Source organism: Zonotrichia leucophrys, unplaced genomic scaffold (genome assembly GCF_028769735.1).
Source record: "Zonotrichia leucophrys gambelii isolate GWCS_2022_RI unplaced genomic scaffold, RI_Zleu_2.0 Scaffold_218_84236, whole genome shotgun sequence".
NCBI classification, from domain to species: Eukaryota; Metazoa; Chordata; class Aves; order Passeriformes; family Passerellidae; genus Zonotrichia; species Zonotrichia leucophrys.
In genome coordinates, this window is record NW_026992423.1 from 1 (window position 1) to 70,541 (window position 70,541).

A 70,541-nucleotide genomic window follows, 5' to 3' on the forward strand; every position below is an offset into this window, starting at 1 on the left:
GAGCTGAGGAGAAAGCAAAGTCCCTCGCAGGGCAGAATGTTGGTGCTGGAGGTGTAGCAGCGTGAGGCTGGGCTATGGCCGGGCTCTGTGTGCCAGGAGCCGGCAGCGCTGGGTGCAGGGAGCCCAGGGAGGGCACAGAAATGCTGGGTGAGAAATGCTGGGGCACAGCGAGATGGGCGAGTGCAGCCAGCCAGGGCAGAGGAGCAGCACTCCCAGGGGGCACAGCCTGCAGGACAGATGGCCAAGGGCTGGGCAGGGCTGGCAGGGCCACAGGCACCCAGGCCTTTGTGCCCTGGGCTCGGGCAGCGCCTCTGGAGGCCCCACAGGAGGAACTTTCCTGGCAGGGGCTGCACTTTGCTTCTCCCTCGGCCTCCCTGGGGAGGCTGGCAGGGGCTGCAGGTTGATGCCGTTTGTCCTTGCTGCCCCTCACATCCCCCTGGCCCACCAAGAGCCCCGAGGCAGCCATGAGGGACAGGCCCTGCTGGCCCAGGCTGGGCTCAGGGCTTGGCCTTTCTGCTTCCTGCAGCCAAGCCAGGCCTTGCTCAGCATTGCAGTTCCCTGCTCAGAGCCTTGGGCTCCCTGCAATCCTGGCCTCAAGGACCTGCTCTCACCAGGCCCTGGGGAGCCTTTGGCACTCCCTGCCCTCCCTGGGGCCCAGCCATGCTCCAAGGCACTTGAAGTTTTGCTGCTGACTCCTTGAGCAGCTTCTTCATCCTTCTCTCCATTCTTGAGGCTCCTGGACCCAGCCCCAGATCCACCATGGTGCTGATAAAAATACAGAAAGCCCTCAGGAGCTCTTTGTCTCCTTTCCATTGCCTTTGAGTCTCCAGGGCTTGTAAAGTGATTGGAGTCAGTTTGGAGTTCTCTTCAAGAGGGAGATTCCAAAGTGCATCTCATGATTGTTTTTTAATCAAGGGTACATTTTTTTATTTTTCAGATCATTGAAGAGGTGACAGAAATATTTCCCAATGATCTTCATGCTGAATGTCTCCTCAGGAGGTCTGGGCACAGAGAAGAATGAGCCCCTTCATGCTGGGCCCTTTTGGACAACCTGCTCCTCACCCCCAGCCTCACCATCGCCCCCTTGAACTGAGATCCCAAAACATCCAAAAATGTTAATGCAATTTATTAATTTATTTTTATTGTGTAACACATTATTTAGTGTTAATACTTTATCATTTATATATTTATTTGTATTTATAACAAGAGTATTTTTTTTTATTACCTAGTTTTTATATTTATATAAAAAATCAATACCATTTTAGTAGCCAAGAAAATTAATTCTCAGTGTTTCCAATTAACACAATTCTCTTCATTAATTAATTAGGCTGTATTAGCTGTTTATTTATTTGTCTTTCTGGTAATTAGTTATATTAATAAAGATATAAATGATCTTTTTAAAGATCATTTTATAATACAGAGTCAAGGCGGGGGCGGCATTTTGCGGTCCCCTGTGACATTTCTGGAGCACCTTCGGAGCATTTTTGGGTCTGGGGAGGGAATTCAGAGAGAACTTGAGGGTTTGGAGGACACTTGGGGGAGCCGGGTGGGCACGTGGAGGAGCACTCAGGGATTCTCAGGGACAGTTCGGGGTCAGGGGCAGCACTTTGGGCTCCAGGGGGGCCCTTGGAGGTCAGGGAGGGGAATTTGGGGCCCTTCGGGGTCTGGGCGGGCCCTTGGGGGGGTTCGAACGGGGCTCTATGGGGCGCGAGGGGTGATGGGAGTTGTAGGCGCGGGTATCATACAGTTTAAAGGGGCCGCGGAGCAACACAGGAGTTCAAAGCGCAGCTGCAATGGCTCTCGGTGGAACGCGGAGCATGATGGGAGATGAAGTCCCGGCTAAGATAGCGCTGGACATCCGCCGCGGAGCATGATGGGAGCTGTAGTCCCGGAAGTGGCTGGAACACGATGTTTGGGGGTTCGGGAAGGCTCTTAGAGGACACTTTTGTGTCCGACCCTCGACTTGAGATCCTCGGGGGAACTTAAACGGTTCGAGAGCCCTTGGGAGGAGCTCGGGGAGCTCTAAGTGGGCTTTTTAGGCCGTGGGGCACGGCAGGAGTTTTAGGTGCGGGACTGTGTTCTGATGGGCTCTGGGGCCGCGGGGGATGAGAGGAGATGAATTTCCAGAAGTGGCTGTACCGGGCATCTGTGGGGTTGGGAGCACTCAGGGGGGTCCGGAGACGCTTTTGAGGTCTCCCTAATGGGCGCTGAGGGAGCGCTGAGGGATCCTGGAAGGTCTGGGGGACATTTATGGGACAGATGGGGCGGATCCCGGGGGGGGGGCTGTGCAGCGCGGGGCATGACGGGCGTTGTAGTCCCGATTGCAGTGGGGCTCAATTGGGCCCCGGGGCATGATGTGAGTTGTAGGCAAAACCAGAAAATATGGCGCCCACCCTAGGCACCGCCCTCGGGGCCCCGGCCTCTGGCGCTCAATGGCTGCAGGCGGTGATGGGCGGGAGCCTCGGCAAATGGGAGGCGGTGGAGGCGGGAGCAGCCCATTCACCCCCTCCTGTCCCTCCCAGTACAGCCCTGTCCGTCCCAATACACCTGAGTTCGTTCCCAGTCCCTTTCAATTCCCCCCAGTCTTCCCCACCTGCTCTCAGTGACTTTGCGATTCCAAACCTAGACACTGGGGCTGCTGGCTGTCCCAAGGAAGGAGCTGGACAAGGTGTCCTTTGCCCAGGAGCTGTAATTTGGATTGTCACTTGCCACTGTTCTTCTGAACTCTTCTCTGTTATGCAGATTGGCCCTTAATGAGCTGGTGGCTCTCCAGTAAATGGTCCTGGGAGCAGCCAGGGCAGAGAGTGAACTGAGTTTCTCCTCCTGCCATTGTCGGTGCCTTGTTTGGGTGTGCAGATGAGTCTCTTATCTCTTAACCTGAGGCAGCCCTGTTTGGAGGCTGCACTCACAGGCGCTGCTATTGTGTAACAGATGACACCAGATTCTTGGGATGGCTTTCCAGAAATGCACTATGGTTAGGGGAAAAGCTTTGTTCTTGCCCTTGCAATGGATTTGCTCAGGGCCAGGATCACAGGTTTGTTCCGAAGGCTGTAGATGAAGGGGTTTAAGAATGGGTACAGGACTGTATTCAGCAGAGCTACAATTCTGTTGGTGCTCAAGGAAACAGCTTCTGCAGGACGTGTGTAGAGAGCAATGCAGCTCCCGTAGGCAATGGATAAGGTGATGAGATGGGAAGAACACGTAGTCAAAGCTTTCTTCCTCCCAGAGGCTGCAGGAAGATGCAGAACACAGAAAAGGATGCAGATGTAAAATGCCAGAGTCAAACACAAGGAACCCAGCACAACACAGGATATGAAGACAGAGTCTATTTTCCACAGCAGGCTGGTGTCAGAGCAGGACAGTTTGAACAAGGGGGAGTTGTCACAAAGGAAATGGGGGATCTTGGAGCCACAGAAGGACAGCTCAGAGAGGAAGAGCAGCCGGTAGCTCAGCAGGGCAAAGCTGAGGACCCAAGCAGCAACAACCAGGCGGACACAGAGCTGAGGCTTCATGATGGCAGCGTAGAGCAAAGGTTGGCAGATGGCAACATAGCGGTCAAAAGACATGACAACGAGCAGCATGAACTCTGTGCAGCCCATAGCAAAATAGAAATAGTTTTGGGCAAAGCAGCTTCTTAGTGAGAGAGTGTTCTGACCAGAACTCAGCATCACAAACAGTTTGATGCTTGTGGAGGATGTAAACCAGATTTCCAGGAAGGCCAGGTTGCTGATGAAAAAGTACATGGGAGTTTGCAGGTGGTGATCCACACACACGAGGAAAATGATGGTTGCATTCCCCATCACTGTTGTCAGGTACATGAGCAGAAGGACCAGAGAGAAAAATACCTGCAGCCTTGGATCCAGCTCTGGGAAACCTTCTAGGATGAACTCAGTAACTGCTGTTTCATTTTCTGGTCCCATGCTGAATTCCAGCTCATCCTGCTGAGACAGGAACATGGCAAAAACAAGTGGGAAAATTTCACAGTCTGGACAAACATTTCTATCCTTCCTTCTCTGCTTCTTTCTTTTCCTGCAGTCTTGCACAGAGATCGTGCTTCAAACAATTCTCACATCCTGATTGTTCTGTTTACCATTTCAGGTAGAGACCCTAGGGATTTATTGTGTTCTTTCTACCTTTTCCAAACACTCCCAAAGAATTCTTTCACCGGAACAGAGGATTCTAAAGAGTGTTTGGCTATTTCCCCCCTTTCCTGGGAAATTCCCAGCTCACACAAACCTACTGCAAAATCTGTCACACCCATGTGCCAAACACCTCTCATCTACAGCACAAACACTAAACTGTGAAATTACATCCAATCTGTGCATTGAACTTCCTTGTTTCTACTTTTCAGCACTTGCCTTTGGACCAGGAGTCCCTGAGGATCTGTTGATTCCAAAATAAGCAATCCCAGGTATCTCTTTTGCAAGCCTCTGCTTTCTTCCACAGCTTTTTCCTCTCTGGCTCGTCAGGAAAGGAATGAGGAGGGCAGATTAGGGACCAAGTATAACTTGGTTTTTGAGTACTCCAGATGAGGACTGGAATTTATTATGGATCCACACAGAGTGTCACAATCTGAGCTGTCTCCTGTCTGCACCAAAATGCACCTGTTCCCATGCAGTCCTTCATTGCTGTTGCTATCAAATAACCCAAATGCAGAGTGAGAGAAAAGTGCCAGGAAGATATTTGTAATTTTTGTTTTGTGTGCCAGATGGGAGCACCCAGCCTCCAAATGTTCTCTTGTCTCCACTGGTTACAGAGAGAGCCTCGAGACAACAAATTCTCCTGGGTGCCTGCAGGGAATAGATTAAACTCACTTTTCAAGTCTCAAATCCCTGATTAATTAAGTAATTAAGTTACTCGGTTCTGAAACCAAAATACACAGCTAAGGAAAGATACATGAGAAAAATATATGCAATAAAGACTGTATTTTCTAGTAAAGTCTAAAATAAAGCTATTTCTAAAAAAAAGGTATTTTCCCTTTCAGGTTTTTTGGTTTGCTTTTAGACATGAATAGCAGAGCAGATGGCTTTGAAAACAGAATTATTTAAAATGCCAGGGACAAGAGGAGGGGGAAGCAGTGAAACAAAGCTCTGTTGATGGCAACCAGAGCCCTGAAGTCACCGGTCCCCTGGGTGGCCCAAGGACTCTCCCATCTCATTGTCCACACAGAGCAGAGCAGAGGCTGGTCTGAGACAGGCCATCAACTTGAAACCAAGTGACTGAGCTCAGTCAAGAGCCCTCAAAATGAACCAACTCCAAAATGAGCAAAAATGAGTCACCTTCAAAATTAACTGTGGGACTGAAATGTTTTGGAGCTCTCCAGGTGGGGCCTCGGGGCAGCCCTTGAGATGAGCAGATCCTGCTGTGCCCAGGCTGATTCTTGTGCACAAATGCAGTGATCACCAGCCTGGCTGGAGGCTCTGACTGCTTCAGAGACCCCTGTAGCACCTTCTGCTGCACAGCTGAGTAAAACTGAGCAAATCACAATTACTTAAGATGCTTCCACACTCCAAAGACCCAGGGCAAGTGGATTAATAGAACAAATCAGAACAGCTTTAAGTGAAGCCACATTTGATGCAGTTGAAGGCTCTGTTGCAAAGGGCCCTCATCCAATGTGAGTTATTCCACAATTCAATCTTTTCCCTGTGTTGGGAAGGATGAAAGTTTGACAAGAAAGTCTCATAGATATGTATGCCTAGCAGAAAGATTTTTAAATGTAGAACCCAAAGAAGGAATAGAGATGGAAGCAAGTTTTTATATAGAAGAAAAGAATTGCTGATCCAGTCTTACTGGATAACCAAGGAGGCAAAGGGTGTGTTAGTTAGATGGGGTTTTTATGATTTAGAGTAGAGGATAAACCCACCTCAAACAAGAAGATGTTTTTACCAAGCAGGAAGATAGCACAGGCAAACAAGCCCGCTGATGTTGCAAGTAGGAAAAAGGTCTCAGAATTTTCCACTGCAAGAAAACTGAAAAAAAACTTCTAGCTTAAACTGTAATGTACTGACTTTTAGTGATTGGAGAACAGTAACATGAATATGGCAATTACTGGAGTTATGATAGGCTATAGGTAAAAGTTAAGGTATAGATTGGTTCTACTGTATTAAGATGCTCAGCAAAGAAGAGTATCTAATGCATTGTAACCAAAACCAAAGGGTCTCCAGGCCTGCAGCTGCAGCTGACAGCTGTGGGCACAGCTCTGTCACCCATGACCCTGGACTGCTGTAACCTCTTGGATGGAATAAACTGCATTTTGGAGAGCTGCCTGGAGTCCTGCATCCCTCATTTCAGCTCTTACATCCCTGAGGGCTCATCAAAGAATAGCAGAGGAAGAAAGAAAAGAGCCTTGATGTTAATCAATGTGCACATTGTAAGAAAGAGGCTTTTGAAAAGGGACTGTCTGCAGTTACAACACAAAACCCCCCAATTGTGGCCATCACTGATGGACTCTGAGGGGGACCAGAGGATTCTTTCCCAGCAGAACCTCTGGTCACAGCTAAGCTGGGGAGGGAGGAAGTCCATGAGGAGTTAGAATTTTTAGTGGCTACAGGACCTGGTCACTCTGTGCTAAATACAGCAAAAGGAAACTTGAGTAATAATTTTATAACAATCATTGGTGCAACAGGGAATCATGAAACTCAGCCATTTTTCCAGCTCATTGATTTTAAATTAGGAAAACAAGGGATGACTCCCCAGTTTTTGTATCTACTCAATTTACTAAAGCCTCTCCTTGGATGACTTATTGGAAAACCTGAAAGATAAAATCAAGATTTAAATGGCAAAATGCAGGTTATTACCCCAAAATTTATTTATGTGGAAGCCTCTATTTTTGCACTGCAATCTTCAAAATCAGAATCTTCAAGATCCATCTGCCATCTGTATCACTTGAGGATGCAGTAAATCTGGTAGTCTGGAGAGGTGCCCGAGTAACCCAGAAAAGCAGAGCCTCTAAGAAATAAATTGAAACCCTGAGCAAGACCAGTAAGACAAAAGCAATACCTTTTAAAAAAGAAATTTGTAAGGGTTTATTATCTCTTGTGAAAAGATTTATAAAATAAGGCCAGTTGAAGGAACATGAATCCAAATTTAATACCCCTATTCTGCCAGTTAAAAAGGCAAATGGAGAGGATTAGTGGCTGATACAGGATCCTAGAGCCATAAATGAGACAGCAGGAGGTAAACACCTGTCAGCAGGAAATTCTTGTACCTTGCTAACAACATGGAGTGAAAAATTAAAATGGTTCACAGTATAGAATTTGAAAGTGGCTTTTTCTGTATCTCCTTGAGTAGTGAAGGTCAAGAACTATTTACTTCTGAACAGGAAAGTCCAAACACAGTGAGAAGAACCCAACTGACTCAGCCAGTTCTACCATAGGGGTTTAAAAGTATCCCCACCATATTTGGAAACCAAGTGGCCAAAGAACTGGAGGAATGCAAACATCAGAACTGCCCTGGTTTAGGGCAAATTTGGGAGAAAACCTCCAAAAGGGGGGCCCCTCCAGAAAGCAAACCTACACAGCTCCTCCTCACCCCACAACCGGTTTGGGAAGGATTCCTCAGAGAGAAGTAGAAAGAACCTGTTTATTTAACAGGCACAGCACCCCCCAGGACACAAAATAAATGATACCGGATGACAAAACTCATTCACAGCTCTGAAAAGATGACAAATTCAGAAAGTCTCTCTTGGGGATGGTCGCTCTGTTCTCAGTCCCCGCAGTGCTGGGGCAGCTGCTGCAGCCACAAGGTGCAAACTCTTAGTGTTTCCCAGGTCCCAGTCCAGAGCAGTTTCAAATGGTTCCAAAAAAGGGAAAGAAAAACAGTCCAGGGAAAATTCAGACTGCCTAGCTAAACTAACTAACAAGCAAAAGCAAAAGCAAGAGCAAAAGCAGGAGCAAGAGCAAAAGCAAGAGTAAAAAGCAAAAGCAGCCCTATGTACTGCACTGTCTGTGTCACACCAGCTGTGGGGGAGTGAGCAGGCTGATAACAAAACAAAACTTTGCTTTTCAGAGCCAGTCTTGAAGGCACAGAACATGATATCCAGCATAAACACAGCAGACAACTGGGGATACAAGCATTTTAACGTCACCCTAGGACAAGAACCCTCTTGGAGTCTTGTTCCAGTCTGGAAATGGCATTCTGAGGCCACTGCAGCAATGCAGGAATCAGACTGTAGCATTGCGGGATTTTCTGCGACTCAGTGGATACAAAGTACAAACAGTCCAGACCACAGAACCCTACCTGAGATTTGAAATCCTCCATGGACAAAGGAGGCTGGGACAGGAAGGAAAAGAAGCAATTTGCCAACTCCCATAGCCATGACTGATGAGTCGCAGGCAATTCTCGGGGTGGTGGAATGATGTCAGCTATGCATCAGCAATTGTGGGTAAACCTCTGTGTGAGCTCTTGAAGGCAGGCCAGCAGGACTTTATAGTCTGGACTGGTATGGCATGGGATGCCTTTTCACAGCTCCAGCGAGCCCTCATGCAGGCCCTGCTTTGAGGCTCCCAGACCCTGTGGACCCATTGGATCTGTTTCCCTATGAGAGATAAAACCCAGCACAGGGAGTGCTGTCACAGTTGCTGGGGACTGGAGCAGAGCTGTGCCTACTTTTCACAGCAACCAGACAATGTCATTCAGGACTGTCTGGTGTCAGCAGCAGCTGCTCTTCTCTTGATCCAGAAAGCTCAAGAACTGACTTTCAGACAGAGTATTATAGTTTAAAAATTCTTTCAATGCACAGCTCAAGATGAAACCTCCTGGGGATTTGAAGAAATCTGGACCAAACTTCCTTCATGGTTACTCAAGATTTGGTTAAAACATTTGTTTAAATTGGTCAGCACAGTAATTGCTGTATGGATTTAGCTTGCATCACAATTCAGTGTTATAGTGCCCTACGCCATAAAATGAAGTACAGATATTGAGAGACCAATGCCCATAAGGAACTGAGTGAAAAACGGGGGACTTGATGAGGACAGTAGAACAGAACAGCACAACCTTGGAGAAACAGATAAAGGATGCAACTCACACAAAACACAAGCAGGATGACAGCTGTGCTCTGCAAGGCTTACAAAGCAGAAGTTATGCATAAAAATTATATTGCCCTTACTCAAAAGTTGAGGATCAGCCATCTAAAAAGGACAGTGGATGTTGGAGACAGACCCCAAAGAATCATATAAAGACTTCTGATACGGAGTGCAACTATGTCAATTAAAGTCAAAGGAAGTGGGGATAGCTCATGAATATGTAATAAGTGTATCTGCAAAAAACTGCTCACTTGATGCACAGTGCACTCAGATGGATTAAGGATCACCCAAATAACTGCCATGCTGTATGCAATAAAGAATATGTAGTTTCAAATACTCAAAACTGTGTGACAAGGTTTCTATCCAGCAGATTTCACTATCTGTCACTATATGACACAAAATAACACAATGCACACACACTGCTGTTCTCAAGGCAAAAAAGGGAAGTTTATTTTCTGACTCCAACATTTATAGATTTCCAAAAGTGACAGTGGATTGGAGGGTGACAGTGCCACCTCTCCAATGACAGTGGACAATCCAGCAGTCAATCAAATTTCTCCTCCTCCATAAAAGAATGCAAAACAATAAGTTATTTACAGAAAGTGTGTGAGAAAGTTTAATACAAGAATGTAAACATCAGAAGGCTTAGAAAATCTTAAAGAATCAGGGAGACAAGTACCAGTGGTGTCTTTGGCTCCTTTTGCCCCACAGTTTCACAACGGCCCCTTGGCTCCATGAGGCTCTGCTCTATAACAAAAGACCCTTGGTTCCATTGGGTTCCATACTGTCAAAATGGCCTCCTTGGTTCTGCACTGCCACAATGCTCTCCTTGGTTCCACGAGGCCTTGGTGTGTCACAACAGCCCCTTGGTTCCATCAACTGCCAGAGTGTCACCCTGGTCTCTTGGATCTGTAGTGTCACAATGGACAATTGGTCACAAGCAGCCCCACTGTGTCACCATGAATATTTGGATCCATGGGGCCCGACAGTGTCACAATGGCTCCTTGGTTTCACGAGGTTCCACAGCATCACCATGGTCTCCTTGGATCCGCAGTATTTCCATGGACCATTGGTTCCATGTGGCCCTGCTGTGTCACAGTGGCTCCTTGGTTCCATGAAGCCCCACTGCATAACAGTGGAATCTTGGTCCTGTGAGGTTCTGTACTGTCACCATGGTCCCCTTGGCTCTGGACTGTAACAATGGACCCTTGGTTCCACAAGGTTCCATGATGTCACAATGGACCCTTGGTTCCACAAGGTTCCATGATGTCACAATGGTCTCATTGATTCCATGAGGCCTTGCTGTGTCACAATGGACCCATGGTTCCATGAGGTTCCATGATGTCACAATGGTCTCCTTGGTTCCATGAGGTTCCATGATGTCACAATGGTCTCCTCAGATCCGCATTGTCACAATGGACAATGGGCTCCATGGCCCCTCCTGTGTCACAATAAACCCTCAGTGCCATGAGGTTCTATGGTGTCACAATGGTCTGCCTGGTTCAACAAGGCCCTGGAGTGTCACAATGACTGCTTGGTTCCATGAGCTTCCATAGCATCAACAATGGTCTCCTTGTTTCTGCAGTGTCACAATGGACTCTGGTTCCATGAGGTCCCTAAATGTCAGTGGTCTCCTGGGTTCCATGTGGCCCTGCTGTGTCACCACAGCCCCTTGGTTCCATGAGTGACTGTACTGTTAGCAGGGAGTCCAAGGGGGAGTCCAGGTTTCTGTATCTCCAGAGGAAGGGGCTGATCAGTGCTATGGGGGCAGTACAAAGATGGAGCCAATGGGGGAATAGGGAGGGAGTGGCTGAGAAACACAGAATAAGGGGAAGGAGCCAATGGGGTCACACAGTTTTTGCGGGAAGCTTCTTGTGTCTCCCTAACCCAAGGAATGCCTCTAAGGGTCTCCACAGCTACAGAGTGTCAAAATGGCCCCTTGGTTCATTTGAGCTCCTCAGAATCACAGTGGCCCCTTGCCTGCATGAGGCCCAGCTGTGTCACACTGGCCCCTTGCTTCCACTGGGCCCCACAGCGTCACAATTGTTCCCTCTAAGTTCCATGAGGCCGCACAATATCACAATGGACCTTTGTTTCCATGAGTCCCACACTGTTCCAAGAATCCTTAGTTCCATGGGGCCCTGTAGTGCCACCATTTTCTCCTTGGTTCCATGGTGCCAGACAGTGTGACAACTGCCCTTTGGCCCAACAGGGCCTCATAGTGTCACAATGGACTCCTTGGTTCCATGGAGACACAAAGTGCCACAATGGCCCTTTGGTTTCACAAGGCCTGAAAGTGTGAAAATGGCCTTCATGGTACCATAAGGCTGTGCTGTGTCACAATGGACTTTTGGTTCCATGATGCCCCATAGGGTCACAGTGGTCTCCTTGGTTCTGCACTTTAAGAATCCCCCCTTTGTCATTTAGAGCCGCACAGTGTCACTATTGTGCCCTTGGTTCCATGAGGCCTTGCTGTGTCACAATGGCCCACTTGGTTCCATGATGTCCCATAGCAGAGCAATGGCCTCCTTGTTTCCACAGTGTCAGAATAGCCCCTTTGTCCCATGGAGCCCCACAGTGTCACTGTCGTCCCCTTGATTCCATGAGGCCCAGAGGTGTCACCATGGGCCCTTGGTTCCAATGGGTTCTGAAGGGCCATAATGTTCTCCATGGTTCCATGAGACCCTGCAATTTCCCAATGGACCCTTGGTTCCAAGGGCCCTGCAGTGTCACAAGGCTGCCTTAGTTCCACAAGGCCCTGCAGTGTCATGGTGGCCCCTTGGCTCCATGACGCAAAGCAGAATCAGAATGGCCCCTTGACTCCATGGAGTACCACAGTGTCACCATTGTCCCAGTGGTTCCACAGGGCCCTGCAGTGTAACAATGGACCTGCGGTTCCCTGAGGTTCCTCAGTGTCTCAGTGGCCCCTTGGCTCCATGTGGCCGCGCTGTGTCACAGTGCCAGGTGGTTCCATGAGGCCCCACAGTGCCCAAATGATCTCCTTGGTTATGGGAAGCCCCACAGAGCCACAATGGACCCTTTGTTCCAGGAGCCTTTGCTGTGCCACAATGGACTTTTCGTTCCAGGAGCTTTCACACTGTCAACAATGATCTGAGCGCTGCATTGTCACCATGGATCCTTTGTTCCATGAGGTTCCATCGCATAACATGATCCCCTTGATTCCAGAAGGTTCTGCAGTGTCCCAATGGACCACTGGTTCCATGCAGCCCCACATTGTCACAATGACACCATAGCTCCATGAGCGTCCACACTGTCAGCAATGCTCTCCTGGGTTCCATGCGGCCTTGCTCTGATACAATGGACTTTTGGTTCCATGGGGTTCCACTGCATCACAATGGACCCGTTGTTCCATGGGGTTCCACAGTGTCACAGCTGAGTCCTTGGTTCTGTCAGCCTCTGCTGTTACCAAATGTCCAAAGTATCAGAATAAGGCTCCTTAACACTAATTTGCTAATTCAGAGGGAATCATTTCTTCAGGCCTGAGGTCCAAGAAGTGATAACTCCTAACCTTACATGGACATGGAATTCTACCAGTATGTTGCTTATATACAGTCACTAAATGTGAATGACAGTTTACCATTTGCATTAAACCCACCCCAAGTTCACAAACAAGGTCTTGTTTTCTCTATCCCTGCACCCTTGAGCCAGATGTCTTCTTCTTCTCTACCAACCATCCTTGCTGGGAAAGCAGCCCCTGCATGCCTTGTTCCTGAGCTGAAAGTTCACAGGCAGGGGAAAAATGGAATGAACCCTTTTGGTATCAGCCCAAGGCTCTGTGTGGGCAGGCAGAGACAGGCAGGAGGCAGAGCTGTCAGCAAAGGAAGGGCCCAGCCAGGTGGGGCAGCCGGGAGATGCCGACAGCCTGCAGGGACAGAGGCACAGGGCAGGGACACCGTGGGACAGCCTGGGCTGCACAGGGCACAGGGATGGGCAGCAGCTGCAAGACAGCCCTGCCAGAGCCAACTTGGGCAGCACTTTGGCCATGGCTGCTGGGCCTGGGCCTGAGGCCACGAGGGGACAAGTGACCCTTGCAGGCCTGGGGCCTCATTGCCTCCTTGTCCCTGCTCAGCAGCCTGGCAGGGGCCGCCCCATGCTCCTGCCCTTGCCATTGCACATCCCCACATGCCAGTGCCCATCCCGGGAAGAGCCCTGAGCAAGGAGGGAGGGACAGGATCTGCCTGGCCTGGGGCTGGGGCTCAGGCCTTGGCCCTTTGCATTCCTGAACCACTTCCAGGTGTGCTCAGCACCAGAGATACTTTTGCCTTGTTTGTCCCCAGCTGTCATCACTGCCTCCAGTGTTCTGCTCTAACTGGAACCTGGGGACACTTTCACCAGTATTGTCCCTCAGTGGGACCCATTAAAACTTCAAGAAACTTCAGTCTATCATTTTAAGTTTGAGTGCTTGAGAAGTTTTTTGAAGACACTCTCTTGGACTGCGTCTGATGTAAACAACACCAAAGCCCTGAGAGGGTAATTAAAGTTTTCCCAGTCCAGTTATGGAGAAAGATTTTAAAGAACTTGTCAGAAATACACATTCCTATTTTAAATAAAGTATTTTATTTTATTTTATTTCTTTTTAGAGCAGAGACAATTGCAGCATTCTGTGATTGATATTGACCCAGGGACTCTCCTCAGCAGCTCTGGCCTGCTCACAGATGCTGTGCCTGGAGCTCTGACCCAGTGTGGACAACCTTGCTCCACATTGCCCAGCCCCATCCTGTCTGTCCTCACTGCCCTGGGCCCCGCTGTGCTTGCAGAGCTGGCTGCACTCAGCCTAAGAGGGGTTTTCCCTTTTTGGGGTTTTTTGAAGCAATCTGAAACTGCTGAGTTTCCCCAGTGCAAACAGACACACTGCTCAGGTGTGTGCCAGCCCCAGGTGCCACCAAAGGCACTGCAGAGCTGCCCTGGGCCAGCTGTGAGGGTGGATCATCAGCCCAAGCTGCATTGGGCCACTGCAAGGGGCTGTGGCCATGGGCACTGCACTGACCCCACTGCTGGGTTTGGCTGCCACGGCCACCGTGAGAAATGAAACTGTCCTTGGAAACACTGGGGAGGACTGGGACATACTGGGGACACTGGGAACACTGTGGGAGACACTGGGACATGCTGGGAGTGACACTGGGGAGGACTGGGACATACTGGGAACACTGGGAATGCTGTGGGAGAGACTAGGACATACTGGGAGTGACACTGGAGACACGGGGAATGCTGTGGGAGACACTGGGACATAGTGGGAGTGACACCGGGGAGGACTGGGACTAACTGGGACACTGGGGATTCTGTGGATGACATTGGGGGGGAACTGGGAACAACTAGGAATGAACTCAGGTGCATTGGGAGGGACTGGGCTGTACTGGGAGGGATTGGAGGGGCACTGCATTGTACTGTGTTCTACTTGGGATGAACTAGGCTTTACTGGGGTTATAGTGGTCTGTGCTGGGAATGAACTCGGCTGTACTTGGAGGGACTGGAGGAGGGTGATTTGGCTGTTCCCACCTCCACTGCATACCATTTTCTGAGGCTCCCGCCCATCGCTTCCAGCAGCCAATCAGCGTACGGACCGGAGCCCTGAGGGCGGTGCCCGATGTCGGTGCCATATTTTATTTTTGCCTACAACTCCCATGATGCTCCGCGGACCGTTTGAGTCTCGTTGAAGCCGGGACTACAACGCCCGTCATGCCCCGCGCTCCACAGAAACCCCGGCACGCGCCCCCATCTGTCCCATAAGTGTCTCCCAGACCCTCCAGGATCCCTCAGTGCCCCCTCAGCACCCATTCGGGACCCCCCAAAAGCGTCTCTGCACCCCCTGAGTGCTCCCAACCTCACAGATGCCCGGTACAGCCACTTCTGGGAATTCATCTCCTCTCCTCCCCCGCGGCCCCAGAGCCCCTCAGAACACAGTCCTGCGCCTAAAACTCCTGCCGTGCCCCCGCCCTAAAGAACCTCGTTAGAGGTCCTCGAACTCCCCGCAAGTTCTCTCGAACCGCTTACGTTCCCCCGAGGATCTCAAGTCGCGGCTCGGACGCAGGAGTCTCCCCCCAGAGCCTTCCCGGACTCCCAAACAAAGCGTTCGAGCCACTTCCGGGACTACAGCTCCCAGCATGCTCCGCGGCGGATGTCCGGCGCTATCTTAGCCTGGACTTCATCTCCCTTCATGCCCCGCGCCCTACTGAGAGCCATTGCAGCTGCGCTTTGAACTTCTGTGATGCTCCGCGGCCCCGGTAACCCTAGGATACCCTCGCCTACAACTCCCATCACCCCCGGCACCCCATAGAGCCCCGTTCGAGCCCCTCAAGGGCCCGCCCAGATCCCGAAAGGCCCCAAATTCCCCTCCCTGACCTCCAAGGGCCCCCCTGGACCCCCAAGTGCTGCCCCTGACCCTGAACTGTCCTTCGGAATCCCTGAGTCCCCCTCCAAGTGCCCACCCGGCTGCCCCAAGTGTTCTCCAGATCCTCAAGTTCTCTCTGAATTCCCTCCCCAGACCTGAAACTGCCCCAAATGTGTCCCAGAAATGTCTCCATGGACCCCAAAGTGGCCCCTTTTACCCTGTCTGTGAAAATTATATGATCACAAAAGCATTTGAAATAGAACTAATTATCATAAAAAAGGAGAAAATTATAGCCAACACCGGTTAATGAATCAACGAAGGGAATTGTGTTTCATAGCACCAGTGACCAATAAATTTTTTGATTGCTAAGAATGTATGGATTTTTTAAATATAAATATAAAATATGGCAATACAAATATAGAATAATGCTATTCTAAATCAGAAAAAATAATTATCATTTATTAATTCATTGCATTTTATGTTTATGGGAAGTTGCATACATTTTTTATGTTTAAGGATGTCAGTCTGTAAGAGACGATCCAAAGATCCCTCATCTGCCTCACAGCCGCCGTCAAGGACGGAGATTGAAGCCCTCCCCAAGGACTGAGATGAGACCCTTCAAATTCTAACCCAGGGGTGCTGGCCTGTCTGGAGCGGGATGTCTGCCATGGGAAGCAGGAGGTTTCCCATAGGAACCAGTCCTGAAACAACGGGCCCTGCTCACTGCTGGTGCCGGTTTGTGCTGCTCAGAACTGGGCTGTTTGTGCCTGTTCCCAATGGATTTATTCTCCACTGTGCCCTCCATGTGCCATCCTGCTCCCCTCCCAGCAGTAGATTATAAAAGAGCCCTGAGCTAACCAAAGACTTTGAGACTCTCCCTGATGTGACAATATGGATCTATTGGCCTGACCACGAGGATTTCATCTCGCTGTTGGTAGCTACTCCCCTCACCCAACCCTCCTTTCTCTCTCTCTCTCTCTGTCCTTTATCTCCTTCCTAATCCTTCTGTTACATGTGCTTTGGGCACTCAATAAAAGGTGCATTTGTTTTGGTTAATACTGAAAGTCCCCTGCTATGTGTCTTTAGGTGCTGGAAAATAATGATAAATAAAGTACACATAGTTCATAGTATAAAACGTAGACACCAGCCCAGGGGCAGGGAGTGTGCCTCTGTCTGACCTCTGGCAGGCCAGAGAAAAAAATTTTATAGATAAGAAACAATAAAGAACCTTGGAAACCAGAGCCGAAGAATTCAGACTCCTTCAAAACACCAGGCTGGGAAAAAAGGATTCTCAGGGTCATCCCTGACTGCAGGCAACCCGAGATTGGCCTTCTGGGCTGTCTGGGTCAACATCAGAGTAAATCTGGAAGTTTTGCTTTAGCCTATTAAGCCATGTTGCTGGGGTCTCATCTTATTCCTCGTTGCTGTCAAACGCTAACCTGGTATTACTCCCTTTAGGGACTGATTCTTTTATCCCTCTGGTCATCAGGGACCTATAATCTGTCATATTGCTTCTCCCCTCTTCTTGATTAGGGTCCCAGTCAGGCTCCACTCAAGCCATTTTTTTGGTCACCTGGGGGCCAGGGCTGGTTTTCTCCCTCCCAAATTTTCATTCCTGCAGTTCATATTAATCGAGTCTATTCTGGGGAAAATAGGATGTTAAAGATAGAGCTCAATTCTCCACATGTATAAATATTAGGGCTATGTCGAAGGAAGGGGACCAGGACACCAGTTGGTTCATCACAGGCCCTTCAGGTCCGGTCTGGTCCCGGTCCCTCAGGTCCTTCTGGTCCAGTTTATTGAAGAAAGTATCAAACACTTATACAGCAAATAATAAGCTAATGAATATTCTGTAAGCCAAGCAATCTATTGGTTAAACTATATACCATGAACTCTTCCTCATTCCTTAGGGGTTACATCTCTCTTTTCTCATGTCTCTTTCACTGTTTGTTATTATACCACAGCTAGTCCCAAGGACATGCTATCAACACAGGTGCAGGACTTGGAATTAGCCATGGTTTTGTACTTTTCCATTTTTTAGCAGCTAAATTCCCAACATCTCCCCTGTTTTTATTTTTAAAAAAAAAAAGTTCTATGGGCTGTCACACTCTTTGCAACACAAGAATAGGCAATTTTAACAACTAAACAGTATTTTCATCTAGCAAGGTTTCTCTCTTACAAAAGATTTAAGCCAGGAAAACAAACCAAAGAGGCTATCGCTAATTACAGAACATACAATACAACAAATATAAAAAAGAATTCTATGTGCTACAAAGCTTAAACAAAACACAGGTGTGCTAATATAATTCATAAAAATAAGCTAAAGAAAGTTTGCTTTCTATTCTCAAACAGCAGATTCTGGTTGTCTTTTTTAACTAAAGTTTCTCTGATGTTCACAATAACACTCTACACACAAGTCATAAAACAAATGCCTATCATAAAAACATAAACCTATCTAACATTATTTAAATTTAATAATATTTAGATTTAAAATATTTTAACTTTAAATATTTTAACTTAACAGAATTTAACATTATTTAAACTTAGTTTTAACAAAAATTAGCTGATTGAAAAATTTATTTAATTTATATTTAATATAATTTTAAATTTAACAGAAAACTTTTGGTCAACAAAAGTTTGTTTGTTTGTAATCATAATAAAAAGCAAGTGATATCTCAAAAAGAATATCAAATGCTGTATGTTTTTGTTAATCACATGCTTTTAAAAACCATGCCTTTATTAACTAAAATTTTAAATTATTAATTATTTCAAATTTTTTATATTTTTATTATTATTTTATTTTATTATTATTATTTTATTATTTTATTTTATTATTTATTTTATATTTTATTATTTTATTTATATTATTATTATGTTTTTTAAAGTGGCTTTGGAGTAGGAAGCACCACTTTAAAAAACAAACATTTTCTTTGGATTCAAAGAAAGGAAACAATTCTTATTTAAAAACAATTATATCATGCATTGCCTTCTATATTAATAATTCAATAAAACTTTTAATCTATACCAAAACTATTTTTTTTTTAATCACTCCTAATTTAGCTTTCAGGGCTTGAGCTAAAACCATGTCATCAAAAAACTCTGGGTTTTTCATTTTTTAATTTTTCCTCTAAGTTCTTTTTTCATTGTGTGTATTTATTTTTAACTCCACAAGTCTATTATAAAGCTATATAAAAAACATTTTCTCTTAAAAAACAGCAAAGCTACATTGCATACCACTGGAATAAAACACTGTTTAAGGTATAGCTGTAGAAAAACTCTTTTGAATTCAGTATTTGCTTTTACATTTATCACATCTAAACAAAGCTTAAAAAATACAAAAATACACTTATTATATGTCACTTTTATAACCACTTTAACTTGTTTTTAACATTTTTAAATTTTTCAAAATACAGTTTTGGAGTTTGATGTTCTACTAACTAAGTTATTTTGGGTTTCTGATGTCTAAAGTCTGTTAGAAAAAACAAAAGTCCCTTTTAACACTTAGGTGAGAAACGCTGGCGCAATGGTCCTTGGTGTCGTTTGTTTATTATCACTGGTCTCTTAATTGCAGTAGGAATCTTTCTTTTGTTGACAAGAGTCATATTTTTTCGGCTGTTTAACTGAAGCTTCGGAGCGGGTGAGCCCCCCCCCGCGCTGGGCTCTGTTTCGCAAGATGCGCCGGCAGGCTGGCTCCGCTGCAGCCACCGCTGGTCGGGGCGCTCCCCCCGCAGCTGCTCGGCTCGGCTTCCTCCGCGCTGGGTGCGGCGCGGCCCCCGCCTCTCTCGGCTCCTGCGGCGGCTCCCGGGGCGCTGGGCTCGGCTTCCGCCGCGGCCCCCCGCGGCTGCGCTACCGCCGCTGCGCCCATGCCGAGTTTAGAGTAGGACAGCCTGGCAGGCGTCCCGAGCCGCGGCTACTGCCTTGCATTCAGAAATATGCTGAAGCAGTGTGTGGTGTATCACTTGCCATGGGTGGCTCAGTTTCTTTGCTGTTTTATCATCTTCTAACACTGCTTCCCACAGTATATCCCCAGATTTTCTCCGTTCTGAAAGTTCATAGACCGTATGGGGGTTAAGGAAAATTTCTTCAGCGTATCCGTAGGCTAATAACAAATTTATCCCCTTTATTTCTCGCCATTCTAGATACGCGGCTAATAACTTATATGCTGCTTGCCTTTTTCATACCTCTTTTTATTTTTCGCGAGCGCTCTTGCAGCTTTCCAGGCTCCGGCAGCACGTGGGTGGCTTGAGTCACCGATGTGAACCCCAAGGGTGCTTCAAAGGTCCGGCACCATCTCGGCTGCGTACGAGACCCAGCTCCAACTTCCTTGACCGTGGCGTGCTCTCTCGCCCTTTTTCTTTTAGTCGAGACGAGAGGGGTCAGCGTTCAGGGTCACCATTATGTCGAAGGAAGGGGACCAGGACACCAGTTGGTTCATCACAGGCCCCTCAGGTCCGGTCCGGTCCCGGTCCCTCAGGTCCATCTGGTCCAGTTTATTGAAAAAAGTATCAAACACTTATACAGCAAACAATAAGCTTATGAATATTCTGTAAGCCAAGCAATCTATTGGTTAAACTATAGCATTAACTCATCCTCATTCTTTAGGGGTTACATCTCTCTTTTCTCATGTCTCTTTCACTGTTTGTTATCACACTACAGCTAGGCCCAAGGACATGCTATCAACACAGGTGCAGGACTTGGAACTAGCCACGGTTTTGTAATTTTCCAGTCCTTAGCAGCTAAATTCCCAACATCCTATGAATTGTCTCCCTGGTGTGATAAATAGGTATGATTCGTGCTGATAAAAATTGAAACAGTAATCAATATTGATACAGTAATTAATATTTGAGAATAATAAAACAGTTAATAGTTAAAAGTTGTAATGCCAAAGAAGAGAGGGAAAGGAGGGGCTCCACCCACCCCCCCTTCCCAGCAGATGTTCTCAAGGACCACAGGAAAGAAGCTGAAGATAAAGTTGCTAAAAATGACCAAGAACCTGGTTGGGTCCAAGAAAATGCTAATTATAAGGGACTTATTGCTTTGATATGTAGATGCAGTGATACGTTAGTCTTGGCTTACATTGTACTGGCTTGGTGCGCATGTGTAACCCAAAGGTGAATTAAAGGACAACGAAGAAGACTACAGGGCCTTCATCAGTGACGACCCCCAAAGACTTGTGCGACCACCAAACCGAGTGGTGGCGCATGCGTGGTAAAGGTGGTAATGAAGGCGGAGACAGAAAAGTGACGAACCGAAAATAGGAGGAGATGGCATTGACACATGGCATATAAGGGGTGATTTTCACTTGGCAAGCTTGTACGTGAAGTGGCAAGGGTCATTGAACCCTGCACTCCGTACCCCGCGGTTGTTTTTGCTTATGCGCTATTATTTGAACCAAATTATCCCTGATTTATATATATATTTTCTTAATTATTTCATTAAAATTGTTACTACTTTTATTATTGTTTGGTTCTTTTTAATGATGAGATAATTGGGCAAACATAACAATTTTGGTGCCGATACCCGGGAACTCTTTTAACTCCGGGGAGGTGGATAGCTTCTGGGAAGGAACTCCCCACCAGACTTTTAAGTGGTCCCAAGGCTAGACCACTCTCCCTTGGGAAAAGAGAGTTCCTTTTACAATAACGCATAAGCAAATTAGTTATTGGAAGCGCGCAGGAGAGGCTCCCATCAGAGTGCCGGCTTGTAGGAGAGAGAGTACCCATAGAAAACTGCTTTGTGCACTAAGACCCTCGTGAGAAAAGGAGGCTGTGAGTATCACGGGGTTTTGGGTCGGGGGGCGGCTGTATGTGTGTGTGAGTGTGTGTGGAGTGTTTGAGATGGGGGCTGGGCAGTCTCGGACCCCCGAAGTGGTTGGGACCTCCCAGTACCGCGTTTTCGTGTTCTCTGTGAGGAGACCGGCCGGAAAAGGAGGGAAGCGAAAGAAAAGTGAATGAGTGGGGACCCCGGGAGGGTTTGACCCAGGGGGAAGGAGGGGATCCCTGGTCCAGGCACCTGTGGGAAGGTCCTTGGGCAGGAGGGATTTACTCAGTAGGGAGACTGAGAAAGGGAGTGAATGAATAGGTTCAATTTCCTTGGAGGGGTTGGTAGCAGGCAATTTAGTATGTGATTAGATGGTGAGAGGACGGGGCTAATAGATTGAGAAAGAGGGAGAGAGGAGTGGAACAAGTAGATTGCAGAGGGAGACATATGAGTGGAACAAGTAGATTGAAAAAGCAGTGTGACAGAGTAATTAGTGAGGAGTTGAGCCACGAGGTGAGTGTGGGAAACTAAGACTCTCCTGGTACCGGGGATTTCTTAGTTTGTTGCCGCCAGAAATGGGTCAGGGAAAGAGTAAGTTCCTTGACCCAGGGGCTGCAGATTGTGTGAAAAATTCGCAGTGGTTTGAGGTATCTGGGAACCGTGAGGGGGGTTCTCAGGGGGGGAGCGTTCCTCAGGATAGCCCACTGGGGATGTTAATGCGGTTTTGGGATGAATGGGAATCCCAAAGGGAAGAAAATCAAGAAATTCAGAGGGCAGTGCCTAAAGGACATAATATAGGAAAAGTTTTGAGTGAGCATCAGAAAAAAATATGAGTCACCGGCAGAATGGTTAAAAGATTAAAAAGAGACTTGCAATTATATTTAGGTATAGATATTAATACTGCAGTAGGGCAGGTTCTGTTAAAAATTCAGTTTGTGACCGGATCTTGGAGTGACATTTGGAAAAAGCTGGAAAAATTAGAAGATTGGCAGGACAGGGGACTGCAAGAGTTACTGAGAGAAGCACAAAGGGTGTTTGTAAAGAGAAATGAGAAAAAGCAGAAAGCAGATGCCAGAATTTTGGTGGCAGCAGTTCAAGAAATGCAGGCAGCTTTGAATGCAGAAAAATCTGCAGGGAAAAACAAGCAGCGGATGTCAGGATCTATTTTTAGGAACACAAGACCTCTGCATTTTTCCCGCCACAAGAAAAGACACTTAAAAAATTCTTGCCCCACTTTAAAGGGTGCAGGACCCACCTGTTTTTATTGTCATAAAAAGGGGCACCTGCAAAAAAATTGCAGAAAGAAACAGCAAGATGAGAAAACTTCTCAGGAGAATCAGAGAAGTCAAGAGTTTTGTTTAATGAAGAGGAGCAAAATACAACCAGAACAGGCCTTGATAATAAAGCTCAAAGTCGTTTCTCAGAGTGAAGAAGTCATATTTTTAGTCAATACAGGAGTTTCTTGGTCGACGGTGAAAAAATTACCCCAGGGATGTGAGATAAGTCGTGAGCGAGTTTCAGTAATCGGAATTACCGGAGAGGCTTTCCCTGTTCCTGTAATAAAAGGAGTGCAAATTGAAACAGATGACAAATTTGGAGTAAATGATTTATTGTTGATACCAGAGGCCGAGAATAATATGTTAGGCAGAGATCTAATAATAGCCTTAAATTTACAGATAAAATCCTGTGAAGGAAAACTTAAAATTTATTCTTTTACTGAAGAAGATAATCTAGAAATTATTGACATGGGTTGGCATTCAGGTGAAGTAGGAAAAGTTTAGGGTAAAGGAGTCTGATCCCCTTAGTCCCTTCAGGTCAGCAGAAGCCTGTGAATTTTATGCATTATTCCGTACATTATTAATACTAAAAAGGCAAGAAGGGACTATTTATACAGACTCCAAATATGCTTTTATTGTAGTACATGTTTATAGAAAAATTTGGAAGGAAAGGAGGGGACTTATAAACACTCAAAGGAAAGGGTTAATACACGAGGGATTGATAATTCAGATACTTGAATCTTTAAAAGGCTCAAAGAAAATAGCAGTAGTTCATGTAAAGGAACACCAGAGAGGGAGGGATATTAGAGTCAGAGAAATAATTTGGCTAATGAAGAAGCAAAAAAAACGACCTTAAGAAAAAGAGATACTAAAATCATGACCTTATAACAAAAAAAATTAGAAATTTAGCAGGAGACACTTTCCCTTCTGCTAGCAGAATTGGCAGCTGTAAGGAAATTAAGAGCAACATTTAAGGAGGGAAAGTGAGTTTTTCCTGATGGCAGGATGACGATGCCAAAAACCAGTGGCACATTAGATTTTAGATAACTTGTATAGACAGACACACTGGGAAACAAGGGCCTTTTGTGATCACTTTTTAAAATTTTATGGGTGTATAAGGATATTTGAAATTGGAAAATAAATTACCCAGGGGTGTCTTACCTGTTAAAAGGTAAATAAGAAGGTGTTAAGAAGCCCTCCCTTTGGAGGATGCAAAACAGCCTACAGGCTATTTGAAAAGATCCAGGTTGATTTTGTAGACTTGCTTAAAGTGGGTTGGTGGAAATATTTGTTAGTGATAATAGATCAATTAACTCAGTGGGTTAAAGCATTTCCAGCATCTTGGACTACAGTTCAAACAGTAGCTAAAATATTGTTGAAACATGAAATTCCAAGAATGTGATAATATGGTGGGATTTAAGTTGATTTATATTAACCCTGATTTATTAAGAAGGAACTAAGCATCCCAGAGTGGCTACGGACCACAATTCCCTTGAGCTCAGAGGCAGAAGAACACCGGGGAAAAAGAATAAAAAGAATTTCTGAATCGGTGGGAATAGCCTAAAAAGATCAAAGATCTCCTCCAGGATCACCCACCAGCAACATTATTAGAATTGATTACAGAACTGCAATTTTAGAAACTGAGATTGATAACACCTGTTGTTGAAAGAGCTCAGAGACAAGTAAAATGTTGGGAGTCGGGTAAACATGGTTTAGGGTGTCATCCATGGATATGTATTCTTTGCACACTTTGTTTTAACTCATGGTGGAGAGTAAAAGAGAAGAGAAGGAGAGACAATTGATTTGCTTGCTTTGCTATGGTTATGTATTTAGCCAGCTAATTATAGAATGCATTGCTATTGATTTTTTTTTTGATACCTTTGAGACTGGGAGACAGGACCCTTCCAGCAGCAATTGGATTAACAGGGAACTTAGATCAATTGGTTCTTGCTATATTGGCTATAGCACAAATAAGAGAAGGAGCAACTCATAATATTATAGACCAGTGTCTCAAAATTGATAGTTGTTGTGGAGAAGAAGTTTATATACCACATAATAGGCACATTGCAGGGGCATATTGGTACTGCGAGTTTGCATATTGGAGGCGGCGACTTAATGAACTCCCCGCCCTTGAAGCAGAAAATAATTAGAAAAATCTTATTGTGGTTGGCACATCCCTGAAATTTTGGAAAATACAGGTTTATGGTATTCTGGCCTAACCTTTTCCCTGTTCTTTTCATTTAAATTATTTTTCATTTTAATTATTGCTTTTTAACCAGCTAGAACTGGGAAATGGCATTTAAAAGGAGACAAGCAAACTCTGTGGGGCTATGGGTACCAAGGAAACTAAAAGCACCAGTGACTAGATCCCGGGATTTTACCTTTGCTATCGAAAAGATTGGCATCTCGGCCCTTGGTTGCAACCCAAGGGGCCTTGAGAAAGGTAGAAAGGTAGATTTCCTAAGGAATATTTTCACTGTGATCATTCTGGTACCCTTGGCGGTTGGCCAAAGCCAGAGAGCCACACTGGACAGAGTTTTGGCAATGAAAAAGCAAACAAGGCAAAAACCAAGTCCCAGCAATTTCAACATTTGTGGCTATTGCAATCAATCTGTGTGGATTAAGGACAAGGTAGAATCTGTGTTTGCAACACACCGGTATGTTAGTTCTGTCCGCTACAATCGCAGCAGTGTTATAGATGTTTGTATTAAGGAAGAAAAGATGTATTGGGTAGGGAAAAATTTGGGATATAATGGACGAGCTCCTTATCCCCATGGTGATGAAATCTGCCCTCAATATGAAAGATTCGTTTGTTTTGAAAGAAATGATAATGGAGATGATCCAAGTATAGGCATGGGAAATTGGGCACTAAGAGAAAAATGGAAAGAGAAAATAAAAGAAGAAAAAGAAACAAAGGGGAATAGAGGAAAGAAGAGGAGAAAAGAGTCAGCAGAATTGGCTGAATTGTATAAACAGCTAAAACAGTACTACAAAGATTGGGATTTGCCAGCCTCAAATAAGAATCTGTTTGTGGGATTGATGCAAGAGATTGGTACGGAATTGGAATTATCCAAATGTTGGATTTGTGGAGGTCTAAAAATGGCAAAAAGATGGCTGTGGAAAGGTGAGAGCTTAGCTCCAGAGCAATTTTTAAAGTGGAACCACACGCAAATTTCTGGAACATTGAAGTGACCTGAAGGATGGATTTTAAGCCATCAGGTAATTGGAATCATTTGTATAACTCAAGAAGGAAGGAAATTTAATAAAGTAGTAGGGCATACTCCTTGTAAATCCACATTGGTGGTTAATATGGATAATCGTTCAAAAATTTGGCGACCTGAAAATCCCATTAGATATTGGGGACCAATAAAAGAAATAAATTGTGAATGGGATGAACAGATTAATTTATGCTGGTACAAAAGTCCTGGAGCTAACCCCTACCAATCCATCGACAGCCTGAGGTCTTATTGGGAACAACTGGAGAAAACTGATAAGAAAGGGAAAGCCTCAGATGGGATATATTGGATTTGTGGGCAACGAGCATACAGTGAGTTACCTCAAAAATGGGGAGGAACCTGCACTTTGGAGAGAATACAACCCTCCTTCTTTGTTCCAATGAGGTTTAGGAGCAATGTGCTAGGAACTCCACTATATGAAACCCTGCAGTGGAATAAAGGAGATTTGAATTTAAATTTTCCAACAGCAGGAGGGAATCAAAACTGGGGGGAGGACGAATGGCCTGCAGAACAAATTATAGCATATTATGACCCAGCAACATGGGCTCAGGATGGGTCATGGGGATATAGGATCCCAATTTACCTGTTGAATCGATTAATAAGGCTCCAAGCAGTAGTGGAGGTGGTGTCAAATCACACCTCCGATGCTTTAAAAATGTTGGCCAGGCAATATACACAAATGCGGGCATTTGTGTACCAAAACAGGATCACCCTAGACTATCTGTTGGCAGAAGAAGGAGGAGTTTGTGGAAGACTTAATGAATTTGAATGCTGTGTAGAAATTGATGATTATGGGGAAGCTATCACAGAACTTGCACAGGAAATTAAAAGGGTGGCTCATGTGCCGGTACAGAAGTGGAATTCAATCTTGAAAGCAGATTGGTGGAGTAACCTCTTTGGAAATGTTTGGTGGAAAAAGTTGGAGTTCATGTTGTTATGCTCAATTCTGAGACTTCTGTTTCTGCCTTGTATGATTTTGTGTTTTATTAGGCTAATTCACTCAGTGATTCAAAAGATGCAGATTATAACAATGTCTCTAAATTCAGAATCAGCAGAAAAAGGAAAACCAAGATCTAAAATGGTATTTAAAGCTAAATTGACGCCTCTTAAAGAACAAGGACCTAAAAAGATTGAAATAGACCAGGAAATGCTAACTAAACTTGAAAGAGAGTGTGAAAGACTAGAAGCAGTAATAGAAATGCTGGAAAAGTTTGAAGCTGAAAAGAGACAACGAGAAAACCAAAATTCTGAAAAATATAAAAGATATCAGGGTACAGCTTTTTAAATACAGCACGAATCATAATGATCAAAAAGAGAAATGGGGGATTTGTAATAAATAGGTATGATTCGTGCTGGTAAAAATTGAAACAGTAATCAATATTGATACAGTAATTAATATTTGAGAATAATAAAACAGTTAATAGTTAAAAGTTGTAATGCCAAAGAAGAGAGGGAAAGGAGGGGCTCCACCCACCCCCCCCTTCTCAGCAGATGTTCTCAAGGACCACAGGAAAGAAGCTGAAGATACAGTTGCTAAAAATGACCAAGAACCCGGTTGGGTCCCAAGAAAATGCTTATTATAAGGGATTTATTGCCTTGATATGTAGATGCAGTGATATGTTAGTCTTGCCTTACATTGTACTGGCTTGGTGTGCATGTGTAACCCAAAGGTGAATTAAAGGACAGCGAAGAAGACTACAGGTAAAGGTGGTAATGAAGGCAGAGACAGAAAAGCGAGCAACCAAAAATAGGAGAAGATGGCATTGACACATGGCATATCAGGGGTGACTTTTACTTGGCAAGCTTGTACGTGAAGTGGCAAGGGTCATTGAACCCTGCCCTCCGTACCCCGCGGTTGTTTTTGCTTATGCGCTATTATTTGAACCAAATTATCCCTGATTTATATATATATTTTTTTAACTATTTAATTAAAATTGTTGCTACCTTAAATATTGTTTGGGGTTTTTTTGATGGGATAATTGGGCAAACATAACAATGTCCCCACAGCAACAGCATGGGGGTGCTCCCCCTGCTCTGTGCAATGCAAACAGGGGCTGCTGAGCCAGTGCTGCCGTGTCTGTGCCTGCAAGGATGGGGCACCTGTGTGAGCTGGGGGAGAGGCCAGGGCTGCAGAGGGGGGATGTTGTTGGCAGCTCCATCAGGACACTCTGGGACGCTGCCCTGGGCTGTGCAGCGCACTGGGGATGGATCAGCCCCTGCTCTGCTGCTCCTTCCCTTCTCCCCCACGGCCCCAGCCATGCTGCTTGCCCCCAGCCTGCCCACGGCCAGCCTGGGGCTGCTCACGGCGGTTTCTGTGCTGAGCATTGGCCTGGGCGTGTTCTTGAGAGAGCCTGGGCAAGGAGCCTGGAGCCCCCAGGCCCTGGGCTGAGGCGTCAGCGCTGCCCCAGCAGTGCCCATGGCCTGTCCCTGCTGCAGCCCCGGCACTGCCACCCCCAGGGCTGTGCCCGGCCCCGAGAGCACTCAGGCCCTGCAGCAACACCAGGGCCACCAGGGCAGCGGGGCAGGGCCACGGCAGCAGCACTGGCAACACCAAGTGCTGCTGCTGCTGGGCACAGCTGCTGTGCCAGCCCTGATCTGCCCCCAGCTCTGCACACAGACATTGCTGCTGCAGCTCCAGAGAAGGCAACAAAAGGGCATCTCTGCAGAAAACTCTGCTGGGAGATCCTTTAGTTCCTTTAAAGCCACCAGGAGCATGGCCCCTCATTGACACAGTCTGTGGGCTCAGGGAAGGTAGAGAGAAGCAAAATGAGAAAAGGCCCAAACACTGATATTTAATTATGGACATTATAAAAAACCTAAAAAAAGGGGAAAAAACCCACAGCCAAACCAACAAGAAATATTAAAAATTGCTTTTATTACAAGTGATTTGCAAACACTGGCCTGCAGTTTAATGTTTCTGAAAGCATCCAGTCATCAGTCTCCACACTGCAGCCTTGAGCTCCTGGTTCCTCAGGCTGTAGATGAGGGGGTTCAGGGCTGGAGGCACCACCGAGTACAGAACTGACAGGGCCAGATCCAGGGATGGGGAGGACATGGAGGGGGGCTTCAAGTGAGCAAAGATTAGAGTGCTGAGGAACAGGGAGAGAACAGCCAGGTGAGGGAGGCAGGTGGAAAAGGCTTTGTGCCGTCCCTGCTCAGAGGGGATCCTCAGCACGGCCCTGAAGATCTGCACATAGGAGAAAACAATGAACACAAAACATCCAAGTCCTAAAGATGCACTAACAGCAATGAGCCCCAGTTGTTTAAAGTTGGAGTGTGAGTTGGAGAGTTTGAGGATCTGTGGAACCTCACAGAAGTACTGGCCCAGAGCATTGCCATGGCACAAGGGCAGGGAAAATGTATTGGCTGTGTGCATGAGAGCATTGAGAAAGGCACTGGCCCAGGCAGCTGCTGCCATGTGGGCACAAGCTCTGCTGCCCAGGAGGGTCTCGTAGTGCAGGGGTTTGCAGATGGACACATAGCGGTCATAGCACATGACAGTCAGGAGGAAAAGCTCTGCTGAGATGAAGAACAGAAAGAAAAAGAGCTGAGCAGCACATCCAGTGTAGGAAATGTTCCTGGTGTCCCAGAGGGAATTGTGCATGGCTTTGGGGACAGTGGTGCAGATGGAGCCCAGGTCACTGAGGGCCAGGTTGAGCAGGAAGAAGAACATGGGCGTGTGCAGGTGGTGGCTGCAGGCTACGGCGCTGATGATGAGGCCGTTGCCCAGGAGGGCAGCCAGGGAGATGCCCAGCAAGAGGCAGAAGTGCAGGAGCTGCAGCTGCCGCGTGTCTGCCAGTGCCAGCAGGAGGAAGTGCCTGATGGAGCTGCTGTTGGACATTTGCTGTCTCTGGACCTTGGCACCTTTTGAAGAAGGAATGACAGTGATAATCGAGCGGAGATTTCTCATAGAAATGTCAAAGCCCTTTCTCATAGACCCTTTCCTACCACTAAACACCTCTCCCTTGTGTATGTCTAGGAGATCTTCCTTCACCTTTGTTACTGGTGCCCTGATTGCTGCTGGCCAATGTTGTGTGAGGAGATGGACCTTGACCTACAGGACACCTGGGAGTGAGACCTGACCCCCAGTCAGTGCAGCGGCACAGTAAGGGCAGGGGCCAGTCCTGGTTTTGGGATTTGTATAAAGAATGTTGAGCCAAGGCAGAGGAGCTGCCTGCATGAAGGGATGGGGATTGTAGGAGGCAGAATGAGAGATTCTGCTGCACAGACTGGAGAAGAGAGTGTCCAGAGAGGCAGGAGCATTGTCTGAGGCTTAGTGCAGACTGAGGGGAGCTGCTCGGTCCCTCTCGCCTCTTCCAGCTGCCCTGGACGTGCACCTTTCTGAAATCCACTCCCGTGTTACCCTGGGCAGCCAGGAGACACAGCTGAGAGCAGAGGCATCCCAGGTACACAAAGGGTCTCCTGCCTTTCCCAGAGTCAGGAGAGTGGGCTCATTGCCAGCCTCCCAGGCTGCCCTGCCCAGAGCTGCCCGGGCACAGGGAGCTGGGACACCCCATTGCTGTGCTCAGCCTGCACAGGAGGAGCCCAAGGGCTGGGCCTGGCCCTGCAGCTGGAACTGCCATTGCACAGAGCCCCTCAGCAATGCCAGCAGCACCTGGGCAAGGCAAGGAGAGAGAGAGAGCCGGGCCTGAGGAAAAGCCTTTCCCTGGCCAGCTGCCCGGCCCCTGCCAGGCAGCAGCAGGGCAGGACAGTGGCCCTCAGGCCCTGGTCAGCAGGGAATGGGCACTTGGCCGGAGAGATGCCCCTCATCTCTGGGGCTGCTCTGCCGGCCCAGGAGGGACTGAGGGCCCCGAGCCCCCGGGCTGAGGACTGTCCTGGCTGCGAGGGGACACAAGAGCTGTGCTGCTCACGACAGTGTGTGCCCTGCAGGGCAGGCCCGGCAGGTGCCACATCTGTCCTGCAGCAGGGCTTCCCTCAGCACTGCCTCCCTCCCTCCCTGCCCACGGCTCTGCTGCTGGAGCTGTCCCAGCCCCAGCTGCTCCTGTGGCCCCGGGCTCCTTCCCTGCCAGAGCTGCCAGAGCCCAGCCCAGCCCCCAGGCGAGCCCTGCCCTGCAACTGCTGGGCCCTGCAGGGATTAAAGAACAGCTCCCCCAGCCTGGGCACCATGGAAAGGTGATGCTGCATGGATCTGGAGGCTGGGCAGGTGCAGGCACTTGCTGAGGTGCCCAGGAATCCTCAGGGTGATGGTTTAAGAGTCCCAGCCACTGCTCTGCCTTGCACAGCTGAGTTTCCATTGACACCAAGCTGAGCCAGGGAAAAGTGGGAGCACAGACTCAGGAAATCTGAGACCCAAACAGGAAACTCCTGCCCTGAATGAGCTCATGGCAAGTCCCCTCAGAAATGCACTGGCCATGATCTGGAGCTCTGAGCAGCCCTGGCTGCCACCCCAGCTTCAGCCCCTGCAGCCATCCCTGGCAGCAGGAGCCATCCTGCCCTGTCCCTCTGATGGTGCCCAGGGCAGCCCCACTCTGCAGCGCATCCTCCTCCTCCTCCTTTGCCACAGAGAACTCACCATGTAGAGGGCTGTGAAGATCTTTTCCCCAAGTGAAGTCTCAGCTCCATGTCTTCCCAATCCTGATTGCCTTCAGCCTGTCTCTGCCTGGCTCCTGTCCCCTCAGTGCCTGCAGGCAGAGCCCTCAGCCCTGCTGGGCTGGGAGAGGAGCTGGTCCTGGGAAGAGCTGTTCCTTTAAAGCTCAGCAGCACAGACACAGCACAAAGACTTTAATGAGCCTCTAGGGGCTTTGGTGTTGTTTACATCAAACTCAGTCCCTCAGAGAGTGTTTCAAAAAACTTCTCAAGAACTGAAAATTAAATTTAAACTCCAAAGTTTCTTGAAGTTTTAACGGGTCCCATTGAGGGACACGACTGGGAAAAGTGTCCCCAGGTTCCAGTTAGAGCAGAACACTGGAGGCAGTGATGACAGCTGGGGACAAACAAGGCAAAGGTGTCTCTGGTGCTGAGCAAAGCTGGATGTGTTTGAGGAATGCAAAGGGCCAAGGCCTGAGCCCCAGCCCCTGGCCAGGCAGATCCTGTCCCTCCCTCCTTGCTCAGGGCTCTTCCCGGGATGGGCACTGGCATGTGGGGATGGGCAATGGCAAGGGCAGGAGCATGGGGCGGCCCCTGCCAGGCTGCTGAGCTGGGACAAGGAGGCAATGAGGCCCCAGCCCTGCAAGGGTCACTTGTCCCCTCGTGGGCTCAGGCCCAGGCCCAGCAGCCATGGCCAAAGTGCTGCCCAAGTTGGCTCTGGCAGGGCTGTCTTGCAGCTGCTGCCCATCCCTGTGCCCTGTGCAGCCCAGGCTGTCCCACGGTGTCCCTGCCCTGCGCCTCTGTCCCTGCAGGCACTGGGAACAGGTCCCCCTGTAGCTTTTGGACACATGCCTTGGCATATTGGAATCTTGTCCACATGGATGGCTACAGAGCACCAAAGCATAAATTCTCATCCCTTTTTTCTGAAAATATAGGATCATAAGTCCCTATACTATCCTTTGGTGGTTTTCATTATAATGAAACTGACCTTTCTGAACAGAAGAGTGTCCTTCTTTGTGTGTAATATCTAATACAAAGGTAAAAATAATTAGGAATCATTTTAGGCATTGGCATTCATGACCATAGCACTCCAGGAGGGGACCAAGTTACAATCCATGTGTTTTTCATGGATTATACATATTATGTATTATACAACTGTTGTTCCGGAAGCTTGAAACACAACTGAAGAGGACAACTGGGAAATGACTTTGTCCTGCAGCCTTCTGGTGCTTCTTTTTTAAGAAATTCATGCGTGAAATTATAACTAACATGATGTCATTTGTATTTTTAGAGGAAAAATGGGTCATTAAGAGTAACTAAGGCCTATCCATAAGACATTCTATAAATCTTTAGATTACTGAGCACCAAAGGATAAGTTATCATGGTATACCATGATAAAGGGTACCTTTATCAACACCATATGGATCACCCCTTATCTGGCCTTTGGACACTCAACTTTTCAGGTACCTCATACAGACATGTTCATACAAACAGACAAGTGTGCAAAAAGGTTTTTCATCTGACTCCACCAGATCCCACTGGCTCTGCAGAGCAGTCAGAAATTACACATTGAGTCAAATGAGGAAACAGGGTACTGTGGAACAGTACAGGGACCAGGTGCAAGGTAGGGCCTTACAAGCACACTGATCAGCATTTGTTAGCCTCTGTCAGTATGTCTGACCCCACTTATTGTATTATTCCTTTATTTTCCTATGTCTATTTCTCTCCAAACCACCTTGACCCCTCCCTTTTCCTTCTTTGGTTCTTCCCCTAACATTCCATAATTAAGTCTAGTGGAATTCAAAAATGCTGCTTCCTTGCACCCCAATATGAACCCTGTACCACTAGGCCGTAATACCAGCCATTCTGCAAAGCTATCTGGAGACCCACTCTGCTGACTCATGGTGATAAGTTTTCATCCCAGACCATGAGGCTGAGGCGCTCCTGGAACATCTGGGAATGTTTTTTTATTCATTTATTTATTTATAAATGTATTTTTTAATTTAATATATTTTATTTATTTGTTTAACATCTTTTACCATGGTCCACATGTTCCATATGGTATACCATGTCCCCTGCTACAGAAGACTCCAGTATCACTGCTCTTACTTTCAAAATGAAAACAATACTGAATAAACTTCTGCCCATCAGTGGAACCAAACTACTGAGAGAGGTCTTATGTGAATCTCTTCTGGTCACCTTATGTTACAGTGATTGACAGGAGTGTTGGCCAACTAAATATCCCCAAGGATGCAGCCATCTTTTGGCAATGTGGAACAGGTCTTGGACCACATAAGCCATGTTGTAAAACTCATCCCCCGGCTGCCCCACCTGGCTGGCCCCTTCCTTTGCTGACAGCTCTGCCTCCTGCCTGCCTATGTCTGCCCCCACAAAGCCTTGGACTGACCCAGAGTCCTTCTGGTGTTGGACAAGAGCCCTGCCCTGGGAGGGAAATTTCTTTCTCCTGCTGTCCAGTCTGGACCTCCCCAGCTGCCATTTTTATTAATTCTTTCTTTTTCTATCTTTTTTCTATTATGTCAAAAGGATCCACCATCTCTGAAACCACCCTCTCAGGGCTCTTCTCTGCTGTCCTCACTCCCCACCCCACTGAGCACAGAGCTCCTCTGTCCCTGTACAGTGCTCATGTGCTTGAGGCCATGGGTGCCTGGACAAGAAGGACGGTTCTTTTCTAGAGGAAGGAAACCACAGAGCCCCAGGGTTTTGAAGGCAGTTCAGAGGGAGTCACCAGAGGCCAAGGCAAGCCAGACCTCTCTGTCCTTGCAGCTTTTGTCTGAAAGCAACCCTTGGATATTTGGGGAGTTTTGGAGGTGGAATTCCATTTCAGCCATGAGTGCCTGCACCGGGATGACAGTTCTCCACAGGAAGGAAAGAGCAGAGCCCCAGTGTTTCAAAGGCTGATTAGAGGCAGCCCCAAGGAGGCTAAGGCCAGCCAGACCCGTTTCCCTTGGAAATATTTGTCTGGGAGCAATCCTTGGGTAGACAGAGTTTGGGAGGCCAAATCCCAGTTTTGTCAATGGGCATCCGGGCAAAAGGAGGACAATTCTTTTCCATTGGAAGGGAAGTACAGAGCCCCAGTGTTTCAAAGGCAGATGAGAGCTGGCCCTCAGGAAGCCAAGGGAACCTAGACAGTCCTGGCATCTTTTGTCTGGGAGCTGTCCTTGGATATAAAGAATTTTGGAGGCGGATTCCCAATTTTGGCTATGGACATCTGGACTTGAAAGATGTTTTTTGCATGGAAAGAAGAGCTTGGCTGCTCAATGTTTTGAAGGCAGATGAGAGGTGGCCCCCAAGATGTCAAGGCCATCCAGAGCTCTCTGTTCTGGCAGGTTTCATATGGGACAATCTTTGGATATTATCAAATATGGAGGTAGAATCCCAATTTCAGTCATGAACCTCGGGAGGAGGAGAGTTCTTTCCCACAGGAAGGAAAGCACAGAACTCCAGGGCTAGATGAGAAGCAACTCTCAACATTCCAAGGTCAGCTGGACCAGTCAGGCCAAACCAACCAGAACTTTTCCATGTTCTTGGATCCCTGGGGCCCTGCAGCATCACAATTGCCCCTCGGAGGCCCCATAGTATCAAAAGAGTTCTTTGTTTCCATAAGGCCCAGCAATACCACAACGGTCACCTTGGCTCTGCAGTGGCACCATGGCCCCTTGCTTCCAGGAGGCCTTGCAGTGTCAAAAAACGGTTTATTTCCTTCCATGGAATAGCACAATAGCACAATGGTTCCTTGGTTCTATTTGGCTCCCCAGGATCACAATGGACCCTTGGTTCCTCAGGGCATGACTGTGGCACACAGGCCCCTTGGTGCCATGGGGACTCAGAGTGCCAGAATGGTCTCATTGCTTCCATGAGGCCCTGCAGTGTCATAAAGAGCTCCTTGGTTCCACAAGGCCCTGCAGAGCCCATACACTCAACAAGGCCTCAAAGTGCCATAATGGTCTCCAGGCTTCCAAGAGGCCCCTCAGTGTCACAAGGGCACCTCAGTTCCATGAAGCCCTGAAGATTGGAATGGCCTCTTGATTCCACTGGGCTATTCACTGTTACATGAGTTCCACTGAGTTCTGCAGTGTCACAATGATCTCCTTGGTTCCAGAGTCAGAATGTCCCCATGGTCTCATGGAGCCCCAGTGCGATCCCCTTGATTCCATGAAGCCCTGCTGTGCTACAATAAGCCCTTGGTTAAAATGAGGCCCTTCAGTGTCACAATGGCCCCTTGGTTGCAGTGGGTCCTGAAGTGCCATAATGGTCTCCATGGTTCCATGAGGCCCCAGAATGTCACGATGGACTTTTGATTCCATCAGGTTCCATACTGCAAACAACAGTCTCCTTGTCTCCACAGTGTCGTAATGAATCCTTTGTTCCATGAGCTGCCTGGCCTCCCACAGCCTCTCAGACACCTTCTCCCTCTCAAGGTCCCCAAAAGCCTTTCATGGCCCCTCAGAGAACCTCATGGCCCCTCAAATTTCTGCATAGTCCCTTAAAACTCCTCAAAGTTCCATCATGGCCCCTCACAGCCCCAGGCCTGGGGCAGCTCCCAAAGGAGAAGGGATCAGGCCCTGCTTGTTCTCCTTTCATTTCAGTCCTTTCACAGCCACGAGTGCAGAAAGGCTGAAATGGAGCCTTTCCCCAGCGTTTCCCTCGGGGTTAACTGCGGGCTGAAGCTCTGTGCTGGCGCTGGCCCCAGCGCCACCATCCCTGCAGCCGCCAGGCCTTTGCTGTCCCCCCGTGTCCGTTCCCTGTCCCCGAGTCCCGCCCGGCTCTGGCAGCAGCAGCAGCCGCAGCGCAGGGGGCGCCGGCCCGGCCCAGCCGGGGCTCCCAGCCAGGAGCAGCAGCAGTACCGGCCCTTTCCCACCTGCTCCTGCCTCAGCTCCCAAGGGCTTTTTCCAGTTCTGGACTAGAGCAGCAATCACCCTCACTCAGCCCTGACTCCTCAGGGCCCGCCTGTGCTGCCCTGAGCCAGCCCTCAGAGAAAGAAAGGATCGGGTTCCAGTGCTGTTTTCAGCACTGTTTTACTCACCCTGAGGTGACAGCAGGATGCTGCTGCTGCCTTTGCCTTGGGAATTGGTGATCCTGGCTGCTCTTTCCACTCTTCTGCTTGCCACTTAAAGATTATCTGTAAAACTGCAATTGCCTTTTTTGATCAGCGCTACCCAGAGTGCTTTTGTGATAGTGAATTTAGGAATCCTTAGAATCAGAGAGTTTTGGGAAAGGTTCAAAAGGCAGGCCTCAGAGACAGCAGAACTGTGATTAGAGCTAAGCGGTAGCCATAAGATTTGTCAGCAGAAAAGTTATATTAGAAGTAGAAAGTAAGGACAAATAGAACATTGGTTTTGTATTAATGCTTGGTAGAATAACTCCCTAAGCAACAGAAAAGTATATCTAACAAGACATTAGGAAGTTCTAAGCTTGAGCTCTGTGCATTGTGTTTAAAGGCCCACAAGCAAGTATTGTATACAAAATAAGCAAGCATTGTTTTAACCAAAGGTACCTGTGCTTATAGTGGTTGGATAGAACTACCGTCAATATGCTTTTGTTTTGTGGGATGGTAAAAAAACTTTTAAAGAAAGTTGTAACATTGAATTCTTCATCTGATTCCGAGGACATGAGCTGCTGGCACCTTCCCATTGTCATAACCATTCAATGAGACTGATGCTGGAAAATAACCAGCTCGGGATACGTTCCTCAGCAGTCCCGTCCTGTTGGTCATTTGTACATAGCCCCCGGCTGGCAATAGGTGAACTCAGGCTTTTGGTCACAGGCATCACGATTAGCAGATCTTGAAATGCTCTCAAATCCCTGAGCACTAAGTCAAGGAGAATTAAAGCAGCTACACAGGCCACATTTGCAGTGCTCAAACACAGCCCTGTTGCTGCTGCTGCTGAAATAGAATCAACTTAGAGAGGCCATCACAGAAATTGCCTCTTGAGAGTCAAATCAAATGAAAATTCTACCAGGAGAAAGAGAAACCAGACCTTCTTGACTCACTCCATTGTTTCTTCCAAGCAGCAGCAGCAAATGGAGATGCTCAGAGGTATTTCCAGCTGCTGCTGATCCCAGCTGGAGCCCGGCCTGCTGCCCAGGCCCAGTGGGAAGCTGAGCCCAGCCTGGGGAGCTCCCGCAGTGTCGGGAGCTCAGCGCACGCGGGGCCAGGCCCAGAGCCCCAGGCACAGCCGCCCATTGTGGGGCAGCGGCGCAGACGGAATGTCCTGCGGCCCAAACCGCCTGCTCGTGCCACACAGCACCAGCGCTCTCCCCCTCCTCCTCCTCTCCCAGCACGGCACAAATTCCAGCTCGGAGGAGGCTGCCCCAGAGAGGGCTCAGGCTCCTGCTTCAGCCTCAGTGTCCCTGCAGAGGAAAAGGGCATCTTTCAGCCCTACCACAAGCTCAGGTCTCTCATTTCATGGGGAATCTGGCATGAAAATGGACTTGTTAAGAAGGACAAAAGTGGCATGAATGTGTAGAATAATGGCAAGAGGAGAAGTTGTAGTATTGCAAATCAGTAGAGAGAGTGGTTGATTTGCTAACTGATGGCTGCTCCAATTTGTTTGAATTTTGTGGGCTACGACATCCAGAGCAGCTTGTTGCTCCAGTGAACAGGTTCGGGGACTGTTTGCTTCAGTGCCATACAGCCAAGATTGGAAGGGCTGCAGGTCATCATTGGTGATGCCAACAATATTACAAACCCATTGTAGATCTCCTCGGAGTTTCTAAGCATCACGCAAATTACTTATTTGTGCAGCAATTGTTACTTTTTAAGGCCTGATCTGAGCATCTGAGATGAGCCAACCTAAGTATTTCCAGGGTGCAGAACATTGGACATTTCAGGAGCTACAGTTAAACCCGGCAGCAAACAAGATGTCGTTCATATAATGATAAATAAGTACACAGGGCCAACGTTTTCATATAGGTTGTAGTGCCAAATCAACAAGGATTTGGCACATAGTAGACAAGTTGTAAGAGCCTTGGGGGAGAACTTTCCATTCATAGCAATTTGCAGGGACTGCACGATTGACATATGGCAATGTCAGCGCAAATCTTCGTGTGTCATCAGGGTGTTAAGGAATTGTGAAGAAACACTCTGTTAAGTCTTTTATAACAATTTGCCAGTTTTGAGGAATCATTGTGGGAGCAGGAAGGCCAGGTTGCAATGCTCCCATAGCTAGCATTGTTCATTAATTTTTCGTAAATCATGCAATAGTTGCCATTTTCAAGATTTCTTTGGCATAACGAAGATAGGAGTTTTCCATGGGCTTGTGGAAGGTCAGATGTGGCCTGCTTTTAGTTGTTCTTGAATTAATTCTTCTGCAATGTGCAGCCGTTCTGAAGTCATCGGCCACTGGTCTATCAATACTGGCTTTTCAGTTAGCCATGTGATTTTTAGTATGGGCGGCTGCTGTCCAGTGGCCGTGGCACAAAATGCTGATCAGTTGTCATGATGTACTGGTTTAGGGCAAATTTGTTAAAGAATCTGCAAAGGAGGGCCCCTCCAGAAAGCAAAACCCACACGGCCCCTCCCCCCAACCGGTTCGGGAAAAAATTCCTCGGAGAGAGGTGGAAAGAACCTGTTTATTTGACTGGCCCCGCACCCCCCAGCACACAAAATGAACAATACCCGATGACACCGCTCTGAGAAAGATGGCAAAATCAGAAAGTCTCTTTCGGGGGTGGTTGCTCTGTTCTCAGTCCCTCCGGCGCTGGGCCAGCCGCTGCAGCCGAACCCTTGGTGTTCCCGGGTCCCAGTCCGGAGCAGGTTCGAGATGGTCACAGGAACAGGAGAGGAGAAACAGTCCAGGAAGCAATGTGGACTGTTTAGCTAGAACTAGCTAATAAGCAGAGGCAAAAAGCAGAGCAGAAGCAAGAGCAGAAAAAGAGAGCAAGCAAAAGCAGCAAGCAAAAGCAGCAAGCCGAAGCTGGAAGAGAAAAAAAACAGCTCTGTGTACTGCTTGTCTCTGTGTCCTGATAAGAGAAACCCAAACAAAACTTCCACTCTTCAGTGCCGGTCTTAAAGGCACAGAACAGATGAATGGGGATATACAAGCATCATAACGTCACCCCAGGACATTCCACCCCTTATCCCCATATCATCAACATACTACAACACCTCATGCATTATTCATACAAAATTTCTATCTGTTCCCCCAAAATTACAAGCAATACCCATCATGCCTTCATCACATCCCCACACTGGACCACTGAATCCAGGCCCTATATTACAGAGCTGCAGGATTCCCCCTTTTCACTTTAGTCACTTAAAGCTCCATCTATCACTTGCTCAGACCTTCGACACTTACACATTTCCTTCTCCATCTTCCACTTGCCCAGACCTTCAACTCTTACACATTTCCTTCTATCTCATGTCTGTATGGTTTAATGTACAGACAATGGCAGTAACATCCAATGAACAGTGATATTGCACATCATTCTTACCCCACAATCAGATCTCCCTGAGGTACACATTGTGTTGTTCCATCTCTTTGCATTATCCACCACGTGCAACCTGGTCCCTGAGCAAAGACAACCCCATGAATGGGTTTGTCTGTACTCGAGGCAGAATTGATCCACACAGTCTTCCCTAACAAACCTCTGATATGTACCACTGGGACTTTGTCCCTTCTATTACATTCAGGGACTCAGACTGGGCAGGACCTGCTCGGTTGGTGGAACCTCGGGTGTTAACTAACCAGGTGGCTTTTGCCAGATGCTGCTCCCAATTCTTGAAAGATCCCCCACCCAAAGCTTTCAACTGGGTTTTTAGTAGTCCATTGTACCTCTCCACTTTCCCTGCAGCTGGTGCATGGTAGGGAATATGGTACACCCACTCAATGCCATGTTCCCTAGCCCAGGTGTTGATAAGGCTGTTCTTGAAATGAGTCCCATTGTCTGACTCGATCCTCTCAGGGGTGCCATGTCTCCACAGAACTTGCTTTTCCAGGCCCAGGATGGTGTTCTGGGCTGTAGCATGAGACACAGGGTAGGTTTCCAACCATCCAGTGGTGGCCTCCACCATGGTCAGCACGTAGCGCATTCCCTGGCGTGTCTGGGGCAGTGTGATGTAGTCAATCTGCCAGGCCTCCCCATACTTGTACTTGGACCACCGCCCACCATACCACAGGGGCTTCACTCGCTTGGCCTGCTTGATGGCAGCACATGTCTCACAGTCATGGATAACCTGAGAAATACTGTCCATGGTTAGATCCACCCCTCGGTCTCGTGCCCACTTATAGGTGGCATCTCTGCCCTGGTGGCCTGAGGCATCATGGGCCCATCGAGCTAGGAATAACTCTCCCTTATGTTCCCAATCTAGGTCTATTTTGGACACCCCTATCTTTGCAGCTTGGTCTACCTGCTCATTGTTTTGGTGCTCCTCGGTGGCCCTACTCTTGGGTACATGGGCATCTACATGGCGGACTTTCACAGGTAGCCTCCCTACCCTGGGAGCAATGTTTTTCCACTCACCAGCAGCCCAAATTGGTTTCCCTCTACGCTGCCAGTTAGCCTTTTTCCACCTCTCCAGCCATCCCCACAGAGCATTGGCTACCATCCATGAATCAGTGTAGAGGTAGAGCTTTGGCCACTTCTCTCTCTCAGCAATGTCTAGGGCCAGTTGAACAGCTTTGAGTTCAGCAAATTGGCTTGATCCACCTTCTCCTTCGGTAGCTTGTGCAACCTGTCGTGTGGGGCTCCATACGGCTGCTTTCCACTTCCGGTTCATCCCTACGATGCGACAGGAACCGTCAGTGAAAAGAGCGTAGCGTGTTTCCTCTGGTGGCTAGTTGGTTATAGGGAGGAGCCTCCTCAGCACGTGTCACTGGTTCTTGTTCCTCTTCATCTGTGACACCAAAATTCTCACCTTCGGGCCAATTTGTAATGACCTCCAAAATCCCAGGGCGATTCAGTTTACCTATACGGGCGCGCTGAGTGATGAGAGCAATCCACTTGCTCCATGTAGCACTGGTGGCATGGTGAGTGGAAGGAACCTTGCCTTTGAACATCCACCCCAGCACGGGTAGTCGGGGTGCCAGGAGGAGTTGTGCTTCAGTGCCAATCACCTCTGAGGCAGCCTGGACTCCTTCATAGGCAGCCAGGATTTCTTTCTCTGTTGGAGTATAGTTGGCTTCAGACCCTCTGTAGCTTCAACTCCAAAATCCCAGTGGTCGACCCCGAGTCTCCTCAGGCACCTTCTGCCAAAGGCTCCAGGACAAGCCATGGTTCCCGGCTGCAGAGTAGAGCACATTCTTCACCTCTGGTCCTGTCCTGACTGGGCCAAGGGCTACTGCATGAGCAATCTCCTGCTTGATCTGGACAAAGGCCTGTTGCTGCTCAGGGCCCCACTGGAAATTGTTCTTCTTGCGGGTGACCAGGTAGAGAGGGCTCACGATCTGACTGTACTCAGGAATATGCATCCTCCAAAAACCTATTGCACCCAAGAAAGCTTGTGTCTCTTTCTTATTGGTGGGTGGAGACATTGCTGTGATCTTGTTGATGACATCTGTAGGAATCTGACGCCGTCCATCTTGCCACTTCACTCCCAGGAATTGAATCTCACGAGCTGGTCCCTTTACTTTGCTCTTTTTAATGGCAAAACCAGCTCCCAGGAGGATCTGGATAATTTCCTTCCCTTTCTCGAACACTTCCGCAGCTGTGTTCCCCCACACAATGATGTCATCAATATACTGCAGATGTTCTGGAGCCTCACCCCTTTCTAGTGCAGTCTGGATCAGTCCATGGCAGATGGTGGGGCTGTGCTTCCACCCCTGGGGCAGTCGGTTCCAGGTGTACTGCACTCCCCTCCATGTGAAGGCAAACTGAGGCCTGCATTCTGCTGCCAGAGGAATGGAGAAAAATGCATTGGCAATGTCTATAGTGGCAAAGCACTTTGCTGCCTTGGACTCCAGCTCGTACTGGAGCTCTAATATGTCTGGCACGGCAGCACTCAGTGGTGGAGTCACTTCATTCAATGCACGATAGTCCACAGTCAATCTCCATTCTCCTTCAGATTTTCGCACAGGCCAAATGGGGCTGTTGAAGGGTGAGTGGGTCTTGCTGACCACCCCTTGGCTCTCCAGCTCTCGGATCATCTTATGGATGGGGATCACAGCATCTCGAGTGGTCCTGTACTGCCGTCGATGCACTATGGAAGTGGCAATTGGCACTCGTTGCTCTTCTCCTGTCAGGCATCCTACTGCAGATGGATTCTCAGACAACCCAGGCAAGGTGTTCAATTGCTGGATGCCCTCTGTCTCTACAGCAGCTATTCCAAATGCCCATCTGAGTCCTTTTGGGTCTTTGAAGTACCCACTTCGAAGGTAGTCTATGCCCAAAATACATGGGGCCTCTGGGCCAGTCACAACAGGATGCTTCTTCCCTCATTTCCCATTAGGCTCACATCAGCTTCCACCAAAGTGAAATCCTGGGATCCCCCTGTCACACCAGCAATAGAAACAGACTCTGTCCCCACATGTCTTGATGGGATTAATGTGCATTGCGCACCAGTATCGACCAAAGCTTTGTACTCTTGTGGTTCCGATGTGCCAGGCCAACGAATCCACACAGGCCAGAAAACACGATTTTCCCTGGCCTCTACCTGGCTAGAGGCAGGGCCCCTCTAAGCCTGGTTATCCTTCTTTCCCTGGGCATAGGGAAAGAATATCTTGGATGTTCCTTCAAGGGGATCGGACATGTCATCATCATCATACCTGGCCATTCGGCTATGGGCAACTGGAGCTGCTTTCCTTCTGGTGGCTTCCTTCAGTTCACGCACCCGTCGTGCCAGAACAGCAGTAGGTTTCCTATCCCACCTTCTCATGTTTTCCCCACAATCACGCAGGTAAAACCACAGCTCAGCTCGTGGGGTGTATCTTCTCTCACCATCTTGGAAACGTCTGCCTTGGATACCGGAACCTCGGATCTGTACTGCTGAAATTTGGAGAAGGTCTTCTTTAATCTCCTCTCTAAGCTTCTTATGGTTCTCCTCTATCTTATCCTCTAAGTTCTGCAGACGTGTTTCTACCGCTGCGATTCTGGCATGTGTCGGGCCATGTACAGCATCTGCATATGCTCGGAGCTTCCTTGCCATGTCAAGCACAGTCTCACCCCTCTCATCCCTCTTCATGATGGCTAAGGCAGAAGCATATTCGTGTGGCCCGAGTCGTACGAGTTTTCGCCACATCACAGACGTGCATGGTACTAAGTCTGGGTTCCCAGTTGTTACATCATCTGAGAAGATAATCTCGGCCACAGCCATTTCTCTCAGGTGTTGGATCCCTTTCTCTATTGTCTTCCACTGAGTCTGCTGCATATAGAGATCGTCTGCACACAGGTATCTTTCTGCCACACTTCTAAGGACCCGTTCCCAGAGTCTGTGAGAGTTAGCCCCCCTCATCATTCCTTGATCTGTGACAGGATCCTGTGACAGGGATCCCAAATGCCTGGCTTCAGTGCCATCCAAAACTGTAGCCTTGCCTGCAGCATCCCAGAGATGGACCAGCCAACTAATTATGGATTCATCACACCTTCGAGTGTAATCCTTCCGTAGGCCACGAAGGTCCTTCAGGGAAAAGGACTCAATATTGGCATCTGATCTTGTACCTGCTGCTTTGACTCCTGACTTTACGTCAGGAGGCACTGAGGTTCCTTCTCCTGCATCATCATCATCATCATCCTCATCCACTGGTCGATTGGTCTTGGCTGTACATTTCCCACTTCTAGTGCTGGTAGCAACAGCCATGGGTTTAGCTGCTGGCTTCGAGCCTGGGCTGTTGGCTGCAGCCTGAGTCACCGGGACAGTTGCTGATTTATCTCCCTGCCCCCCTGCCTCTGTCTGCTGCCCGACACTATCTAGCAGTGTGCGATAAGCATATGCCAGGGCCCAGCTCACTGCAATGACCTTCCTCTCCTTAGGCTCATCCTGGTACTTCTCTTTCAGATATTTCCCCACCTCAGCTGGGTTCTGAATTTGTTCATGGGGAAAATCCCACACTATAGGGTCAGAGAATTCCTTCAGGATTTGGCCCATATCCTCCCATTTCCCACACCACTTAGGATTTTCCACACCAGGGTTTACTCCTGAGTCAGGGGTCTCATCAGCCCGTCTAGAAATCTCAGCTCTCATTCTAGAGAAGCAGCAGGCTGTATAGAGGAAGGTTACCAGATTGAATACCAGGAAGATGGTTTCTTTAACATTGAGGGGAAACTGAACATCCTTCACTAGTGATGCAACTGATTCATAGGAGAAGGAGGAAAGCAGAGGCTGAAGAACCTCATTCCCTCCTGCTCCTCCCGCGACAAACTGGATGCATAACCATAGCCATGAACCATTCATATCTGGAGCAGATCCCAGCATGTTTATAAACTTCTTGCACATTATTGCCACCAAACCCAGCAGGATAGCTATTCTGGTCACAGCCCCTCTGATGTAAAAACTACGTATTAGGGGCAATACTAAAGCTATTTCTGGATAGGAAAATAAGCCTAGGGACCAGAGAGGTATTAAAATCTCAAAAAACCGTAGGGACCAGAAATGCATGCAAACCTTCACCCCAACAGACATTATGAATCCAAAAAGCATGGCTATTAGCTGATTTAAACGAACACAGAGTAATAGCAGCCAAAATGCAGTCAAAACAGGGTTTTTCCACTCTCTCTCGAGCCTCACGTTTGGGCGCCAAAAATTTATACTGGTTTAGGGCAAATTTGTTAAAGAATCTGCAAAGGAGGGCCCCTCCAGAAAGCGAAACCCACACGGCCCCTCCCCCCAACCGGTTCGGGAAAAAATTCCTCGGAGAGAGGTGGAAAGAACCTGTTTATTTGACTGGCCCCGCACCCCCCAGCACACAAAATGAACAATACCCGATGACACCGCTCTGAGAAAGATGGCAAAATCAGAAAGTCTCTTTCGGGGGTGGTTGCTCTGTTCTCAGTCCCTCCGGCGCTGGGCCAGCCGCTGCAGCCGAACCCTTCGGTGTTTCCGGGTCCCAGTCCGGAGCAGGTTCGAGATGGTCACAGGAACAGGAGAGGAGAAACAGTCCAGGAAGCAATGTGGACTGTTTAGCTAGAACTAGCTAATAAGCAGAGGCAAAAAGCAGAGCAGAAGCAAGAGCAGAAAAAGAGAGCAAGCAAAAGCAGCAAGCAAAAGCAGCAAGCCGAAGCTGGAAGAGAAAAAAAACAGCTCTGTGTACTGCTTGTCTCTGTGTCCTGATAAGAGAAACCCAAACAAAACTTCCACTCTTCAGTGCCGGTCTTAAAGGCACAGAACAGATGAATGGGGATATACAAGCATCATAACGTCACCCCAGGACACATGACAAGTCCTAATTGTGGTAAGACATATCATCCACTTAAACCTGGAAATGTGTGTGGAAGTTGCATTACATATGGTTGAGTTACAACAGTTTGGCCATTTTCAAATTGCAGTCTAATTAAATATTTGCTTTCTTTTGGTGCTTTTGCACCTCCTACTCCTACTACTTGAGTCACAGGAGATTGCAGTTCCCATGTCTGAGGCCACATTTGTTGATTGATGATGGTGACATCTGCTCCAGAGTCTAATAACGGTTCTAAATTAATTTGCTGATTGCCTTTCTTTAATTGAATCTTTTGGTATGATCTCCGATTAAGATCTAATGTGAAGAACAGTTCATGTACAGTAGATCCAAAACCATTTTCTCCTCTCATTTTGGGTGTTTGGCCTTTCTGTAGGAGCATCTGGTAATAGTGAGTATCATATGTACTAACTTTTTCAAGGGAAGTATTTTAGCAATTTTCCTACCGGTTGGATTTGTGACTGGTGGTTGTAATGCATAGGCCATGATTTGCACTTGTCCTGTAAAGTCTGCATCCACCACTCCAGGTAGTACGATTACTCCTTGTTTTCCTGTTGAAGATCTTCCAAGTAAGAGTCCTCCAAGTCCAGAAGTCTGACTATATAAAGGACCCTTTACATCAGTTGGAATTAGTGTCACTTCTTTATTACTCAAAGTTACTTCTACTGTGGTTGCCACGTCCACTCCGAGGCTTCCTCGGGTGGCTGGGATGTGCTGCTAAAAGAAATTGTTTTCTTCTGGGTCGCTGTCGCTGGAGTCTGAGCTTGTGTCTTCGCACGCAGACCTGGCACACTGCACCACAAGTTTCCCAGTTGTCCTCATCCACAAGCAGCTGTAGCATGAGTATCAGAGTTGCATGTTTATCACCAACAGTTTTGGAGCAGTTTTGTTGTATGTGACCTGGTTCACTGCAGCGAAAGCAATTGTTGGTTTTGATGTTATTGTTAATTTGATTTTTCATTTTAGCATGCTTATCTCCACTTCCAGATAGTGCTGCTGCAATTATATGCCCTTGCTCCTTTATTTCTCCCATCATTGCTGCAGTGAATGCAGCTGCTTGATTATCTTGTTCTGCTGGGGTGGCTCTCACAAGTATTGCATCTATCGGACTTCCTAGAGGTAGTGTTGCTAGGATTGCTCTTGTTTAGGGATTAGGTCCTTTGAACGCAAGAGTGCAGAACATTTGCCCTTGAAGTTCAGGTGGTAAATCTGAAGCATCTTTTATTGCTGCTGACAAGCGGTCTGCAAACTGTCCATAGGGCTCTGTTGCCTCCTGCCAAACAGTGGTGTAAGGTGCAGGCTTTTTCTTATCTGGTACAGACAAAAGGGCTCGATGAGATAAAGCTCAAACAATCTGATGCATCTGTGTGGGGTATTGTAGTTGAACTTGCATGGTAGAACAAGGTCCTTGTCCTGTTAACATGTCTGCTTGCAATCCATAAAGGGGGTCTCCTACCACTTGATGTCTGTTTGCTTCTTCTACTGCTAATCTTTTCTATTCTCTCTCAAACATTAAATATTGAGATGATGTAAGTAGCAACAAGGCAACTGCAGAACAATCTGCAGGGGAAAGGACATCTGCTGTAAAAATAAATTGAATGATTTGACGAGCAGCTTCTGATCAGAGACCGTGAGTGGTAACTATTTGTTTTGCTTGTTGCAGTAATTTCCAATCATGTGGCTCCCAAGTTGCCTGATTATTGGTAACTAATACAGGACAGGCCAGAGTACTTGGTGTGTGCCATTCTCCATCTAAGATAGCATCATGAATAACTCCTGACCAGCGTTGCTGTATTGGATCTTTTTCTGGCTTGGGAGACTGTGGAGGCGACACAAGCCACCCAGGCACAGGTGGAGCATTAGGAGTGAAAGGCATTGAAGTGAAAAGGGGTGTAGGTATAACTTCTGATTTTTTCATGTTTTCTGTTTGTTTTTCTAATTGTTCTTGCCAGGTGGATAATTCTGCTATATTCTTTAGTATTTCTTGAAGTAGATCATTAGGTTTTGATTTTTTGATTTACGAGTTTGATTTCTTTCTTCTTCTTTGAATTCATCTGATGATGTTTCAGGCAAGGAGGGATACAAAGGGGAGTGGCACGGAGAATGACATGAAGAACGAGAACAATACGGAGAACAATATTCTTTTTTCTTTTTATCTTGCCTGCAAGCTGTAACTGCGCTTTTTGGTCTCTCACCCCTTATCACTCTGAGTGATTTTTCTATCTGCTTTTCTCCTGCAAGAGGGGGATCGAGTACTTCTTTTTGATTTTGGTAACCTGTAACAAATTCCTGCAGGGAAACTTCTTCTTTTAGTGGTACACTAACTATCACTTCTTGCAAAGTAGAGCAAACAGGAGTGGTAATTCTGTTCATAGGTCGAGTATTTCTGACTCCAAAGAAGGTCGCAAGACCTCATGGTTCAGGAGATGTTGGGTTTTTTATCTCTTGTTGCCTTTCACTATCATCGCCTCCTAAATCTTCAATGGCTGCAGGAGCCATGTTTTTCTTAGCTTTCATAGTTTCTAAAGTGTTAATAATAGATTTCCAGGTGGCTCCTAACTCCTTAGCTTCTTTTCCATCTTTTCCTCCTTCTATTGTGCTATTCCAAAGATGGTTTCCTACCTCTTTCCACCCAGTTGTACTAAATAGCAGGGAAGGCTCAAGAAATATTTTTTTCTTTTTCATGCCCATTTCACTGGGGCTTCTATTTGTGCTTCTTTTGTGTCCTCGCCTCTCTTAGAGAGGATACTTGTGAGCAATCTTATTGCCACGTCTAATTCCATCGCAGTCTTGCCTTGGCAGGCACTTGTTTGACTGCTCATGCTCCAGACTCTGATCTCTGTGTTTGCCCACCAGGTCTCTCCTGCCTCCGACTCTTTGGCCCCAAATCAGGTTCTTGCCTGATACTTCAGTCTTCCACGTTTAGGCAAACCGCATTCAAGCGTCTCAGAGGGTCCCTGTTCGTGGCACCAGTATGAAGATGGTCCCATGGAGAGTTGGCTGAGTAATGACAATCACACCAATGTGGCTACACATTATCTTCCTTTATTTAGCAATTTTGTCATATTTATGCTTCTATACACTTGTCTCACGCCACCACTGCTTAGTGCTTATTGGTTAAGTGCCTATATTCACACATACGTGTTACTTGTTAATTGGTTGCTACACTGTAAGTGTTTGAGCTAAGGTGTGCTAAATTAGCAGTTCTCATATAGTGTTTGGCATCCTGCTTCGTCCTTGCACAATGCTTATTCTTCCTTGTTGTATCTATTCGAGGACAGTACATGGTCTATCTTGTTCCAAGGATGGCCCATGGTCTTCAAAGTAACTCTGCAATCTGCAGGCCACGTTGTCCAATTCCTGTAGGAGTATAGCATGCTCAAGTTTTGCCAAGAATTCTTCCACAAGCCCACTTTAAAGTTTTTAAATCTAGGGCAGCCGCTTCCAACATGTCTAGTCCATCGCTCTCACACCACAGGCTTAAGACTAATAAAGCCCAGTCACCATATTTTTCAAATAGTTTCTTTTAAATAGGAGTCCATATTTGCAGAAGGGGGTCCTCAAGTTTCGAAGCCCTTGCTCCCATGTTGGTGGTGTCTTCCACTTACAAGAAGAAAACTAAGAAGAGGGAAAAAAAAGAGGGTCCAGATCGATCACAGCTCTTTACTTCATTCTTTGCAGCTCAAAGGCTGTAGGAAACTCTTCCTGCTTGCCCTGCAGCGCTGGATGCCGCTCTTCACAGCTCAAAGGCTGTGGGCAGCTCTTCTTGGCTGCCCCGTCAATCTCCCTGCTGTATCAGCAGCAACTGTTATGATCACGTTGGGGTCACCAATGGGGTCACAATTTCAGAGACAGGACTTGACAGTCCATGTTCATGCAGCAATAGGCAGCTTTATTGAGATCTCACTTCCTTATATAGATAAGAAGGTCCATGAAGTTTATCCTCATTGGCTTAGCCAGTTACTACTCAGCTAACCAGCCAATAGCAGCCTGAGTCTCCAATGGCCTGGGCCTGCTCTTACTAGTTGAATTACATAAACAAGGTAATTATATAATACACCACTTACTTCAGTTATAAAGTTGGAATTGTTTATACTGTGAGGCCTACAGGGCAGCTGTAGAGCATCACAGAGGAACAGCTCATAAATATGGAATTTGTGTGTGTCATAAAACCTCTATTCACATGACGTTTGGGGCACTCAAATGGAGGAAGGATCCTCCAAGTGATCAGTGCTGCAATAAAGAATGGATGCTTTCTAATACTCAAAATGTGTTAGAAAGTTTCTATTTTGGTGATTTCAGTATCTGTTCCACAATGCCCCGTAGTTTCACAGTGGCTCCTTGGTTCTGAAGTGTCACAATGGCCTCAGTCCCACAAGGCCCCACAATGACCAAAGAGTCCCCTTAATTCCATGGGGCCCTGAAGTGCTACAATGGCCCCTTGGCTCCATGAGGCCCTGCAGTGCCACCCTGGGGCAGGAGGCCAGGAGGGATTCGTTCCCCACACGCTGCAGCTCCCTGGGCCAGCAGGCACCGACACCTTCTCCCAGGCCAGCACTGCCGGGCACAGCCAGGGCCGGGCCACATTGCAGCTCCCTGCAAACCACGTCAGGGGCTGCCAGGCCAAAACCCGAGTCACAGACAGTTTGTCACTCTTCCTGGCTGTATTTGACCAAGAAATGTCCCATTGTAGGGTCCCCTTTCCTGCAGTCACTGCAGCACTGGGACCATCCCTGGAGCTCTGAGCGAGAGAAATGGCCAGCGCTGCACCTCTGCACTGACTCGGGGATGGTGGGAAATGCTCTGTGGGGTGGCTGGAACCATGGAAAAAGGACAATTGGCAGTGCAGAGGGAAACCCAGCTGGGCTGCTGGACTGGGGCAAGACATCTCTGTCTGGGGGAGAAGTTGGCTCTGAAAGTCTCTCCTGTGGATGCTCACGTGCCCAAGAGTTGGGTACTGAAGAGCATCGCAACAACGGACAGGAGGATGGGGCTGCCAGGATTAAAGTGTCTCAGGGGGGTCTGGCCTGGTCACACAAGGGTGAGTTATTTCTGGACACCTCAGGTCATCAGGGAAGAGATGCAACCTCCAGATGGGCTCGTGAGCGAGGGGTGGATTTAACTATGGACACCATCTCCAGGTTATCCCTGATTGTGAAACCTAGGCTGAGATCAAGCAGGGCCAGGCAGTCAAAGCCCCTGTGGTGTGGGGGAACAATGGTGGGAATATAAATCTAGGGAGGCACATGGTCTTTGTAGTAGGAGTAGCAAATTGGAGAGCACCATTCCTAAACCACAACAGCCCTGTCAGAGCCGGCCCTGTCCCTGCACTGCCCCAGCTCTGCTGCCCCACAGCTGCTGGATCAGGAATGGCAGAGCCATGGGGGAGGGAAATGCACAGGGGCTCCTCCAGGCCAGGGCAAAGCATAGTCAGTGGCAAAGGGACACAGGGATGGGCTGTTTGTGTGCTCTGCCACGGCAGGAGGAGAGGCAGTGCTGCAGAGACCCCCAGACCACGTGGTTCCCTGCAGGAGCTGATCTCACACAGCAGGTCCCAGACCTCTGCTCCTCACTGGTTTCTCTGGTTTGATGTTCCCTGGTGGTTACACCCAGCCCCACACGCACCAGTGCTGGGTGCACACACACACCAGTCTCACCAGTGCCTGGGTCCCCAAAGGACACAGGACCTGATGATTTGTGGTCCCCACTCCAGTATGTGACACTTGGACATTCCTTGGTACCCAGACCAAAGAGAGCTCTCTTGTCCCAGACAGTTCCTGGCAATGGAGTGTTTAGAGAATGCCACAGGCTGCAGGGATCAGCTGTAGGGCATGGCCAGGGACGGGCACTGACCATCATGTTCACACATGACCAGCTCTTTCATCCCCTTTTCTCCGTGGATTCATGTTTGTTCTGCCACAAAACACCATGGTCACCATGGTGCCACTCTTTCCCTTCCTCTGGTCCTTTCTTAGGCTTCCCATGGGAAATCTTGCACATTCCCCAAATGCCCTTTGTGGATTTCCGTCATGAATCTCAGACCTGATGCAGAACCCTCCATGCTCAGCTGGGGAGGTCATGCTGGAAAGCTCTGCGATTGACCCCCTTGGTGAGTCATTCATGAGGAGGTGTCAGAACTTTCCTTAAATTATTTATCTTCTGTTTTTTAAATTGGAATACCCCTGAAATATCATCTACTGCAGCCTCCTTGCTGTGGGAAGGCACAACTACCACTGGAACAGATGGTCAACACTCCTGACCTTGAACACCTTTTGGAATGGGGCATTCAATTCTATAGACAACCTGTTTACAAGTTGTCAACCTCATCACAAAATATTTCTTTTTTATATCAAATCTAAATTTATCCATGAGCATTTTCAAGACTATGTCCCTTCTTCTGCCACTACAGGCTTTTACAAATATTTCAATATTTCTTTTCATGTTTTAATCTGAAAAGACCTTGAAAGGACAGAAAAATCTCCCAAGATGGGATTTGGAGGGCTCAAGCACATGACCCAGAGAAACTGATGGTCCTGGGCTCAGTGGTGTGAAGACTGAGAACAGAACAGGAGAAGCCTGAGAAGGCTTGGAGGGTGTTTTCAGAGATGTTAGAGGCTCTTCCTCTTTGTATGAAATAGCCTGAGAAAAACAATGATGCCACACAGATCACCTGGGTTAGTGCAGACTAGACACAAAGCGCAAGGAATTACCCTCCCAGGGCAGGGCTGTGGTGCAACACATCCCCCAGAAAGAGACTAGAGCAGCCCCAGGCTTTGTGTGGGCAGGCAGAGGCAGGCAGGCGGCAGAGCTGTCAGCAAAGGAAGGGCCCAGCCAGGTGGGGCAGCCGGGGGATGCCGACAGCCTGCAGGGACAGAGGCGCAGGGCAGGGACACCGTGGGACAGCCTGGGCTGCACAGGGCACAGGGATGGGCAGCAGCTGCAAGACAGCCCTGCCAGAGCCAACTTGGGCAGCACTTTGGCCATGGCTGCTGGGCCTGGGCCTGAGGCCACGAGGGGACAAGTGACCCTTGCAGGCCTGGGGCCTCATTGCCTCCTTGTCCCTGCTCAGCAGCCTGGCAGGGGCCGCCCCACGCTCCTGCCCTTGCCATTGCCCATCCCCACATGCCAGTGCCCATCCCGGCAAGAGCCCTGAGCAAGGAGGGAGGGACAGGATCTGCCTGGCCAGGGGCTGGGGCTCAGGCCTTGGCCCTTTGCATTCCTCAAACACATCCAGGTTTGCTCAGCACCAGAGACACCTTTGCCTTCTTTGTCCCCAGCTGTCATCACTGCCTCCAGTGTTCTGCTCTAACTGGAACCTGGGGACACTTTCCCAGTTGTGTCCCTCAGTGGGACGCATTAAAACTTCAAAAAAGTTCAGAGTTTCAATTTAACTTTGAGTTCTTGAGAATTTTTTTGAACACTCTCTCAGGGACTGAGTTTGATGTAAACAACACCAAAGTCCCAGGAGGCTCATTAAAATCCTTCTGCTCTGCCTGTGCTACTGAGCTTTAAAGGAGCACCTCTTCCCAGGACCAGCTCCTCTCCCAGCCCAGCAGCGCTGAGGGCTCTGCCTGCAGGCACTGAGGGGACAGGAGCCAGGCAGAGACAGGCTGAAGGCAATCAGGATTGGGAAGACATTGAGCTGAGACTACACTTGGAGAAACATCTTCACAGCCCTGTGCATGGTGAGTGTGTGGGTGCAGGACAATGTCCCCTGTGCTCCTGGAGGGATCTCCTGAAGCCAGCACACCCCACAGCCTGAGGGATGTGCCAGGAGGCTTCTCCCAGTTTCTCTGTGACACAGGAGGAGGAGGCAGAGGATGTGCTCCAGTGCAGGGCTTCCCTTCTGAGGGGACTTTACATGATCCCATTCAGGGCCTGAGTTTCCTGCTTGGGTCTCTGCTTTCCTAAATCTCTGCTCCCACTTTTCCCTGGCACAGCCTGGTGGCAATGGAAACTCAGCTGTGCAGGGCAGAGCAGAGGTTGAGACTCTTAAACCATCACCCTGAGGATTCCTGGGCACCTCAGCAAGTCCCTGCACCTGCCCAGCCTCCTGATCCATGCAGCATCACCTTTCCATGATGCCCAGGCTGGGGGAGCTGTTCTTTAATCCCTGCAGGGCCCAGCAGCTGTAGGGCAGGGCTAGCCCAGGGGCTGGGCTGGGCTCTGGCAGCTCTGGCAGAGAAGGAGCCCGGGGCCACAGGAGCAGCTGGGGCTAGGACAGCTCCAGCAGCAGAGCTGTGGGCAGGCAGGGAGGGTGGCAGTGCTGAGGGAAGCCCTGCTGCAGGGCAGATGTGGCACCTGCCGGGCCTGCCCTGCAGGACACACACTGCCCTGAGCAGCACAGCTCTTGTGTTCTCTAGCAGCCAGCACAGCCCTCAGCCTGGGGGCTCGGGGCCCTCAGTCCCTCCTGGGCCGGCAGAGCAGCCCCAGAGATGAGGGGCATCTCTGTGGCCATGTGCCCATTCCCTGCTGACCAGGGCCTGAGGGCCACTGTCCTGCCCTGCTGCTGCCTGGCATGGGATGGGCAGGGCTGGGCAGGGAAAGGCTTTTCCTCAGGCCCGGCTCTCTCTCTCTCTCCTTGCCTTGCCCAGGTGCTGCTGGCATTGCTGAGGGGCTCTCTGCAATGGCAGTTCCAGCTGCAGGGCCAGGCCCAGCCCTTGGGCTCCTCCTGTGCAGGCTGAGCACAGCAATGGGGTGTCCCAGCTCCCTGTGCCCGGGCAGCTCTGGGCAGGGCAGCCTGGGAGGCTGGCAATGAGCCCACTCTCCTGACTCTGGGAAAGGCAGGAGCCACTTTGTGTGCCAGGGATCCCTCTGCTCTCAGCAGTGACTCCTGGCTGTCCAGAGTAACACAGGAGTGGATTTCAGAAAGGTGCAAGTCCAGGGAAGCTGGAACAGGAGAGAGGGACAGAGCAGCTCTCCTCAGTCTGCTCTAAGACTCAGACAATCCTCCTGCCTCTCTGCAGTCTCTGTTCTTTCACAGTGCAGCAGAATCTCTCGTTCTGCCTTCTGTTATCCCCATCCCTTCACGCAGGCAGCTCTTTTGCATTAGGGGAACAATCTTTATCCACATCCCAAAACCAGGACTGGCCCCTGCTCTCACTGTTCCCCTGCACTGACTGGGGGTCAGGTCTCACTCCCAGGTGTCCTGCAGGCCAAAGTCCAGCTCCTCACACAACATTGGCCAGCAGCAATCAGGACTCCAGCAGCAAAGATGAAGAAAGATCTCCGAAACGTAGACAAGCGGGAGGTGTTCAGTGGCAGGAAATGGTCTATGAGAAAGGGCCTTGATTTTTTTTGTGAGAAATCTCCCCCTAGTTGTCCCTGTATTTTCTCCTTCTGCAGGCTCATATGTGCACACACAGCAAATGTCCAACAGCAGCTCCATCAGGCACTTCCTCCTGCTGCCATTGGCAGACACGCGGCAGCTGCAGCTCCTGCACTTCTGCCTCTTGCTGGGCATCTCCCTGGCTGCCCTCCTGGGCAACGGCCTCATCATCAGCGCCGTAGCCTGCGGCCACCACCTGCACACGCCCATGTTCTTCTTCCTGCTCAACCTGGCCCTCAGCGACCTGGGCTCCATCTGCACCACTGTCCCCAAAGCCATGCACAATTCCCTCTGGGACACCAGGGACATCTCCTACAAAGGATGTGCTGCTCAGCTATTTCTGTTTGTATTTTTCATTTCAGCAGAGTTTTCCCTCCTGACCATCATGTGCTATGACCGCTACGTGTCCATCTGCAAACCCCTGCACTACGGGACCCTCCTGGGCAGCAGAGCTTGTGCCCACATGGCAGCAGCTGCCTGGGCCAGTGCCTTTCTCAATGCTCTTCTGCACACGGCCAATACATTTTCCCTGCCCCTGTGCCATGGCAATGCTCTGGGCCAGTACTTCTGTGAGGTTCCACAGATCCTCAAACTCTCCTGCTCACTATCCAACTTCAGAAAAATTTGGATTTCATTGGTTGCTGTCTGTTTAGCTTCTGGCTGTTTTGTGTTCATTGTTTTCTCCTATGTGCAGATCTTCAGGGCTGTGCTGAGGATCCCCTCTGAGCAGGGACGGCACAAAGCCTTTTCCACCTGCCTTCCTCACCTGGCCGTTGTCTCCTTGTTTGTCAGCACTGGCTCTTTTTCCTACCTGAAGCCCCCCTCCATCTCCTCCCCCTCCCTGGATCTGGCCCTGTCAGTTCTGTACTCAGTGGTGCCTCCAGCCCTGAACCCCCTCATCTACAGCCTGAGGAACCAGAAGCTCAAGGCTGCAGTGTGGACACTGATGACTGGATGCTTTTAGGAACATTAAACTGCTGGCCAATTTCTGGAAATCTCTTGTAATAAAAGTTATCCTATTTTTGTTTTGATTGTGGATTTTTTTTCCTTTATATTAATTTTCTAATACTGCCCACAAAATAATGTCATTTTTTGTGCCATTTCTCATTTTGTTTCTCTCCACCTTCTCTGTGGCCACAGACTGTGTCAATGAGGGGCTGTGCTCTTGGTGGCTTTAAAGGAAATAAAGGATCTCCCAGCAAAGTTTTCACCAAAGATCTCCCTTTTGTTGCCTTCTCTGGAGCTGCAGCAGCAATGTCTGTGTGCAGAGCTGGGGGCAGATCAGGGCTGGCACAGCAGCTGTTGGTGTTGCCAGTGCTGCTGCCGTGGCCCTGCCCCGCTGCCCTGGTGGCCCTGGTGTTGCTGCAGGGCCTGAGTGCTCTCGGGGCCGGGCACAGCCCTGGGGGTGGCAGTGCCGGGGCTGCAGCAGGGACAGGCCATGGGCACTGCTGGGGCAGCGCTGACGCCTCAGGCCAGGGCCTGGGGGCTCCAGGCTCCTTGCCCAGGCTCTCTCAAGAACACACCCAGGCCAATGCTCAACACAGAAAAGCCCCGTGAGCAGCCCCAGGCTGGCCGTGGGCAGGCTGGGGGCAAACAGCAGGGCTGGGGCTCTGCAAGGACCCTGGGACAGACGGGAAGGAGCAGCAGAGCAGGGGCTGATCCATCCCCAGTGCACTTGACAGCCCAGGGCAGCACCCCAGAGCGTCCTCATGGGGCTGCCAACATCCCCCCTCTGCAGCCCTGGCCTCTCCCCCAGCTCACACAGGTGCTCCATCCTTGCAGGCACAGACACGGCAGCACTGGCTCAGCAGCCCCTGTTTGCATTGCACACAGCAGGGGGAGCACCCCCATGCTGTTGGTGTGGGGACATGGACATGAGGGAGCACAAATGCCATCAGTCCCTGGGGCCAGCAAGGGCTGGGGGACACCAGGGAAACCACTCAGCTTTGTCCTGGCCTCTGCAGTCAGCCAGAAAGTTTGTTCCCATCAGCTGGGAGTTTCCTGTCCCACTGCATACGCTGTTGCTCAGAGCCAGGGCTGCCTGGCAGCCACCCCCAAACTGCCCTGAGCATTTCCTTGGCTTCACCTTTGCTTTCTTTCCTCTTTCCTGATCCAGATTTCTTCCTATTGCCCACCTCTGTTTCGTCCCCTGCAAACAGCCCATCCCTGTTTGCCCTTTCCTCTCTGGCCCCACTCCCCATTGCAGTTCCTGACTTGGCCCCATGGGAACATCCCTTGGGCAGCAGGATCATCTTACACGTGCTGCAGGAATTGTCTGCAGGCTCCTGCAGTGCCTGGTGCTGCTCCCTTGCCAGAGGCATTCCAGGCCAGGGGGGCACATCTGGGCTGCTGTGTCTGGCTCTGGGGCTCCCTGTTTTGGGCAGTGAGGAGGAGCTGCAGAGACTCTGCAGGACTGACAGGATGGGCTTTGGGGCTGGCAGGAGAAGTTGAGGGACCTGGGCTGCTGGAGCTTCTGAAAAGGAGGCCCAGGGCTCCTCCTGCAACTGCTCCAAAGGTGGTTTCAGAGAATCGCAGAATTAGTGACATTGAAAAAGACTTTGGAAATCATTAGGTCCAACCTGTGCCTTTACATCACCTTGTCTACCCTGAGCGTCCTCTTCTCCAGGATAAACAATCCCAGCTCGCTCAGCCTCTCCTCACAGGACTTGTGCTCCAGACCCCTCCCCAGCCTTGTTGCCCTTCTCTGGAAACGCTCCAGCCCTTCCATGCCCTTCCTAAATTGGTGGTCTCAGAACTGGACACAGCACTCGAGGTGCTGCCAAACCTGTTCCCAGCACAGGGGAAGAATCACTGCCCTGCTTCTGCTGGCCACACCATTGCTGATCCAGTCCAGGAGCCATTGGCCTGCTTGCCCACCTGGGCACACTGCTGCCTCATGTCCAGCCTGCTGTCTATCACTCTCTGCAGGTCCCTTTCTGCCTGGCTGCTCTCCAGCCACTCTGTCCCCAGCCTGTATTCCTGCAGGGGTCATTGTGGCCAAAGTGCAGGACCCGGCACTTGGACTTGTTAAACCTCACCTTGTTGGATTTGGGCCCTGGATCCAGCCTGTCCAGGGCCCTGTGCAGAGCCCTCCTACCCTCCAGCAGATCCACACTCCCAGAGAACTTGGTGTCACCACGGTTCCATGAGGCCCCAGAGTGTCACAATGGTCTCCATGATTGCATTAGGCCTCCCAGTGTCACAACGTTCCTTTGGTTCCATGGGATCCCTTGGTGTCACAAAGTCCCTTGGATCCTTGGGCCCCACAGTGTCACAATGGATTCTTGGTCCCCCAAGGCCCTGCAGTGTTAGAATGGATCCTTGGTTCCATGAGGTCTGGCAGTGCAGCAATGCTCTCCACAGTTCCACAGTGTCACAATGGCCTCTTGGTCCCAAGGGCCACCACAGTGTCCAACATGTTTCCTTCATTCCAGGAGTCCCTGAGGAGCAGCACTGGCCCCTTGGTTCCATGGGGCCCTGCAGTGTCACAATGGCCCCATCATGACACCAGGTCCTGCTCTGTCACAATGCTCTGCATGGTTCCACAAGGCCCTGTTTCTTATCAAATAAAATAAAAATTTTAGACAGTCTATGCAACTCAAAAGGAAGGTGTCTGCGGCTTGTCCTGCCAATCTTCGTTTTCTTTGAGCTGGAGTTCGCTAGCCCACTTATGTTCTTGAGGCAGCTCAGTGGATCCCTCTTCATCTGAATCTCCTCCGGCTTCTGAGGAGAGGTCCTCCAGCTCGAAATGTTCCTCCAGAGGGAGTGCGGCGTGATTGACAGTCGTTGAGTTGGCTTTAGCTATTAGTCCTTCGATCAAACTACGGATCAGTATGACCAAAATGCAAAATACAATCAAGCTCAAAACCACTTTACAAACTGATTCTAACACCGAACTGGCCCACCCGCTAAGGCCCCAACCCTTGAATATGTCTCCCAGCCAGTCTGATGTCTCTTGCCTGACCTGATGGACGAGGTCTTGGAGTTTTTTGATGGAGTGTCTGGCGTCCTCGGCCCGAGAGGACAGGTTCAGACAGCAGAGGCCCTCAAACTCCTCACAGTGATGGTGATGGAGCAGCAGTAGAAAATCTATTGCTGCTCTGTTTTGGAGCGTTGCCTTCCTTGTAATTTCCTCATCTTTAAGGAGGTTGTATAACACGGCTGAAGTATAATTGGCTTGTTTAACCACCCAACACTCCAGGCGGCCCAATTCACCCAGAGATTTCGCCACCGATAACCATGGCAATAAAATGGTAAAGGCGACAGATTTAGAATGAGACCAATGGGTAACTTTATCATCACAGTTTTCAGTGAGATCTTTAAGATCTCTTTTGGATCTGGCCAATTCGGATGTGATGTTATTCCTTTTCCAATTGATAATTTGGGTAATGTTGGGGGTAAACAGCGTCAGCCGGCCAAATGTGCACGGCCCTCCGATCAGACCAGAGGGGATGCCTGCCACGCTCGGTTGCCACAAATCAAGAACACCCCCTGGGAAGGGCGTAAGGGGTCCGCTTGGTATTGGTGGGGCCGACGATTTTTAGAATGGCTTGGCACCACTGGCTCGCTTGATATTGTTTCTTTGTCTACCGGACCACCTCACTGCCCTTATATATGGGGGCATAACTATATTCGAACTGAAAACAAATTGAGGAGTTGGTGGAACCGAGTAGGTGCAGCTCTGTGGGCTCGGAGGGCGCAGGACTGAGCCTAGCTACTCCGCTTCTCCAGGCATTACTGGGTTCAAAACCAGGGAGGAAAGTTAGGCTCTGGGCCAAAACGGGGGAAAGGGCAGACTGGAAGGCAGAGGGGAACTCGCCTGGGGAGAAAGGGATCCCCACAAGGCAAGACGACATCGGGTCCTCTGCTGCGCCGGTGTCGAGGCATATACTGTCCTGTCCTAATGATTGGGCCAAGGCATGCCAGACGTTGATTTTTGGCTGGGGGATGACCCACGGCTCCGCAGGTGGCAGAAGGAATCCGCAGGTCATCAGCACGGTCAACAACAAACAAGGGTTGGGAGCCAGCGTTGTCAATTCAGAGGCCATTCGGGGAGATGAAACTGAAATGAAAGGAGAGCCGTAAAAGTATGCAGGATTCACAGATATGGTTCCTCCCCAGACAACCAATTTAAATAAAACTCACGAGGGGTAATGGTTGGAGCCGGGGGGAAAAAGGAGGAAAGGTGGTATAAAAGGTCAAGGGGTGGAGGAGAAGCTGGGGGAGAGGGTTCTTCAGTAACTGGAGTGAGATCTGGAGAGAATGAGGAGGATTGATGGGATAGTTTCTTCCGCCGACGCCAACATGCTTGCCGGACCTGTGGTACTGCCTCCTTCTTGATCCCCTGCTTCGGGACGAAGGGCCTGACCCACTTAGATGGTACCCACTTGGGACCCGAGGGAGTGGACACGCAGGCATATCCCCTCCCCCAAGTTACCAGGTCAAAGGGGCCCTCCGTCCGCCAGGTCTCCGGATCTTTTACAAGAACCGGTGGCTTGGTTTTAGGCTGCAGCTGCTGGTGACTGCCGAAATGTCAGACTATTGGAGGGTTTTGGCTGTCAAAAGAGCAATTCAGGAAGTTGAGTGTATACAATGCCCTTGATAGCCGGACTTGGGGGGTCTCTGCCTTCATCGTTGGTTGTTGCCGGGATAGGACTTTCTTAAGGCTCTGGTGAGCTCTTTCCACCATGGCTTGGCCTGTCGGGGAATAGGGGATGCCGGTTTTATGCACTATTCCCCATTGCTGCAGAAAGCTTCGCAGCTCCTTGGAAACATACACAGGGCCGTTGTCTGTTTTTAAGGTCCTAGGGATGCCCAAGACAGCGAATGCCTGGAGCAAATGCCTCTGAACATCCGCTGCCCTTTCACCGGTGTGGGCAGAAGCATAGATCGCCCAGAGAAGGTATCTACTGAGACGTGGACATAACACAATCGACCAAAAGATGGAATGTGCGTTACATCCATCTGCCACAGCTTGCAGCTTGCCAAACCTCGGGGATTAGCCCTGAGGCTATGGTAGGCATTTGATCTTGCTGGCATTGGGGACATGTGGCCACTATCGCCTTGGCCTGCTCCTGCGTCAGATTGAATTGACGAACCAGGCCAGGGGCATTTTGATGGAACAGTTGGTGGCTGATTTTAGCCTGACTGAACACATCTGGGAGGGGGGCCTGCGAAACAGCAGCCGCCGCTAAAGAATCGGCGTGACGGTTACCCTCTGCAATGAACCCAGGTAGATCTGTGTGTAATCTCACATGCGCGACATAGAATGGATGCTCGCAGTTGGAGACTAACTCGACGAGCCTATTCAGCAATTCAAATAATCTCTTATTAGTGATCTCTTGAAGAACAGCTGACTCAGCTCGAGACACTACACCTGCGACATACTCAGAATCTGTGACCAAATTGAAAGGTCCAGGGAATTTCTGAAATGCCCTGATGACTGCGTCCAACTCAGCACCTTGTGGAGAGCCCTCTACAACAGCAACATCAGACTCCCACTGCTGAGTCTGAGGATCCTTCCAAGTCATCACTGACCTGTGGGATGCTCCAGACACGTCAGTAAAAACTGTCACAGCATCCATTGGCTTCTTGCTCTGAACCTTTTTCAACGAGAATTTAAACTCCAAATTGAATAATTTGTGGGCCGGCTGGTTTACTGCGATGCGCCCAGTGTAGCTGTCGAGTGCAAACTGAAGGTATTCATTAGTTTGCAGCAGTTCTTCAAAGATTTTTAGTTTAAATCGGCCCGATTCCAATTTAATTGGGATCTGTATGCATGAGAAATCACAGCCTGCAAGCTCTCTGATCCTCGATCTTGCTTTGAGAATCAGTTCTGCTATCAACTCCTGTGGCCGTGTCATTCTTTTGGACCTATGGTGGCTCAGAAAGACCCACTCTATAATTAAGAGCTTGTCTCCTAATCCTTGGTCCTTCAGACTAACATCCCATTGATGTATTATGCCATGAAGGTGTGGCAATTTTCCCAGTATAATAAATTTGAAAGGCAGGCCCGGATGGTATCGGTGGGCCTGCCTGGCCGAAATATCCTTTTGTATTTTCTCCAGAGCTACCTGTGCCTCTGGGGTAAGAGTCCTAGGAGAACTAAGCTCCTCTCCCCCTTTCAACAAATCGAAAAGAGGGGCTAAATCTTCGGTTGAAATGCCCAACCAGGGTCTCACTCAATTTAAAGATCTACACAGTTGATGGGCATCTGCTAGGGTCTGGACTTCTGTCTGAATTGCTAATTTTTGCGGCACAATTGTCCGCTTTGTAATTTCGAGGCCCAGGTATTTCCAAGGTGGCACTCGCTGAATTTTGTCCTGCTGGAGCTCGAACTCTGCAGCAGCCAACGCATTGGTTGTCAGGTCAAGCGCATGGGCAAGCAGACTGTGGTCGGGCGCACACACAAGGATGTCGTCCATATAATGATGGACAATGACGGCATCTTCGAGGGCTGTACGTATAGGTGACAGCAGCGAAGCGACATACTAATGGCAGATCACAGGGTTGACCTTCAGGCTCTGCGGAAGCACTCGCCAATGATAGCGCTTGGCAGGGGACTCACAGTTGATGGACGGAACTGTGAATGCAAATCGCGGGGCATCCTCTGGGTGAAGGGGAATTTGGAAAAAGCAATCTTTTATATCAATTACAGTTAATTCTCAATCTCGGGGGAGCATTGCTGGGGAGGGCATCCCTGGTTGAAGGGAACCCATGTCAATTATTAATCTATTAATTCGGTGAAGGTCGGTCAGGAGCCGCCACTTATCTTTATTAGGTTTTTTGATGACAAACACTGGGGAGTTCTAGGGTGACATGGTCTCTTCTAGGTGGCTTTTCAATAACTGCTCCTGAACGAGCTCGTTGAGTGCTTTTAGTTTTTGCTTGTTAAGTGGCCACTGCTTGACTTGTACTGGTTTATCTGAAAGCCAATTCAGTTTCTAGGTCCGGCACTCCTCAGTGGCCACTACTCGAAAAACTTGGGGAGCTGTCGGGAGATCGATTTTGGCCCCCCACTGGGCTAAAAGGTCTCTTCTGCAGAGGGGCTCTGTATAATCTAAAACGAACAGGCGTATAGAGGCTAATTGCCCGTCGGGCCCCTTAATTTGCACAATGCTCTTTGATTGGTTTGCCAATTGGAGGCCCCCAACACCAGAAATCGTGCCCGCTGCGCTTTGCAGGCCCCAATGCGACGGCCATTCCCGGGAGGGAATGATCGTCACATCTGCACCCGTGTCTAAAAGACTCCTCACTAATTTCTTGTCCCCGCTCAATGAAAGTTGACATGTCAGGCGGGGCTTCTCCTTCTCTACCAACTGTGTCCAGGCCACGGTCGGAGGCGAGTCCTTCTCCATCGGGCTCGAGCAATGTTCTTTATCTGGCACAGGAATGGCCTGAGCAATGACCTGTCCCTTAGGGAGGAAAAGCGGGGGTCTGACACAATACAGCCCTACCACGAAGTGGTCCCGGTCGGTAGTTACCAGACCAGGGACTATGTGGATGTCTCGCGGTGTGTGCTTTGTGTCTCCGACGACAGTCCACTTGCATCGTCTCAGTTTCTTCCAGCAATTCGGGTGTTGCAAGTCGACAGACACCAGCTGCAAATTACTGCTAGGGAGGTAAATGCTCTTAGTTAGCTGCAGCCTGTAAGGGGAAACAGAGGACATGGTGTTAAGTACAGGTTTGGGCAGAATATCACAGGTAAAGTGTTTCGAATCTGATAGGTGCGTCAAATCTGGCAAGGTGTGCGGCGGTTCTCCCTCGTTTCTTCTCTCTCCGGATGGTGATAAACAGCCCGCTACATTTCTATCTACGCGCAGGGAGGGACTACGCTCCAATCTTAGTTTTTTTTCTTTTCATTCTCTTCTTTTTCTCGCTTCTGCTTCCATTCTATGTAGTCTTGCTGCATAGGGCACTGTGGCATCCAATGTCCCACTTTACCACGGAGATGACAGGGGTGGGTTGCCGATGTTCTCTTGCCCGCTCCAGGTGTTGGAGGGCCGGCAACGGGGGCAGCTTCTCTCTCTATGCAGTCCTGCACGGGGCATTCAGTAAAAACTACAGAAGCTTTCTTAGGCCGTGATGACAGGGAGACCTGACGCACCACGACATCTATCATGGCCTCTACAGTAGGCCTAGGACTACGAGGGAGAGTCTTTATAGCTTTGCGGCACTCAGCGTTTGCATTGCTATATGCTATTCTCTGGAGCATCATTTCTCTATCATCATCTCCAAGCGCCTGTGCTTCTACATATTTGTAGAGGCGCTCCATAAATTCCATGTATGGTTCATGCTCTCCTTGCAAAACTTCATCATCTTCCCATTGGGAGTAACTACTTCCAGCTTGAAGAAAGCACGTTCAACTGCTCGGGCTGTCTCTATCAGATGGGAGGGGAATAAGGCTCTTGCTTGTTTTGCCCCTTCTGCCCACTGCCCTTCACTCAAAAGCTGGTCTAGGGTAATTATCAAACCATCTGCATCATGGGACACTGCTGGATTACTCCAAAGACTCGGGAGTACCTCCGATATTTCTCTCCCCCATTCCCTCACCCAGACTCTGAATTCCATAGGCCTTATAAGGCTGGAGAAGAGTGCTCTCAGATTTGCTGGAACTAAATCTCCCTGGGAAAGGGTATTATGTAGCAAACTCCGGAAGTATTCTGACCTTCGGGAGTAGTCTTTCTGTGCTTTGCACAGTTCTTTAATCTGTGCCTCTGTTAAGGGCACTTACTGAGCTTGGAGTGTTCCCTCTCCGCCTAGGTGGTAGCTAACTGGGGCCGCTTCTAGCAAAGACATTTGCTGTGGCTTGTGGCCAGGCACTGCCCCCCCCCCTCCGAAGGCACTGCCCCCCCCCCTCCGAAGACAACTCGTGGGAACCCGGGGGGAGGGTGTTGGAACCGAAACTGGAGGAGGTTGAGGCGGGGTTTGGCGATGACGTAAGGTGAGGGAGTGTGCAAGGCTATCTACTCCTCTCCCCACCCTGGGCAGCGTTCGGAGGTGAAGGGGAAAGCGAAAGTGAAGCGGGGGAGGAGGGAACTGGAGGCTGAACCGGGGGAGTAGTTTGAGGGGGAGCTGAAGGTTTCTCAGAGTACGGAGGAGCGAGCGGGACGGGGGGAGGATATGAGGGAGGGGGGATTGGGCAAGGGGTGTGTTCAGGGTAAAGGAAGGGGTTGCCGCTTGAGAGAAAAGGGGTAGTGGAAGAAGAAGAAGCTCTGTAGCCATCTTGGACAGTACTAAACTGAACAGACTTAGGGGTAACAACCGGGGACTTGGGAACTGGGGTAGAGGGTGAGGATGGAAGAGGAGCTTGGCCAGGGCTCCTCGAACGGGGAGGCTGAGCCGGTCGAGAGGGAGCAGGGGCAGGATGGAAGCCCTGCTTTTTATCGGCCTTCAAAATCTCTCTAGAGGGCTCTTGCCTATGGGGATAGGGAGAGGGTTGGGGGGTAAGGGAAGCTGAATGGGGGGAACGGGGATGAGTAGGGCTTTTCTTCAGTTCCCCGGACGAGGAGAGTGTTGTGAGCACTCTGTTCGCTCAAAATGCCACAGTTGCTAATTTTGTCTCCCCAGAATCAACTGCTTGTTTCAATTTTGCTAAAACGGCAGTCCAAAGGTGTGGCTGTTTTGCAAGTTCTGGGGAAATTTCAGGGAACTTAGAAAAGATCCACTTAGTTAAGAATTTTAATTCTTGCTTGGGGGCCTTCTGGCCACCTCCAAGCAGTAAACTCTTAACAATATAATAAACTTCTTTCTGGGATTTTCTCAAACTAGCACTCATATTGCCTTCCTAGTACAGGAACTGTACTAGGAAGGGGGGAAAATCTTTCTGATGGTACAACTCCCCGCCTGAAAACAACAGAAAGCCACTTTCTACCAGCTTCTGCTCTTCCTCTTACTGTCTCCAAGTCTGGGGCTTCAGTAAAAGGAAAAAAAATTCAAGGAAAGAGGGTGGGAGGGTGGGTCCCCAAGGCAGGGCATGCACCCCCAGGGAAATTTTAAAAGGGCAAGGGGGAAAGTCGGAAAGGTCTCCAAAGCAGGGTTCGACTTTACTTAATCCGGTGGTAGCAGCAAACGATGAATCAGGAGGGGTATTTTCGTCTCCGGAACCGTCCTCTCTGGGTGCGAGGGTTCCCGATTCCGATCCTACAGGGAGTGCTGCTCCTACAACGGAGCCTGGCCCCCCTGAGGTAGTGTAGCGCTCACTGGAAACTAAAAATTCCACTTCTGAGGGGTCTGTTTTCGTGGTTAGCCACTATTTCAGGCCCCACGTTGGGCGCCACACTGCGCGGGGGCGTCCACGGCCCTGGAATCAGGCTATCTGGTGAGGGGCGAAGGCCAGGGCCCCTGCGCATCAGAAAGCAGCCCCCCTCGGCGTCATGGCCTCGGGCTGAGCTGGGTGATAGCTCGGAGCAGCGTGGTGAGAGACGAATTAGGAGGCAACCACTTGCTGGGGGTAAACTGTCGGTTTATTACAGAAGAACTAACAAGGAGGGGAAACACCCAGCAAATGGCCCCGAACAGGGGGCAGGAGAGGGTTTTAAGGGAAGAAGGCAGGGAAACCCGGCTATCCAATAGAAATACATATTTGGAGGTACGAAACATAACTGATATACTAAAGTAAACAACTGTTATAAATCATAGGAGGGGCTCCGGGGCTACAGCCAACCATAACTCCCAGAGAAAAGAAAATTCTCGAAACCTGGGAGGAGAAAAGGGGTGATTGACTGAGCCCAAGGAGGAGGCACTTTCACTTTATAAGAGAAACCAAGAGAAGAGCAGTTTCATTTCCATAGCAACCTTACTGACAGAGTCCTGAAAAAAGAAGAAACCATTTAATACAGAAAATGGGGGGAGCAAACTAACAAACTTAAGAACACACCACAGCACCTGACCTTCTATCCAATGTTGATGCTTCCCGCTTAACATTACTTTCTTGAAATGTGTCCATTCTTCCTGGGCACCATTTGTTTTTAAGGCTGTTTCCCCTAAAGCAATCAGTACCTGATTAGGTATTCCCCAAATCTGCAGCCTAACCAGGCCAAAGTATGCCCTTCCTATTTCCAGTGTAGAAGTTTTGTTGCTGCCCCTCCCTCTTTCACAGAACATTGAAAACTTGATAATTTCATGGTCACTGTGTCCCAGGCAACCTCTGAGCCCCACATCTGCCACCAGCCCTTCTCTGTTTGTGAACAGCAGCAGACAGAGCTTTCCTTGGCAGTGGGAGTGTTACCAAAAATTCAGTAAAACAGAAAACTCCTTAACACCAATGTAGCATTAAAAAGCAGCATTCTTTATTCAGCTGGATGCACGGGGGACAGCTTCTTCCAAAGCTGGGTGTACTGAGTACAGGAAAGTTTCTGTTGATATTCTGTATTTTGCACACATATTCATTGATTGTCCTGGACTAAACGCACATGTGACAATCGTTTATCGAATATCATTAACATATTTCCCCTCCCCTTCACCCATGTCCTGGGGTCTCTCTGGTGGTCCCTGGTGCTCGTGGACCCCAATGTTCCCGTGGGCCTGGCTGAGCTGGCAGGACACTAAGGCTGCTGAACTTCCAGTTCCCCTTCTCCCACAATGGGCACTGTGTGGTTTCCACAGGCCTGGGTTTTTTGAGAACAAGTTCCAGGTGTCAGCTCAGCTGGTGTAGACAATTTATCATCTGGAAACATGCAGTCACAGAGTGGGCTATGACACCACAGAGTAGGTTATGTGAGGTCATTGAGAGCTATGACATCATATACTGCCTCTGTGACATAACAGAGCCAGCTGTGGCATCACAGGACAGAGGTCTGACATCACAGAGCAGACTATGACATCACAGAGTTGGCTGTGACATCATAGACCAGCTGTGTGACATTGGAGAATGGGCTGTGACATCACTGAGCAGCTGTGACATCCCAGAGGGGCTGTGTGACATCCCAGAGGGGCTGTGTGACATCCCAGCAGGGCTGTGTCAGGTCACTGGGTTGGTCACTCTGCCCCAGCTCCCCCTCACAGTTTCTCCCAACAAGTCCAATGCTGTCCATGCCCAGCAGGGTCCCTGTCCCCCGGGATCCCCCCGCCCACCTGGAGCCACAGCCTCCACCAAAGGATGTTCCACAGGATCCACCCCAGAGCCTGACAGGCGACAAGGGGCCAGGGCTGTGTGACCAGGACAGCAAGGACGGGGATTATCCAGGTCACTGTGGCCTGGGTTGGGTTGCCCAGGGCAGGAAAGATGTCTGGCAGCTGGAGCAGGGTCTGGGAAGGGCCTCCAAGGTGGGGCTGGAGCCCTTGGGCTGTGAGCAGAGGCTGAGGGAGCTGGGCTGGTCCAGCCTGGAGCAGGGAAGGCTGAGGGGCTCCTCATGCCAGCCTGGCAGTGCCAGTGAGGAGGGGATGGAGAACAAAGAGCCAGGCTCTTCACAGGGGGCTGGGGGGAGACAAAAGCCAATGGGTGGAAGGGGAAAGAGGGGAGATCAGCCAGGGCATGAGGAGATGAAATGAGTCAGGCTGGTTTCAGCATTTCCTCAACACCAAGAGCAGGCTGACCTTCCTTCTCCATCCACCACTGATAGACTTGCAAATCAGGAATTGTTTGAGCTGTTCTGTCCTCAGTCCAGGACAAGAATCCTGATACAAGAACTTAATTGTGTTTATATCTATCACAGAACCACATTAGTCAAAAATTAATTTTATTATGCAAATCAGTTGTGAACAGTGGACTCGTCAGACATGCTGGGACATTGCACATAGCTCAGGGATTAGTTTGTAATTGTGTGATTGTTATTTTAATGGTGTAATTTTTATTAAGTTATATCCAGTTCAACTGTGGTCTGTTGGATAGGTCCAGTGTGGGCTGGAGGGAGCTCAGATTTGCACAAGGCTGCTCTGAGTGCCAGCCTTGGATGGGGAAAATGGTGGGGTGGGGGTAGGGACAGAGTCTGATTGATTGTCAGCCATAGAAGGTCTTGATTTTCATACCCACTGAAACTGCAGGAAGAGGTACTTGCATTTAATGTCAATCAGAGATTGCACATTTCAATGAATTACTAGTAAAAAAAAATTACAGGACCTAAAAAAAATATTTTCTTGCTGTTTTTTTAAATTCAGGGTATTCACATTGAATTGGCTTCTGAAATCTGACTAATTTACCACACATTTGATTTGAACACTTAAATCAAATTATTCCCAGAAGCTTAGCTTGTTTAGCTGTTCTGAATGTTAATGAGCCCTGGGACACTGAATTCCTGCACTGAAGAGCTGAAGGCTGAACAAGCCTCTGCAGCAGGAAAATTCAGCAGCAGCCTCCAAGTTGCTGAGGATGTCAGCAGCCCCCACTGAGGCCATCCCTGCCCAGAGACCGTGGGGGAATGGGCAGACAAGGAGAGCGTCCCTGGGGCTGGGGCAGCACAACTCAGAGGCACCAGCGGCTCCAGCTGGGCAATGGAGTGTGGAATGTGGCTGGGAAAGCCCTGCCTGGGCTGGGCCAAGCAGGACACACAAGCCCTGACTGCCATCCAGTAGAAAACTCTGTCAAGGAGAAATTTAAAAGGAATTACAATTGTTTCTGTATTCTGAATTGGACTCCCTGGAGAAACACCAACAAGAGATTCTCAGGAGCTCAAAACAACCAAACAGTCTTTACTGATAACTTTAGAAAGTCAGAGAATATTTGGCAAAAGATTTAATATGACATTCAATCAACACAGAACACTTCTTAAAGCACTGACTTGGCCCATTCTACTTCACAAACTCTAAGGTATTTGAATTTTACATTATTCAAATTTGCAAAAGGACTGAAAAAGAAGAAAAGGACAGAAAGAGAGAGAGGCAAAAAGGATACAGAGGAGCATACACAGAGCTACCAACTCCTGGATTCCAGCAGTGTTTAGATGGAAATTCCAAGAGGAGGTAGGGCCAAGATGTGTGCTTGCCTTGTGGTCAGCCTTCAATCCCCCTTGGTCATCCTGGGCCCTTCCCCCAGGTGGGACTTGGGCTCATTTGGTCCCTCAGGAGCTGGGCTGGGGCTGCAGAGGTGGCTGTGGAGCATTGCCTGTGCTGTGCCAGGGACTGGCAGCCACTGCTGGGCTGGGATAGAGGCTCAGGGGGGATTGGGGTTCCAGGGCAGGGCAGGGCTGGGGTTCCAGGGCAGGGGAGGGCTGGACCTGCCCCTTCCTCCCCTATTGGAATAAGATCCCAATATTATCAGGTAGATTGTACCTGGGCTCCTCTGACCCCTGCTCCTGGGCCAAAGGTGGCAACTGTGGTGTTTCACCTCAGAGACACTTTTGGCTGGCTGGATGGTGCAGCTGAGCGCCGAAACAAGTCCAGGCTTGTAGAAACTCAGTTTGCCTCAGGTGGGAAGGCTTCAGGCTACGGTGAGGAGGAAAAGGAGACAGATTCTGCCAGAGGGTTATGTCAAGCTGAGCTGACTTATATCCAAGAATCACAGGCTGATAAACTTTAGTCGGTGACAGTCAACAGAACCGGCAGGCTGAGGAGGTTAAGCGAGGGAAGGGAAGGGAAGGGAAGGGAAGGGAAGGGAAGGGAAGGGAAGGGAAGGGAAGGGAAGGGAAGGGAAGGGAAGGGAAGGGAAGGGAAGGGAAGGGACAGTTGAGCCACCAACCAGGTGGGAGGGGCAGGGTCTCAGGGAACAATGACACCCAGACAGACCAATGACCTCTGG

At 49.0% G+C, this 70,541-nt stretch overlaps 3 protein-coding genes across 5 annotated transcripts; 1 reads left to right on the forward strand and 2 right to left on the reverse strand.

The window, feature by feature from the left end:
• Positions 1-1,383: 1,383 nt before the first annotated feature.
• LOC135461198 (olfactory receptor 6E1-like) lies at positions 1,384-15,111 on the reverse strand. Of its 3 annotated transcripts, XM_064738188.1 has the most exons (3): positions 5,280-5,449; positions 4,359-4,790; positions 1,384-3,938 (listed from the first exon to the last, which is right to left on the reverse strand). In XM_064738188.1, the coding sequence occupies exon 3, from the start codon at positions 3,918-3,920 to the stop codon at positions 2,976-2,978; it is 945 nt and encodes a 314-aa protein (XP_064594258.1). In that variant the 5' UTR covers positions 3,921-3,938; positions 4,359-4,790; positions 5,280-5,449; the 3' UTR covers positions 1,384-2,975. The 3 variants fall into 3 exon arrangements, with proteins under 3 accessions (XP_064594258.1, XP_064594259.1, XP_064594260.1); XM_064738189.1 differs by lacking the exons at positions 4,359-4,790; positions 5,280-5,449 and adding an exon at positions 15,036-15,111; XM_064738190.1 differs by lacking the exons at positions 4,359-4,790; positions 5,280-5,449 and adding an exon at positions 15,036-15,088 and having other exon boundaries at positions 1,384-3,941.
• A 13,442-nt stretch (positions 15,112-28,553) lies between these two features.
• LOC135461196 (olfactory receptor 14J1-like) lies at positions 28,554-29,486 on the reverse strand. The gene has a single exon (XM_064738185.1). The coding sequence runs from the start codon at positions 29,484-29,486 to the stop codon at positions 28,554-28,556; it is 933 nt and encodes a 310-aa protein (XP_064594255.1).
• A 25,422-nt stretch (positions 29,487-54,908) lies between these two features.
• Positions 54,909-55,832, forward strand: LOC135461197 (olfactory receptor 14C36-like). Its single transcript, XM_064738186.1, has one exon. It carries the CDS (start codon positions 54,909-54,911, stop codon positions 55,830-55,832), a length of 924 nt encoding a protein of 307 aa, XP_064594256.1.
• Positions 55,833-70,541: the final 14,709 nt, after the last annotated feature.

Coding starts and splice junctions, on each gene's coding strand:
- LOC135461198 (XM_064738189.1), bottom strand. CDS start 3,920: ATGGGACCAGAAAATGAAACAGCAGTTACTGAGTTCATCCTAGAAGGT.
- LOC135461196 (XM_064738185.1), bottom strand. CDS start 29,486: ATGTCCAACAGCAGCTCCATCAGGCACTTCCTCCTGCTGGCACTGGCA.
- LOC135461197 (XM_064738186.1), top strand. CDS start 54,909: ATGTCCAACAGCAGCTCCATCAGGCACTTCCTCCTGCTGCCATTGGCA.